Source organism: Talpa occidentalis, unplaced genomic scaffold, assembly GCF_014898055.3.
Source record: "Talpa occidentalis isolate TD23 unplaced genomic scaffold, MPIMG_talOcc4v2.1 talOcc4.4, whole genome shotgun sequence".
In the NCBI taxonomy this organism is placed as follows: Eukaryota; Metazoa; Chordata; class Mammalia; order Eulipotyphla; family Talpidae; genus Talpa; species Talpa occidentalis.
The window spans coordinates 84120629-84192717 of NW_023604295.1; the positions used below are offsets into that span (position 1 = coordinate 84120629).

The 72089-nt window shown below is 35.8% G+C and overlaps 1 long non-coding RNA gene across 2 annotated transcripts; it reads left to right on the forward strand.

Moving 5' to 3' along the window:
• The first annotated feature begins 7580 nt into the window (after positions 1–7580).
• On the forward strand, positions 7581–37810 carry LOC129146684 (uncharacterized). 2 transcript variants are annotated; one of them, XR_008553712.1, is made up of 4 exons: positions 7581–7631; positions 8408–8605; positions 22341–22401; positions 37482–37810. It is a non-coding gene; the product is annotated as an uncharacterized LOC129146684 (long non-coding RNA). The 2 variants fall into 2 exon arrangements; XR_008553713.1 differs by lacking the exon at positions 7581–7631 and adding an exon at positions 7735–7769.
• Positions 37811–72089: the final 34279 nt, after the last annotated feature.

The following is a 72089-nucleotide window of genomic DNA, read 5'->3' on the forward strand; positions in this document are numbered from 1 at the left end:
AATATTTCAAAAGAAGAAATAACACTCATTAACATATACTCACCAAACGAAAGAGCACCAAAATATATCAGACAACTGTTGTCATCTCTGAAAACAGACATCAGAGAAAACACATACGTAGTGGGAGACTTCAACACACCACTATCAACAATGGATAGATCAACAAGACAAAAAATAAGTAAAGAAACTAAAGCTCTAAATAAGGACCTAGAGCATTTGGGCTTAACAGACATCTATAGAACACTAAACCCCAAAAAAACGGAGTACACATTTTTCTCAAGCGCACACGGATCATTCTCCAGGATCGATCACATACTGGGGCACAAGGCAAACATCAACAGATACACCAAGATTGAAATCATACCAACCATCTTTTCTGACCACGAAGGCATCAAACTAGAAATAAATCATAAAAAGAAGGCAAGGAACTATCCTACCTCATGGAGATTAAAAGCCACACTACTGGAAGACCACTGGACTAATGAGGAGATCAAAGAAGAAATTAAAAAATTCTTTGAATTGAATGACAAGGAGGACACCAATATCCTAAATGTATGGATGCAGCAAAAGCAGTAATAAGAGGAAAATATATAGCAATAGAAGCTCACATCAAAAAACAAGAAAGAACTCAAAGAAACAACCTAATCTCGAAGCTCAAAGATCTAGAAAAAGAACAACAAAAAAAACCCCAAATCCAGTAGAAGAAAAGAAATAATAAAAACCAAAGCAGAAATAAATGAAATTGAAACTAAAAAAACAATCCAAAAGATCAATGAAACCAAGAGCTGGTTCTTTGAAAAAATATATAAAATAGACAAACCCTAGCCAGGCTCACAAAGGAAAAAAGGGAGAAAGCACAAATACACAGGATCATAAATGAAAGAGGAGAAATCACAACGGACACAGCAGAAATCAAAAGAATAATCAGTAACTACTATGAACAGTTATATGGAAACAAGTTCAACAATCTAGAGGAGATGGACAAATTCCTACAACTCTACAATCACCCAAAGCTAGATAAAGAAGAAATAGAACACCTAAACAGACCAATTACAAGCAGCGAAATTGAAATGGTAATTAAAAACCTCCCCAAAAACAAAAGCCCAGGACCTGATGGATTCAAATGAATTCTACCAACATTCAGAGATGAATTATTGCCTATCCTTCACAAACTCTTCCAAAAAATTGAGAAGGAAGGGACAATACCAAACACGTTCTATGAAGCCAATATTACACTAATACCAAAACCGAATAAGGACAACACAAAAAAGAAACTATAGGCCAATCTCCCTAATGAACACTGATGCAAAAATCCTCAATAAAATTTTAGCTATCAGAATCCAACAATGTATCCATAAGATAATTCACCACGACCAAGTTGGATTCATTCCAGGGGCACAAGGATGGTTTAACATCTGAAAATCAATCAATGTTATCCAACACGTCAACAAAAAGAAATATAAAAACCATATGATAATATCAATAGATGCTGAGAAAGCTTTCGACAAAGTGCAACACCCATTCATGATAAAAGCCCTTGAAATTCTTGGGATACAAGGAACATACTTCAACATCATAAAGGCCATCTATGAGAAGCCAACAGCCAGTATAATTCTCAATGGTGAAAAGCTGAAAGCAATTCATTAAGATCTGGAACAAGACAAGGATGTCCACTTTCACCACTGCTTTTCAATATAATACTGGAAGTCCTAGCCAGAGCAATAAGACAAGAGAAAGACATCCAAGGAATCCAAATAGGAAAAGAAGAAGTCAAACTATCACTATTTGCAGATGATATGATAATATACATAGAGAACCCCAAAATCGCCACAGAAAAACTAATTCAACTCATCAGTCAGTTCAGTAAAGTGGCAGGATACAAAATCAACACGCAAAAGTCAGTAGCCTTCCTATACACAAACAATAAATCTGAAGAAGAAGAAATCAAAAAAACCACCCCTTTTATTATCGAAACAAAAAAAATCAAATATTTGGGAATAAATCTAACAAAAGAGGTAAAGGACCTATACAAAGAAAACCATAAAACACTGTTAAAAGAAATAGAAGAAGACACAAAGAAATGGAAAGACATCCCCTGCTCATGGATTGGAAGAATAAACATTATTAAAATGGCCATCCTACCAAAAGCAATATACAGATTCAATGCTATTCCAATCAAAATCTCAATGGCATTCTTCAAAGAAATAGAACAATTATTGATGAAATTCATATGGAATCACCAAAACCCCGAATAGCCAAAGCTCTACTGAAAAAAAAAGAAGGAAATGGAGGCATCAAACTCCCAGACTTCAAACTATACTACAAAGCCATAATCATCAAAAATACATGGTATTGGAACAAGAACAGACATACAGACCAATGGAATTGAATAGAAAATCCAGAAATAAATCCACAGATTTATGGTCAACTAATCTTTGACAAAGGAGCAAAGACTATGCATTGGAGCAAAGAAAGTTTGTTCAATAAATGGTGCTGGGAAAACTGGGTCGCTACATGCAAAAGAATGAAGCTTGACCACTACCTCACACCATACACAAAAATCAACTCAAAATGGATTAAAGAACTAGACATAAGACCTGAAACCATAAAATACATAGAAGGAAATATAGGTGAAACACTACGGATTTGCACATCAAAGACATCTTTACAGACACATCACCCAAAGCAGTGATAGTGAAGGCAAAGATAAACAGCTGGGACTACATCAAATTAAAGAGCTTCTGCACAGCAAAAGAGACAATAACAAAAACAAAGAGAAACCCCACCAACTGGGAGAACATTTTTGCATACAACACTAATGATAAAGGACTGATCACAAAAATCTGCAAAGAGCTGATGAGACTCAGCAACAACAAAGAAAATAATCCAGTCAAAAAATGGGCAGAAGAGCTAAAAAGAAACTTCTCTGAAGAGGAAATGCAAATGGCCAACAGACATATGAAAAAATGTTCAACATCACTTGCAATCAGGGAAATGCAAATCAAAACTACCATGAGATACCATCTCACACCAGTGAGAATGGCACATATTAAAAAAACTAGCAACAACAAATGTTGGCGAGGATGTGGAGAAAAAGGAACTCTCCTGCACTGTTGGTGGGAGTGCAAACTGGTCCAACCACTGTGGAGAGCTGTGTGGAGATTTCTGGACCTACTAAACATAGAGCTTCCATATGATCCAGCAATTCCACTCCTAGGTATTTACCCAAAGGACACAGAAACATCAATTCAAAGAGCACCTGCACCCCTATGTTTATAGCAGCACTGTTTACAATAGCTAAGCTTTGGAAACAACCCAAATGCCCAAAAGTAGATGACTGGATCAAGAAGATGTGGTACATATATACCATGGAATATTACTCAGCATTCAAAAAAGATAAACACATGCAATTTGCAGCAACATGGATGGCGCTGGAAGGGATCATGCTAAGCGAAATAAGCCAAAAAGAAAAGAAAAATACCGGATGGTCTCACTCATAGCAGGAATCTAGAAAACTTAAATAAGGGACCAGGAAAATGAATATAAGAAAGTGAAAATCAAAATCAACAAAAACTATGAACCAGAGACACTTTTTGAGGGGAGGGGGCGGGAGGGGAAGGATTGGGGTCAGAATGGGGCGTTTGCAATTGTATGGGGGAATATAAAAATAAAATTTAAGATTAAAAAAAAAAAAAACTTATGGGACACAGCAAAAGCAGTACTAGGAGGGAAATATACAGCAGTATAGTCTCACACCAAGAAATAAGAAATAACTCTGGTAAATAAAATTATCTCTCAACTTGAGTAATTAGAGAAATTAGAAACACAAATCCAAAAGTCATTAAACACACACACACCCACCCACCCATATATACATCCATATATCTATATATCCATATATATATATATACATACATATGGATTTTAGAAATTGAAAAGAGAGTCTAAAAGAACAATAAAACAAAAATCTGGATCTTTGAAAAAATAAAAAAAAACCTATCAAGATTTCCAAGAATATAAGGATGAAATCTCAAATATATAAAATCAAAAATAAAAAAGAAATCAATGGATGTTGCAGAAATTCAGTGGATAATTAGAGACTACTATGAAGAGCTATAGGCTAACAAATTCAAAAACCTGGCACGGATAGACAATTTTTAGAATTATACAATATCTGAGACTCAATAGGGAAGAAATAGAAATCCTGAACAAAGAAATTACAAGCAAAAAACTTGAAAGTATATCCAAACTCTCCCAAAAAACAAGAGTCCAGGACAACACAGTTCACAAGTGAATTCCACCACAATTTCAATAATGAATGAATGACTACCTTTTAAAATCTTCCAAAATATTTATGAAGAAGAAAACATTTCCAAATACATTTTGAGGTCAAAATCACTATAATACCAAAACTAAAGACATCATAAAAATGATAATCACACAGCAATCTCCATAATGAACATAGAACAAAAACCTGAATAAAATTCTAGCAAATACAACAATCCATTAAATGTATCATACATCATGATCTGCTGCAGGGGGCCTTGCTGCCCCAGCCAGGTAAGAGGCTGGCAAGCAGCTAAGAAAAGGGCTCACAACATAGGGCCAAAGCTCAAAGAGCCTCATACCGGGGGGCTGAAGATATAGGGTCTCACATCTTGGGGCCGAAGACTTTTAAAGAGCCGCACACCGTGGACCTGAAGATTCCTTGTGCCTCACAAGGGGCTGAAGATTAATCTATAAACTATAAGCATCCCTTTGTTTTTAGTTCTTGGTCATAAAAAAAGAAAAACCTCTCAAAAAATATATTGGGCAATAAAGTATATGTATTAGAATATTATAAGCACATGGCATGGATAAATACCTGCTTAAAAATTAAACACTGTAATTTGGCCTGCCTGACAATGGGAAAGGGTTTGTTATACATGAATATGCCTGACAAGCAATCCAGGACAATGATTATAGTAAGTCCTTCTTTTGCTTTTTTAGAAGTTTCTTAGGAAAGTTTTTAAATGAAGTTAACTGTGTTAAGAAGTTTCTAGGTAGAAAAAGTTCTGATAGCCATCATAATTAAAATAACCTGTACGGAAACAAAGTCAGGCACAGAGACAGATGGCATAGAATTGAGAACCAAGGAATAAACCTACATACTTGAAAGAAAATATAGAGGACCCTCTATGGGTCATTACCACAAAGGTGTATTTGGGAATACAAACCCAACAGCAAAGGAAACAAGACCAAAAATAAATAATGAGCCCATATCAAACTTCAAAGCTCTGGAACCTCAAAAGAAAGCATCAAAAAAAAAAAATCAAAAATACAACATACAGAATGTGAAAATTTATTTGCATACCATCTATCTGACAAAGAGTTAATCTCCAAAATTTACAAAGCACTCACACAATCCAACAAGAAAGAAATAAATGACTCATTTTTAAAATGTGCAAAAGAGGGCCTACCTGGTGGCACAAAGGGTTAGGCACCACATTATGAAGCAATCCACAGTCTCTGCAGCAAGTGTTCAATCCCCAGCTGGCCAGGGAACAACCCACATGGCGCAGTAGACCTCTCCTGACACCCTCTGCTCCCCTCAGCAGTATCCTTTGGTCAATCTGTCTGTTCTGCTCCCCACTCTCTCTCTGGTGAATCCTCTCACCCCCCGCATCTCTGGCCTGTACCCCAGCTCTCGTATGCATAAATAAATAAATCTTTAAAAAATATGCAAAGGACTTCAATAGGCACTGATCTTCAGCAAAGAGATTTACGTGGACTATAAACACATGAAATAATGTTCAACATCACTTATTATAAGAGCAGTACAAATGAAACCCCACAGAGGCAAGGTTGTGGTGAACAAGGAACTCTCATCTACTATTGATGGAATGAAATTTGTTAAATCCCTTATAGAAAATTGTATGGAAAGATCTCAGGAAAATAAAAATGGAAATTCAGATTTGACCGAATAATACTTCCATTAGGTATTTGTCCAAATAAATCTGATATGAAAAGTTCTGTCTAAACTTATGTACATAGTAGTACTCATTACAATTGTCATAACGTTGAACCACCCCAAGTGGCCAGTAACAAAATGAATGGATAGAGATAGTGTACCATATACTTAATGGGATCACACACAACTGTGAAGAAAGGTGAACTGGTGGCATTTGGGGAAAACATGGAAGAATCTTGAAGTGATTATGCTCAGTGAAATCAGTCAAAAAGTGAAAGATTTTGGATGGTCTAACTCATCTTTGGAATATAAATATGCAACAATTACACACAAACAATAAAGAAAAAAATAGCAAAAAAAAAAAAGATAATCATTATCAGAGGGAATGGGAAGTGGGACAGATGCAGGTATGGGCAAGGATGGCTTGGTGAAGGGAATTAAAAAGCGGCAAAAAAATATTTATCTAAACATATCCTGGGTACTTGTTTGGTTTCTTACCATCTAGAAGAACCCAAAAGAATTTAGGGTGTTTTCCTGTGTGCCTCAGGATGTACAGAAAAAGCAACACACAAGATATACTGGAAAAGACATTGGAGAAAGAACTATGAGAGGTGGAGGTGGCTCTTTGACACCCCTAGGAGGAAGAGAAAGGATACCACCAGAGGAAGATCCCCATTGCCTCCAAAGGGAAAAGTGCAGAAAGGCAGGAGAGGAGAAGAAATATTCCTTCAGAGGAAAGTTCCCCCTACCAACACCCCTCTAAAAAAGCAAAACATGTTCTCAGAATTTTTTTTTTTTTTTAAATAAAGTGAGGGAATTGTAAGGGCAGGACTGGACATAGTGCAGGTTTTCTAGGATCCAGCAGACCGGGTAAAGTTGGAGTCAGAGTCCTCAGTGGTTTTGCAGGTTTTTATTGGGACTACCAGGTACACGGCAGGCAGGAGTACTGGGGGGCTAAGGGGCTGGGAGGCTGGCAGGCCTCCCAGCCCCCAGCAGGTCTTCACTCTATGGGCCCTCCGGCCTTCTATCGGCTTCTGCTTCTCTTGCATCTCTCTCGGCTTCTGCTTTGGCTTCTCTTTTGGCTTCTGCTGGAGTCTCTGTGACGCGACCCTTAAAAAAGCACAGTCTTAGCCCAGGTGAACCCTATCTACATCTGCCCACACCCTATTCCAGGTGTCTGCCATCAGGCATACATTCAGGACTGCAAGGATCCATCATCTATCCTGTTGGCAGGAGGGCAGAAAAGCCTGACATTTTTCCTTGCCCTACAGAATACAGTCTCATTTATTTTCATTATACAGGCTGATTTTTTAAAATGTATTTATTTATGCACACAAGAACTGGGGTACAGGCCAGATGTATTTATGCATACAAGAACTGGGGTATACTCTGTCTCACCAGAGACAGAGTGGGGAACAGAACAGGCAGACTGACTGAAATACACTGCTGAGGGGGGCAGCAGGTGAGAAAGGAGAGGTCTGCTATGCCATGTGGGTCAGCTCCCTGGCTGGCTGGGGATTGAATTTGTGATGCATTGGCTTTGTATGCATTGGCTTTGTATGCATTGGCTTTTATTGTGATGCAGACAGCTTTATAGGTTGCATCATAACCCCTTGTGCCACCAGGGAGACCCAGGCCAATATATTTTCATCAACTTATTTCAAAGATTTGAAAGTGAAGGGTAAATAAGTTTGGCCCAACATTATAAGACTGTAGTGCTGGAAGGGATAGAGCAGGATCTATATGATTGGAGCAGATGGTAAAAGAGGAGTCCTGGAGTCCTCTGTGGCTTTTTCAGGCTTTTATTGGGATTTACCAGGTACAAGGCAAGCAGTGGTGACGGGGTGGCTGGAAAGCTGGTTGGCCTCCCAGGCCCTAGCAAGTCTTCTCTCTTTCTGGGCTCTCCAGAGTTCTCTTCCAGTTCTCTTCGCTTATTCTCCTTCTAGTCTCTTCCTATAAGCCAGTCTCAGCACAGGTGTACCAACCCATGCAGGCCCACACCTACTCCAGGTGTCCGCCATCAGGCATGCATTTAATCTAATGGAGGGAGGGCGGAAAATCCTGTAATCATTTGCCTTACCCTACAAACCCATGAGAGAATGATAATTACTTAATTGGGGGTTTTAATTAATTTTTAAGTATAATTTATCATTAATTTTGAAATTTCCTTAATTTATTACATTTTGTACTATTAAAATCAGAGAAGACAGTGACATTGTATGACACAACTTGTAATAGCTTACAATTTGTGATGATTTATAATATGTCCAAAAATTCACATTCTCCCTTTCAAAATATGAACACTCTTTTTAATGTATGTTAGATTTAGTGGCTGGTACTAATGAATAAAGTGTGGAAGAAGTGAAGCTATGTGACTTTTAAGTTTACCTCATAACATGTATAGCTTCAATGTATTGCTTCAATTTGTTCATTGATGGATGGCTGCTATGTCATAAGGATACTCAATTTATGGAAAGACCCATTTTTTAAAGAAATGATGACTCCCACCTGCCTACAACCATCACCAGTTTGTCTACTGTACTGATGAACTAGCTTCATAGAAAATCTTCTGGTCTCACACAGTCAAGCTTTCAGATGATTCTACTTTGCAATCTCATTTGAGCCAGAATGAGATTTGAAGCCAGAACTATTTAGGTAAGGTCTCTTCAGTTCCCAGTCCCCTGGAAATAGTTGAGATAGTACAGTTATACTCATGTTTAGTCAGTGACATGTGGTGACTATTTAAAAATTGGGGAAAAATACAATCCTTCACCTGCAGCATTTGCTGATTTCTATGGTATAAATTTTCTCATCATGACTGATCTTAAAGCTATGCACCAGTAAGACGTTACTGAACACAAGCTTTGAAAGATGTGCACAAGAGTAATCATATAGCATTGCTACCACACAGACCCGATAGTTATATATGGTCTTGAGAACAGAAAATAGTAAAAATTACCTAAAAATAAAAAGCCTTATTAAATGTTTTTTTAATAATGGTTAACAGGGATTCTTTGAAATCCTTGAAAATTTAGAAATATTTATCTCAAAATAGCCTCTTTAATATTATCCTATTTTCTGAGATTAGGTAGTTGCAGATTACATTTCTTGAGCTAATTGTCACATTCTACAGTTTGTGATGTATAATCCAATAAATACATTATTACTATGGTATACATGGGCACCAGTATTTTTGATGAGCTAATTCATATTGTAGTTTACAATTAATATTAAATATGTTACTGAAGCACTTAAGTTTGGATTTATTAAATAATATTTAGAATACATATTTGATTTTGAATATAAACTCCATAATGGCAGGAACAGGGCACTGAACAGGTTTTCTGATCCAGCAGATCCGGTAAAGGAGTCAGAGTCCTCAGTGGCTTTTGCAGGTCTTTTATTTAGATTTACCAGGCATATGACAGACAGGGGTGCTGGGGTCAGGGAGGCTGGCAGTCCTCCCAGGCCCCAGCAAATCCTCACTCTGTCTGGGTTCTCTGGTGTTCTCTCTGCTTCTCTTCTTCTCTCAGCTTCCATTCGTTCTTGGCTTCTGCTGGTGTCCCCGTGATGCCACCCTTATAAACTCAGTCTCTCAGCCCAGGTGTATCCACTTCAGGTGCCCGCCATCAGGCATGCATTCAGGAGCACAGGGTTCCCTCATCTATCCTAATGGCAGGAGGGCAGAAAAGCCTGATACTTTTACCTTACCCTACAAACTCGATGAATACATTTTTAGAAATCATTAACATAATTTTTTTTTTATGTTTTCATTTATTTTTTTATTGAGGTAACATTGGTTCACAACTGTAGGGTCAGGACTGGACACAGAGCAGGTTTTCTGATCCCATGCAGACCGGGTAAAGGAGGTGTCAGAGTCCTCAGTGGTTTTTGCAGGCTTTTATTGGGATTTACCTGGTACACAGCAGGCAGGGGTGCTGGGAGGGCCGGGAGGCTGGCAGGCCTCCCAGCCCCCAGCAAGTCTTCACTCTATGTGGGCTCTCCGGCCTTCTCTGCTTCTCTCCCAGCTTCTGTTCATTCTCGGCTTCTTGGCTTCTGCTGGTGTCCCTGTGACGTCAATCTTAAAAGCCCAGTCTTAGCCCAGGTGAATCCCATCTACCTATGCCCACACCCTATTCCAGGTGCCCACCATCAGGCATGCATTCAGGACCGCAAGGATCCATCATCTGTCCTGATGGCGGGAGGGCAAAAAAGCCTGACATTTTCTTCACCCTACAACAACATGGTATAATTTAAGGGAATAGGTTCACATATCCTTAGACGTATCTCACCACCAAAGCATCCATAACCTTTACCATAAAACAATGCCTTCCTTTGTCATTTTGCTCCTATACCAAACCTCTATGTTAATTCCATCTTTAGTTAATTTGCTTATCTTGTGAGAAAATACGTGTAGTTCTATGTTTATGTCTGTGGCTGCCCAGTTTTCCCACCACAATTTGTTGGACAGAAATTCAGTTCTAGGTTTTATACTTTTGACTTGTTAGTCAAAGCAACAAACTCCGTAGTTTGTTTCTAGGCTCTCAATTTTATTCAATTTGCCTATATTCCAATGCCATACTGTTTTGATTACTTTGGTCTTATAGTATAGTTTGAAGTCTGGGAATATAATGCTTCCATTTTTATCTCTTTTGTCAAGTTTGGGTTTGGTCGGCCTCCCTGGTTGTTCATGTGTTTAAGTCTCAGCACTATCAAGCTATTGGCAGCCACTGCAGCATGAGTTTGATCCCCAGCCAGAGAGCTAACACATGGAGTAGCAGACCTCTCCTGTAACACCTGCTGCTTCCCTCAGCTATGTATTTCAGTAGATCTGCCTATTGTGCCTCCCACTCTGTCTCTGGTGAATCCTCTCACCCCACACACCGTTGGGCTACACCCCAGTTCTTGCATGCATAAATAAGTAAAAATAAATCTTTATATTTAAAAAAAAATTGAATTTGGCTATTTCTGATCTTTTTGCAGTTCCTTATAAATTTCAGTGGTTTGCTCTATTTTGAACAATTCAATTGATGCTTTGATATGCATTTCATTGAATCTAGATACAATCTACATTGTATCTTTATTTGACTTAGATGAACAATCTAACAATGTTCAATTCTCTAATCTGTGATCATAAAATATTTTTCCATTTCCTTGACACTTCTATTTCTTTGGGAAATGTCTTATAGGGTTTTTTTTTTTAATTGGCATTTTGCTTAATTTGAAAGGTTTATTCCAAGGTATTTAATAATTTTGATGTTATTTTATCATTTTGTTGACTTTTTCTATTCTAGCTTATTTGCATATAAAATAAAACATACTTTTGTACACTGATTTTGTATTCTGCCAATCTACAGTACTGATTTATTGCTTTTTTCATTGGTGTCTTTAAGAGTTTCTATATATCTTACAATATTTGCAAATAGTGATAGCTTACTTTTCGGGTTTGATTACTTTTAAATATATTTCTTTCCTAATTGTCCTAGCTAGTGAGTGATATAGTATATTGAACAATAATGGAGAGAGTGGAAATCCTTATTCACCTGATCTTAGAGGGAAATTTTCACACTCACACCATAGAGTATGATGCTAGCAGTTAATTTGGCATATACTGCCTTTATTTTATTTTTTAAAAAGATTTATTTATTTGTTTATACAAGAACCAGGGTACAGGCCATATTCACGGGAAGGTGAGAGGATTCACCAGAGACAGAGCAGGGAACAGAACAGGCAGACTGACTGAGATACACTGCTGAGGGGAGCAAAGGGCTAGGCAGGAGAAGTCTGCCTTGCCATGTGGGACCCTCACCTGCTGGCAGGGATCAAACCAGCACTGCAGAGGCTGCCGACAGCTTCACAGCAAGGCATTCAACTGCCTGCGCCACCAGGGGAGGCCCTACTGCCTTTATTATGTTGAGATACATTCCTTATATCCTCATTTTACTAAAAGATTTTTATAATAACTTTATGCTAAATCTTACAAAATATCTTTTCTACATCTGTTCATATAATCATATATTTGTCTTTCCTTTTTTTTAATATGATGAGTTACCTTGATTTGCATGTGTAGAATCATACTTGGAGCACTGAAATTACTGTCACTTGGTCATAATGTATAATAATTTTAATGTATTGCTTAATTTGGCTTGTAGCCATTTTGTTGAGATTATTTACATTCATTTTCATCAGATATCAATCTGCAGTTTTCTTTCTCTTTGTGTGTGCATGTGTGTGTCTGTGCTTGTGTGTGTGCATGTAATGTTCTTGTTGTCTTTGGTATCATAGTAATATTGACCTCATAAAATATGTTTGGGAGCATTCCTATTTCGTTTATTTTCAGGCATGATATAAATATAGGATATTGTGGACAAGGGTCAGAAAGTAAGCCATCATTTACAGATTCAGTACCCGAGAAATAATTTTTTAAGTAATCTATAATGAGTGCATCACAGTACTGTCACCAACCAGGGGGAGGAAATAGAGAGCGCACTTCTTAAAAACACTTGCCATTTTCTTTGCTTTGATTTATTTCAGAGACAACTAAACCATCTCAAACTGCCTTTCAGAACTATTTTTTTAATCAAAAATATTGGCCACTTTCTTCTTCATATCCCACCAATGCCACTTACATACCTATTATCCTTCTCTATCCCCTCCCTTCTTAACATCAGAAATCTAACTTCATGTATTAGACTTTGCTAGTTTTAAAAAAGTATTTTGTTTTTATCAAATCATTTGCTATATAAAAAACAATACTTGTCCTTGTCATTCTGACTCACTTTATTAAACACATTATCCTCAAAATCCTTTCATTTCACCATAAATGGTAAAATTTTCTCTTCCCTGTTGATGAATAGTGTTACATTGTGTGGTTGTACCATATTTTCTTGATCAAATTCTATTATCAGTGGACACTTGGATTGTTTCCATGTCATAGCTATGTGTAACCAACATTGTAACAAACATTGTAAAGTGCCTACATTTTTTAATTTGTTTTTTATATCCTTCAGACAGATGGAAAAATTTGGTTCATGTAGTATTTCCATTTTTCAGGTTTTTTTAACTATAAATCCTGATCACTTTTAAAAAATGACTACACTAGTTTATATTCCCACCTACAATGAATCAGGATTCCTCTTTCTCTGCATCCTATACAAAATTTGTTGGGAGTCTTTTTAAAATGTGACTTTCTCATTGCTGTTAGTTGATATCTTGTGGTTTTTCTCTTTGTCCTTATTAAAATAATGATAAACATGTACCTATATATCCTTTGGGGAGCTGCCTATTTATACCTGCTTCCTATTTACCAGTTGGGTTGGTTAATATTTGTTTGTTAAATTGAATAATTTATTTGTATATCTTGGATATTACCCCTCCCCCCCTTTACTGTGTTGGTTACTTAATTTTTAGTCATTACAATGAATAATTTATTGGTTTATTTTGAATATTATCCCCCTTATTGTCTGTGTTGATGTAAATATTTTCTTCCATGCAGTGGGATGTGCTTTTAACATATATTTTCTTTTAGAGCTTTAAAACATTATAATTTGAGGTGGCACTAATTGTCTATTTTGCTATTATTTTCCTAGCTATAGGGGTCAACACTACAATAATGTTTTCATTACTGATGTCATGAGACTTATTTCCAATGTTTTCTTCTATATATTTCATTGTTATGGGCCTATATATTGAGTCATTAATCTATTTAAATTTTATTTTGTGCATGGAATTGCAGGCCAAAGCAACTCAATTATTTCACATGTGGCTGTTCAGTTTTCCCAAAACCATTTGGGAATCATGGCTCTATTATCATCAGTTAAATATTAAATACACAGGTATTTATATCAGAACTCTTGATTTTTTTGCATTGATCCACTTGTCTATTTTTATACAACAAAATGTCTTAATTACTATTATATTATTAAGTCAAGTAACAGGTAGCATGATGTATCCATAATTTTCTTTTTTGGGGGGTAAGGATTACTTTAACTATTTCAGCCTTTTATGATTTAACATAAATATTCATATTTTAGTTCTATGTCATTAAATAACAACTTCAGTAATTAAGTGGCAATTGCTTTAAATCTGTCAATACACAAGAGGAGATACTTTTCCTTTTCTTTGTCATTGTCTATTTATTTTAATAAAGTCTGATAATTTTCTCTGTGTAAATTTTTTAACTACCTTGCTTGGCTAACTCATAGTTAATTATTTTTTTTAACTGGTGTGATTTTAAAGGGTCACTTTCTTATTTTCTTCCTGTCCTAGCTCATTGTCTGTGTATATGAGAGTGACAGATATTTCTCTAATGATTTTATACCCATCCACCTTGCTAAATTATTTCATTGTTTTGATTTCATTTGTGAGGGTTAATGAGGGTTCTTTAAATATATTATCATGTCATTTGTAAATAATGATAGTTTTACTTATTTTCTAGTTTGTATTATTTTTATATCTTTCTGTTTTCTATTTTTTCTAGTTAGTAATTATACCATTTTGAATAGTAGTGGTGAGAGTGTGCATCCTTGTTTTTTTACCAGATCTTATTAGACATATTTCTGTTTTTCACCACTAAGAATGATGTTAGCTCTTCAGTTGTTGTATATGGCTTTTATTTTTTTGTGTTAAGATATATTTTATTTAACTCAATTCTTTGAACATTTTCGTCATGAATGAATGTTGAATCTTATCAAATGTTTCCTCAACATCTTTCTTTTTGATTAATGAATAACATTGATTGATTTTTGGATATTGAACCACCCTTGTGCCCCTGGTGTGAATTCCATTTGGCCATGTGCATGATCCTTTCATTGCATTGTTGTATTCAGTTTGCTATGATTTTGACAATTTTTGCATCTGTATTAATTAGGGAAATTGTGCAGCCATTTTTGTGTATATATTGTTTTTACTTTATTTTGATATTAGAGTAATAATGGTCATCTAAAATGTGATTGGAGGAGAGAGAGATCAACATGGAGCGGGGAAACGCTGCAAGTAAGTCCTCCCATAAATGAAAAGTTAATAGGGAGGAAAAGCGTCAGGTCCCTGTGAGAACTGGGACACAGAAGATAAATGGGTGACTCTGGCAAACTGCCCAAAGAAGAAAGTTGCCATAGAAGAGGACTGGAAGGGAGGAAAGTTCAGAATCCGGCTACCAACCCCCACCCAACAAAGTCGGCACTTTCTGACCAATAGAATGTAGGAAAACAAACAAAAACAACCAACAAGAATAAACTACACATCAAGCAGGACTGTGAGTGGAAAGGAACTATTTCAGGCACCGCACCTTGTGAACTGGAACTGTGGAGAACCGGGCTGGAATCTCTGTGGAGATGAGAGAACAGATCCAGACACCATTAGAGGAAGATAAGGATTCCATGTATACCTACAAATAGCCCAAGGCTAGCCTGTAACCTTGTGTGGAAAAGCAGCTCACTCAAAAAGCATAAACGGACTGTGGATCTTGGCTGCCAAGGTCCCCTCACCTGAGACCTAGGCTTGTGGGGGCGGCATTCATTGAGGTGAATGTCCCTCACTGTGTAATCAGAAACCAGGAGCCTGGACATGGGAGCAGGGTGCAAAAGGCGCCATTTCTGTGGACACTGAACTGGGCTACAGCCAGTGTCCTGGATCTGAGGGCTTCGGAACTGAGACCCGGGGCACGAAATTCAGGGCACGGGATCCCCATGATGGTGGGGCACAGGACAGACAAAGCACTCCCACCCCATTGAGGCTGTCCACGCCACTCCCACTCTGTTCCCCTGGACCCACTGGAGGGGATGGGCAGTTCTGGAAGGACACTAGATAAGCTCTCTGGTGCCACCTAGTGACCAGGGAAAAAAATCAACATCCTGATAGTTGGAAACCAGGGATCCACAAAACACCCTCAGGCTCTGAGAGAGGGTGGGCCACACAACGGGGGTAAAGAGGGAAATAAGGTGTGGAGCAAGACCCCATCCTGGAACTGAGAGCCAGGTGCAGGATACAGGGCATGGGACTTGCCATAGCAGCAGACACTGCACAGGGTGACAGCCAGCATTTTGGATTTGATAGCCCTAGAACTGAGACCAAGAGTGCAGAAGTCAGAGTATGGGATCCATACAGCTGCGGGCACAGCATCGGGTAAACACAGAGCAGACACAGCACCCAGCTCCCCTGCCCTGTTCCTCAGAGAATCACAGAAAAAAGTACAGGTCAGCAAGTACAGATCTCTGGCGCCACCTCATGATCAGAACAAAATCACCAACTAGCTGATTCCCTCTTGGAACTGAGTAAATACAGAGAGAGGGAACTATAAAGGACAGTGCTCAGCAACACAGCTTCAACACCCTGGTGGAGTTTTGTACTACCAGTGCTGGTCTCAGTCTGGTAAACAGTTTCTGGCACTCCTAAAGGAGCAATCCAAAGAGATGCCTGCCAACACCAGTGGCACAACATCCAAACACGTAGAACTAATTAGAAAGCAAACAACAGGGAGAAGAACAAATATAAATAACCAAACAAACTCGCAGGAGGACACACCACAAAAGGAAATACAGTCACCAGAGCTCAACTTTGATGTGGAAGAACTTCTCGGCCTATCAGATAGAGAATTAATGATCATCATGATTAAGAAAGCAGAAAGAGGGCCTCCCTGGTGGCGCAGTGGTTGAGCGCTGGGTTGTGAAGCTGCCTGCAGCCTCTGCAGTGCCTGTTCGATCCCTGGCTGTTCCCCGGCCACTGGAGGAGGGTCCCACATGGCGTGCAGACCTCTCCTGCCGCCTGCCGCTCCCCTCAGCAGTGTACTTCAGTCCTTCTGCCTGCTCTGCTCCCCGCTCTGGCTCTGGTGAATTCTCTCACCCTCCTGCGCTTCTGACTATACCCAGTGCTTGTATAAATAAATAAATAAATCTTAAAAAAAAAAGAAAGAAAGAAAGCAGAAAGAAAATGAAAAGAAAAAAAAAATGATTTCAAGCAAATAATCACTGAACTGAAGAATGAAATTGAGACCTTAAGAAAGGAAAGAAAAGAAATGCAGGAGATAAAAAGATTACCAGAAGAGATAAAGAACTCTGGCAAAAGCAATGAAAACAGAATCAATGAAATGGAAGAACGGATCAGTACTGTTGAAGATACAGAAATAAAAAGAGCCAAAAAAGAAAAAGAGAGAGAAGTGCAAATGAAGCAGTGTAAGGATATTCTTAGACAATTATCAGACTCCATGAAGAGAGGTAATGTAAGAGTTATAGGCAATCCAGAAGGTGAGGAGAGAGACAAAGGAACTGAGAAATTATTCAAGGAGATAATTGAAGAAAACTTCCCAAGCATGAAAAAGGAGATGAATATAGACCTACAAGAAGCGAGGAGATCTCTCAATTACCATAATGAAAAGAAAACTACAGCAAGACACCTAATAGTAAAGCTTGCAAGAGTCCAAGACAAGGAAAAAATAATGAAACTGGCAAGGGGGGAAGAAACAGATAACGTATAATGGAGAACCAATCAGGATAACTTCAGACTTCTCTGAAGAAAAATTATGGGCAGGAAGAGAATGGAGTAACATATTCAACAAACTTCAAGACAGCAAATGCCAACCAAGAATACTTTACCCTGAAAAGCTCTCCTTCCTCTACAAAGAAAAACATGGGCCTTCTCAGACAAACAGAAACTCCAGAAATTCATTACAACTAAACCCCCACTCCAAAAAATTCTACAGGGAGTTCTAAAACAAAAATCAATAGAGGAATGAACAAGAAGAACAGAATAAAGCAAGGAATAGAATCACAAAAAAAGAAAACAAACAAAATGGCAAATGCAGATGCCAACATATCAATATTAACTCTAAATGTAAATGGATTAAACTCAGCAATAAAAAGACACAGAGTAGCAGGCTGGATTAAAAAACAAAATCTAACCTTCTGCTGTCTCCAGGAAACACATTTAACCACAAAAGATAAGCATAGATTGAAAGTAAAAGGTTGGAAAACAATCCTACAAGCCAATGGACCAAAAAAGAAGACAGGAACAGCCATACTTATATCAGATGAAATAGACTTCAAATTAAAAAAGGTAAAAAGAGACATAGACGGACATTACATTATGATCAAGGGGACAATACATTAGGAAGATATAGCACTCATCCACATATACTCGCCAAATGAAGGGGCACCAAAATATATTAGACAATTATTATCAGCTCTGAAAGCAGACATTAAAGAAAATACATGTATAGTGGAAGACTTCAACACCCCACTCTCACCAATGGAGAGATCTAGGAGACAGAAAATAAGCAAAGACACTAGAGCCCTAAATAAAGAAATAGAACTCATGGACTTAACAGACATCTATAGGACACTGAACACAAAAAAATCCGAGCATACATTTTTCTCAAGTGCTCATGGATCATTCTCCAGAATCGATCACATATTGGGCCACAAGACAAACATCAACAGATACATCAAGATCAAAATCATTCCAACTATCTTCTCTGATCATAAAGGCATCAAGCTAGAAATAAATCATGAAAAGAAAACAAGGAACCCTCCCACTTCATCCACATTACTGGAAGAACACTGGACTAATGAGGGGATCAAAGAAGAAATTAAAAAAATACTTCGAGTTGAATGACAAGGAAAGGACATCACTTTCCAGAATGTATGGGATGCAACAAAAGCAGTAATAAGAGGAAAATATATAGCAATACAGGCTCACATCAACAAACAAGAAAGAACTCAAAGAAACAACCTAATCTCTCATGTCAAAGAGCTAGAAAAAGAACAACAAAAGAAACCTAAAGCCAGTAGAAGAAAGCAAATAATAAAAATCAAAGCAAAATAAATGAATTGGAAATTAAAAAAAAATCCAAAAGATCAATGAAAATAAAAATTGGTTCTTTGAAAAAATAAACAAAATAGACAAACCTCTAGCAAGGCTCACAAAGAAAAAAACGGGAGAAAACACATATAAATAGGATTACAAATGAAAGAGGAGAAATCACAACAGACTCAGTAGAAATCAAATAATCAGAGATTATTATGAATGCTTATGCCAATAAATTCAACAACCTAGAAGAGATGGACAAATTCCAAGAACGATATAATCATCCAAAGCTGGACAAAGAAGAAATAGAACAACTAAACAGACCAATTACAAGCAGCAAAATTGAGGCAGTAATCAAAGCACTCCCCAAAAACAAAAGCCCAGGCCCAGACGGCTTCACAAATGAATTCTACCAAATGTTCGGCAGTGAATTAGTGCCTATCCTACACAAACTCTTTCAAAAAATTGAAAAGGAAGGAATACTACCAAATACGTTCTATGAAGCGAACATTACACTAATACCAAAACCTAACAAAGACAGCACAAAAAAAGAAAATTACAGGCCAATCTCCCTTATGAACACCAATGCAAAAATCCTCAACAAAATCCTTGCCAACAGAATCCAACAATGCATCAAAGGGATAGTGCACCACGATCAAGTGGGATTCATCCCAGGGGCACAAGCATGGTTCAACATATGAAAATCAATGTGTAATCCAGCACATCAACAAAAAGAAAAATAAAAAAAAACATATGATCATATCAATAGATGCTGAGAAATCATTCGACAAAGTCCAGCATCCATTTATGATGAAGAACCTCAAAATTCTCAGGATAGAAGGAAAATACCTTAACATGATAAAAGCCATATATGACAAACCCACTGCCAATAGTATTCTCAATGGCGAAAAGCTGAAGGCCTTTCCTTTAAGATCAGGAACAAGGCAAGGATGTCCTCTCTCACCACTGCTCTTCAATATAATACTGGTGACCCTAGTCAGGGCAATAAGACAAGAGAAAGACATACATGGAATCCAAATAGGGAAAGAAGAAGTAAAACTATCACTATTTGCAGACGATATGATAATATGCATAGAGAACCCTAAAAACTCCACAGAAAAAAATTCTCAAAATAATCAACCAGTTCAGTAAAGTATCAGCATACAAAATCAACACACAAACATCAGTAGCTTTCCCATATACAATCAATCTGAAGAAGAAATCAAGAAAACCATCCCTTTTATTATTGAAACCAAAAAAATCAAATACTTGGGAATAAACCTAACAAAAAAGGTGAAAGACCTATACAAAGAAAATTATAAAACACTGTTAAAAGAAATTGAAGAAGACACAAAGAAATGGAAAGACATCCCCTGCTAATGGATTAGAAGAATCAACATTATTAAAATGGCCATCCTCCCACAAGCAATATACAAATTCAATGCTATTCCAATAAAAATCCCAATGACTTTCTTCAAAGACATAGAACAAATACTGATGAAATTCATATAGAACCTCAAAAACCAGGAATAGCAAAAGCCCTATTGATGAAAATAAAGGAGAAAGGAGGTATCACACTTCCAAACTTCAAGCTATACTACAAAGCCATAATAATTAAAACAGTTTGGTATTAGAACAAAAACAGAGACACAGACCAATGGAACTGAATAGAGAGACCAGAAATAAAGCCGCACTTATATGAACAACTAATCTTTGACAAAGGAGCAAAGGATATGCAATGGAACACAGACAATTTGTTCAATAAATGGTGTTGGGAAAACTGGACCTCCACATGCAAAAAAAAAAAAAAATGAAACTAAACCACTACCTCTCACTGTGCACAAAAATCAACTCAAAATAGATAAAAGAACTGGACATAAGACCTGACACCATAAAATATGAAAATATAGGTAAAGAAGAAATACAGGTAATAGAAGAAAATATAGGTAAAACACTACAAGACCTACTTCTCAGAAACATCTTTAAAGACTCATCACCCAAAGCAAGGAAAAGATAAACACTTGGGGTTACATCAAACTGAAAAGCTTCTGCACAGCAAAAGAGACATTAACTAAAACAGAGAGACACCCCACTGATTGGGAAAAAAATCTTTGCACTCCATCCAACTGATAAGGGACTGCTCACAATGATATACTGTTGCGAGAGACCCGGCACAGTGAGCAAAAGGGCCTTGACCTGAGTGCCTAAGGCATGTGAAAACACATTCGTCTCACAGGAAAACCTCTGAGTGACAGGACTTGGTGTTGAGTGCCGGGAAAGTGACCTGGGTGGATTCAGGCCTCTACCTCTCCACAGTCTTAGAATAACAAAAATAATAAGCTCTAGCTAGGGGGCGATAAGGTTATGTGCGTGAGAACTAACTACCTGGTACCCTACTGTCTGAAGCAAATAGATAATAGTAAGAAAGTAGACTAATCATTCATATGTGTTTGATGTTACACCTGCTGCAATTAAAATAGTATATAATGAGCACTAAGACAATAAAGACTTACTGCATGCTGGACATGACAGTCCCCCATGTCTGATTTTCCTCACCGTCGTTTCCCAGGTCCCGGACTCACTAGAAGTCCACAATATACAAAGAACTCACATGGCTCAACAACAACAAAAAAATAAATAAACAATCAAGTCAAGAAATGGGCAGGGCCTCCCCGGTGGCGCAGCCTTTGAGTGCTGGGCTGCGAAGCTGCCCTCAGCCTCTGCAGCACCGGTTCATACCGGCCACTGGCGGTGAGGGTCCCACATGGCACGACACACCTCTCTTGTCGCGCCTGCTGCTCCCCCAGCAGTGTATTTCGTCACTCTGCCTGTTCTGTTCCGTGCTCTGTCTCTGGTGAATTCTCTCACCCTCCCACATTTCTGACTGTACCCAGTATTTGTATAAATAAATATATAAAAAATGGGCAGAAGAACTTAAAAGACATTTCTCCAAAGAGGAAATGCAAATGGTCAACAGGCATATGAAAATATGTTCAACACCCCTTATCATCAGGGAAATGCAAATCAAAACCATGCTGAGATACCACCTTACACCAGTAACAATGACACATTTCAAAAAAACAAGCAACAACAAATGTTGGCAAAGATGTGGTGAAAAAGGAACTCTCCTACATTGCTGATGGGAATGCAAACTGGTCCAACCACTGTGGAAAACTGTCTGGAGTTTCCTCAGTCTTCTAAAAATGGAGCTACCATACAATCAGGCAATTCTACTCCTAGGAATCTACCCAAAGGACACAAAAACAGTGATTCAAAATAGCAACTGTACACCTATGTTTATTGCAGCAAAATAGATGACTGGATCAAGAAGATGTGGTATATATACATAATGGAATATTATTCAGCAATCAAAAAAGAAACATTGATAAGTGTATCTTTCTGGTGATTTATTTTTCCCTTAATCATACAATTTCCCTCCCTCTCTCTCAGTCCCTTTTTAACTGGAAATCTATTTTGTCTTTTATAAGAATGACTGATCCTGATTTATTTATTTATTTATTTTTGTCCTATTTACTTGTGGAATTGTTTTCAAGTCATTTACTTTGAGCCTATGTTTATGTTTTGGGTTTAGGTGTGTCTCCTGAAGACAGCAGAAGGTTGGATTCTATTTCCTGATCTGCATCTTTTAATTGGTGAGTTCAGACTATTTACATTTAGGGTTTTTATTGACATATGAAAAGTCTTTTGTTGCCATTTTGTCCTTAATTTTTGTGGTACAATCTATGTCCTTAATCAGTTATTTGTTATTTGTGTATGTTTCCTCTTTACTTTACACATAAGAGTTCCTTTCAGGGCCTCCCCGGTGGCGCAGCGGTTGAGCGCTGGGTTGCGAAGCTGCCCGCGGCCTCTGCGGTGCCGGTTCGATCCCCAGCTGCTCCCGGCCACCGGAGGAGGGTCCCACATGGCGCACAGACCTCTCCTGCCGCCCGCTGCTCCCCTCAGCAGTGTACTTTGGTCCTTCTGCCTGCTCTGCTCCCCGCTCTGGCTCTGGTGAATTCTCTCACCCTCCCGCGCTTCTGACTGTACCCAGTGCATGTGTAAACAGAACAAACAAATAAATAAATAAATAAATAAACAAACATGCCTCTAAAAAAAAAAAAGAGTTCCTTTCAGTATTTCTCAGAGTTATCTAGTGTTTTCAAACCCTTTCAGTTTCTCTTTGTCTGACACCCCTTTTATTTTTCCCTTATATCTGAAGGAGAGTCTTGCAGGATATAATATTCTTGGCTGGCAAATTTTATCTTTAGGTACTTGGAATGTTTTATTACATTCTCTCTTCCCCATAGTGTCTCTCCGGAAAACTCTGATTTTAGCCTGATTGTGGTACCATTATAGGTTTTCTGTTTCTTCACTCTTGCCAATTATGCTCCCCTTGTATCTATAATAAGAAAGTTCAAAATTGGTCAACATCTTAAGGGTAAGACAGTTTTGTGTTTCATACAAATATTCTTTGTGAGGTCTTTCTTCCCCTATACTCTGTTAGACACAGCAGATGTGATATGCCTTCTATAAACTTTCAACCTACCTTCCAAGTCTCCTGCACAGATATTTAATGGAAAAAAAAACAAACTGACAAAGTGTTTATTTCTCTGCAGTTTCAAAATGTTCCCATTAACTGCACCTGACAACTATTTGATATATTTTTCTGTTTGTTTCTTTGTCTCCTAAAATACATTTGCTATTTTTTTCTAAATCCGAATTTTTAGTCCATTCCAACAATGAAAATAAAAAGGAAAATAGTTTCAGCCTCACTTGAAAAAGTGATCTTCTGTCCATATTTGTTTGTCTGATTCCTCATACTATCACAACTATCTAATCCTATGAAACTATGCAATTTTTGTATTTTAGGGTTGAACCATATGCAATTCCAAATACACTTGAAGTAAAAAACAGAGTATCACAAGAGTGTTGGCCAGCTAACCTCTGACATGTTTAATGATTAAGCAGAACCTAGGTGTTCAGAAAAGTAAACATATATATTTAGTTAGTAAAGCAGCACACAAAACACTTTACCTTTTATAGCCCCCAAATGATTTTTTGATACAACCAGATAATACATTCCAATTAATTATTCTCAATCTTAGTATTACATTTTGAATATACAATGGGCCAAATAGACACAGTTGCTATCCTGATGAGTTTAAAACTTTAATTAGAAGGCACCTTTGTCCATAGATTCAAACAAATGCATAACAATAAAAAAAATTGGAAAAATTATTTTGTACTATGAAAAAAATTATAAAATGGATTAGATTTAGCTAAAGACTTTTGTAAGTAAATCCCTTTTACCTTCAAAACCAATGAATGCATTACATAAGATAAAGTTTTGATTTCATGTGCAAATAAACATGAATTAAAAATGAAAATGTATTTATGAAAATTTTAGAATAACTCATAATAAAATATCATAATAAAATATCATAAATGTCATAAATAATAAAATATCACAGATATTATATACAAACACCTTGACTGCCATTGAATCTAATTTTAAAAAGTAGAAATCAGAGTATATTATCATAGAATCTTCTTTATGCCTCACAGAAGAATATTTAGTTGATGTCAGCCATGAAAATTGAGGAAGATCTTGTATTTTGGGCATTCAGAAAATAGACAAAGATATTAAATTACTATTACTGAAACAGGAGCAGTCAGGTTGGGAGTCTGCATAGATAAGCTGCAATGACTGGAATGCCGAACCACCTAGGCTCTAGACAAGAGAGCCACCAAAAATCCCCAAAAGGCCAAAAGCCAAAACCAAGAGTTATTGCAAAAAAAAAAAAAAAAAACCTATACAATAAGGGAACTATGGGCTAGAGCCAAACAAAGGAGATTGGCCAATGGAGAACAAGTCACTGTGGGTTCTCACCTGCACACACAAATGCAAGACACCTCAGTCTCCAAGGACAACTGCCATAGGGTTTATTTTATAAACAAGGGAAACAAAGAGCTTACTGTAACCACAAGTGACTGGCTTTCTCACTTTTGATCAATCAGAAGTACATATATAAGTAAAGTACCAGTCACCTGTCAATAGCACTGAACGACACTGAACAATACTGATGGTCACTACTGGTCCCTCGGAGTCTGTGCCAGAGACACCAAGTTTTAACAGCTCTTGTGTGTTGTTGGATGACATCAACAAAAACCAACTATTTGAGACACCAGGCTGGGGCCTTTGGTGCACCTTTTGGGCAATATCAGAGACAGAACTGAAGGCCCAATCTCTGACAGAGATCTTTGGCTTCTCTTCCTCCCTCAGAGGTCAGCTGCTGGATTTTTCTTTTCTTCTTTCCAGGTCAGCTTCAGGTCTTTCTTATTTCTTCTTTCTTTGGAGGTCAGGAATGAGTCTTCTTTCTTTCTTTCAGAGATTGAAACAGGGTCAGCTTCCCCTGACCCTGGCTTATATCCTCTTTAAGGGTGTCCCACTTACAAGTCTGATTGGATCATTTTCAAATTGGAGTATTAGCACTAATCAGCTATAGCTCACACCTGATTGGTCCATTCTATGATCCAGGAAGTACACATAAAAAGGATGTTGCTGGACTCTGAGGAAACCACAGCCAGAATTGCCCATGTTAGAGCAGCAGGGCGAGAGGCCTCCACTGCTGCTGCCAGCTCTGACCACTGGGATGGCTCCTGCTACCAAGGTGGCTCAGGTCCAGTATCATTAATGGATTATGTCTGTGTAGACAATGTTTTCAGTAGTCCTGAAGAAATTAGAAAGGTAAAACAAATAATAGGTTAGGATACATAACATTAATTGATGTGAAATTTGAAGTTCTTCAAATAGATAGAAATTAAAAGGATACACTACTTGATAGTAAGACATTGAGAACGTTTAGAGTGTTTTAAAACTTGTAATATCGTACAGGAAGTATTGAAGATGGGGTTAATTAATGAATTATCACTTATTAAGATGACATCAGACATTACCATTCCCAAGTTTATTTGATTTATAGTTATTTATATTTTATTTGTTTTAATTGTATATTTATATGAATATGTTGTATCATTTATTTTGATATTCATATAAATTAATAAAATGTATACTAGTTATGAAAATTAATCACAGAAACACAGGAGAATAATTCATTTGGAAAATAGCTATAGTATCATTATGATATTGATGTAAAGAGTAAATTTTAACTTGTATAAATATAGGAAACTGCTTTTTTTGAAGATTTATATATTTATTTTAAAAGATTTTTATTTAATTATTTATACAAGAACTTGGGTACAGGCCAGATGCGCGGGAGGGTGAGAGGATTCACCAGAGACAGAGCAGGGAGCAGAACAGGCAGACCGACGAAATACACTGCTGCGGGGAGCAGCAGGCACAACAGGAGAGGTCTGCAGTGCCATGAGGGACTCTTGTGGGCCAGTCAGGATTGAACCGGCACTGCAGAGGCTACGGACAGCTTCACAGTGCGGAGCGCAACAGTCTGTGCCACCAGAGGAGGCCCTGAAGATTTGTTTATTTATGCATACAAAAACTGGGGTACAGGCCACAGGTGCAGGAATGAGAGGATTCACCAGTGACAGATTGGGGAACAGAAAAGGCAGGCTGACTGAAATACACTGCTGAGGGGAGCAATGGGTGAGATAGGAGAGGTCTGCTGCACCATGTGGGTATATATCCTGTCAAAAAATGGGCAGAAGAGCTAAAAAGAAACTTCTCTGAAGAAGAAATGCAAATGGCCAACAGGCATGTGAAAAAATGTTCAACATCACTTGTAATCCGGGAAGTGCAAATCAAAAGTACCATGAGATACCATCTTACACCAGTGAGACTGGCACATATTAAAAAAAAAAAAAAAAAAAAAACTAGCAACAACAAATGTTGGCAAGGTTGTGGAGAAAAAGGAACTCTCCTGCACTGTTGGTGGGAGTGCAAACTGGTCCAACCACTATGGAAAGCTGTGTGGAGATTCCTCAACCTACTAAAGATAGAGCTTCCACATGATCCAGCAATTCCACTCCTAGATATTTACCCAAAGGACACAGAAACATCGATTCCAAAGAGCACCTGCACCCCTATGTTTATAGCAGCACTATTTACAATAGCTAAGCTTTGGAAACAACACAAATGCCCAACAATAGATAACTGGATCAAGATGTGGTACATATACACCATGGAATATTGCTCAGCATTCAAAAAAAGATAAACACATGCAATTTGCAGCAACATGGATGGTGCTGGAAGGGATCATGCTCAGCGAAAGCCAGAAAGAAAAAGAAAAATACCGGATGGTCTCACTCATAGCAGGAATCTAGAAAACTTAAATAAGGGACCAGGAAAATGAATAACTATAAGAAAGTGAAAATCAAAATCAACAAACAACTATGAACCAGAGACACTCTATGGGTAGTGGGGGGTGGGGAGGGGAGGGACTGGGGTCAAAATAAGGGGATTGCAATTATATGGGGAATATAAAAATGAATTTTTTTAAATAAATAAATAAGTAAATCTTTAAAAAAATAATTTTTCATCCCAACTAAACTTTATTGTAATATATGCTGGTCATGTTAACAAAAATCATATTAATCATATCAAAATACACACATATATCAAGTACAGGGCATCCCTGGCAATGTGAGAGGTTAAGACACAACCTGTGAAGCTGTCCACAGCCTCTATAGCAGGAGTTCAATCCCCTGCCAGTCAGAGAGCAACCCACATGGCACAGCCACCCACTCCTGACTCGTCCACTGCTCTCCTCAGCAGTGTACTTCGGTCAATCTGCCTGTTCTGTTCCCAATTCTGTCTCTGGGGAATCCTCTCACCCCCCAACACCTCTGGCCTGTACCCCAGTTCTTGTATGCATAAATAAATAAACCTTAAAAAATATCAAGTACAATTGAAATTGGCATATTGTTTATCAATTATATCTCAAATGTTTAATATGCATTGAATTTTATTGTGACATAAAAATGTTCACTCGAACAAAGAAATTTTACTGTTTATAGAAGAAAAAGATGAACTGAATTGATAAGTAAGTTATAAAATTATGTGAGGAGAAGTAATGAGAAGACTTTTCCCAAGTTAGAACAACTAGTAGGGGACTAGAAAATGGAATTTGTAAGTATATAGACTTTGAAACTTGAAGAATTTAGTGAACCAAAATAAACATGAGGAATAGCTGAATTAAGAGGTTATGTAATTATTATGAATAAGCAAATGCTGAAATTTCATCTTTTATTTTCAAGTAATGTCTTTACTAGTTTATTGTAGCCTCTCTTGTCTGTCTTAGAATTCTTATATTTCAATGTCACCAATATTCTTCAGAAATTCATGGTTAAAAGTAAGGCCAATATACATCATTGAGACTCCTAACATGTCTAAGTAGATAAATAAATAAAGAGGTAAAATTTCCAAAGAAATTGGACATTCTAAAATATTAATTCATCTCTTTCATATGAATAAACATTGTTCTAAGAGTTACAAGAGAAAATTATGATGAAAAAGACTTGGTTACTGCTTTGAAAGTTATTTTTTATAAACAAATAAAACAAATAATAATATAAGGTATACTATGTTCAATGTGAAATTATTGTTAAGACACTCTCATTCCCAGAAGATCCCTTCTTTTAAATATGATTAATTCTTCACCACTTGGGCTATTTGAATAAATTAAACCTCTGTCCTTCAAAAGTACTAAAGTTAAATAGGAAGAAATAAACTTCCACACAGCATGCAAGATGCAGCAATCAATGTATCCTGCTAGAATTGTTTTTGGTTTCACTTTTAATAGTCAGGTTTCTACTTTTCTCATTTTCTCAAATTTAACTCTAAATTCCAGAAACTAACTACTTCTCTACTACTACTAACTACTTCTCCCCTAAAATTAGTAACCCAAGTCCTCTGGAATTTGCAATTTCCTGTTAACAATTTTCACAACCATGACAAAATTGTGATTCATAGACATGTCTAAGAGCAAATAAACATCCCTGATACAACTCCTATATAACCTGTTTCAATATCTTAAAGTATTTAGACTTAACTTTTGAATTCCGTGCTATGATTTTTGTCAAGAAACCCAATATTTCTCACTTGGACTCCTGATTGTGCCTGCTAGACTAGGCATGCTGGCAATCTCTTATTATATGATGATTTTTTTTTCTATCAGAACTTTCTATAAATTTCTGAGTCATGTCTACCCTTAGTACTGAAAAAATTACATTAGTAAATTTTTAAATAGTTTTTATTTATATATATTTTACATAATTGTTCATTTTTAAACAACGTTTGCTCCCCCACCCCAGGTGTAGTCCCCATAGAATTTCCTTAACCAATGCACCTGTGCACCTTCACCAGAGTCCCCTGTGTTCCTCCCTCCCTACCACTGACCCCTCTCCCTCCTCCTCCCCTGCAGGCTGTCTTTGGTTTATAATTGTCTGTTTGTTTTTGTTTTGTTGTGTTGTGTTTTGTATTTTTATTAACATTAAAACTGGTGTTTGAACCAAGTGAATATTTAACATTATTAACATTAATAAATTATTGACATTACAACTGATGTTTGAACCACGTGAATATTTGACTTAATTTTTAAGTTTCTGACTACATTTTAAAAGCTAACATCTATAAATTGTGCTTTATTATGGTAATTCATTAATTACTCTACAAACACTTAAACATTGTAAACAGCTATGTTGGTAGTTATGACAATTGAAAGCATTTATCTAAAGAAACTGAAACTTAAAGAAATTAAACAAAACCTGTGATCCAAGCCAGCATGTTTGAGAGATAAAGAGAAATGATTAATAATTATGTAGATGACCCTGTCAGCATATCTCAGAATCATCCTAGGCAGCAGAAATATAATTAAATTGCAAGGAACCCAGATATATTTCAGATATATAATTGAAGTACATGAAAATTCCTCATGTCACAGAATGTACAATTTTAAATGTTTCATGATATATATAGCATCATGAACCAATATTGTAATAAAAAAATAAGCATTCCCAGGCCTCCCTAGTGGCACAAGGCGTTAAGATGCAAGCTATGAAGCTATCAGCAGCCACTGTAGCAAGAGATTGATCCCGGGCCAGGGAGCTACCCACATGGTGCAGCAGACCTCTCCTGATTCGCCTGCTGCTTCCCCCAGCAGTGTATTGCAGTCAATCTCCCTGTTCTGCTCCCCACTCTGGCTCTGGTGAATACTGTCACCACCCCACACCTTTGGCCTGTACCCTTGTTCGTGTATGCATAAATAAATAAATCTTTAAAAAAATAAAACAATAAACACTTTCTGCTGTCACCAAAATGTCTACTTTCACTTTTGTTTGCTAAATTTCTAAGACAAACATTAAACCTCTAAAGATGTCAGGAGTGACGTATTTCACTTGTGTATATCTGTAATATTTTTTCGCCATCTGTAAAAGCAATAACTCTACCACTATATGCATCATTGCTAATTTGATTCTCAAATAAAAATTATTTCCTCCTTTTTTCCAGATTTATCATTGGAAATGAAAAATAAATATTTTTATAGTACCCATGATCATTATTTCAATAATCATGATGTTCATTATTACTTTTAGATATACTTAGTCTCTTCTTAATGAAATCTCAACCAGCATATATGAATAATAATAGCAAATGTATGCCATGTTTTTATGAAAGATAATTACTCTTTTGTTTATTCTAGACATAATGGTTAGTATGTAAATGTATAACATAAGAAAGCAAATAGTATGCAATTGCATAACATAATAAATCAAATTGGCAAAATCTTTATTATTCATATCTACTCAGGCATTAGAGAGTGATGAACAGGTGTGAAGTGATATCTCATTACAGCTTTGTCTTGCATTTCCCAGATGATTTTGGCTATAAGTAGCAGTTATTTTATAGAATTTCATTAAGAATTTAGATGTTTATGTCACTCTGAGACTTTATTTCAAATTCTACCAGGTTATCTTATTTTGAATAGAATTTTTTCTAATTTAATAAACTGCTATTCATACTACTATCCGTTGCCCTAAACAAAGAACAAGAAAGCATGGGTCTCATGTTTTTTATGTTTTCTTTCTCTTACACACACACACACACACAAACAGACACATGATATATATATATATGAGTGTGCATGTGTATATAATATATAATACATAATATATAATGTATAATAATATATTATATCTTGTATATATGATATAATTATATGTATGTGTATGCATATACCAGCCCCTATGGAAAGAAGTGTGGAGATTCCTCAAAAGACTAAAAATGAACAGGCAGACTGACAGAAATAAACTGACAGAAATATACTATATATATATATATATGTATATATATGCACAGATACATATACATATACATATATGTATGTGTATATATATATATATACACACACTGACAGAAATGCAGTGTGTGTATATACACTATATATGTATACACATATATAGTGTATTTCTGTATATACTGAAATATACTATATATACATACATTCATATATGTGATATGTGTATGTTTATAGTGTATTTCTGTATATACATACAGGCATGTGTATATATGCATACATATATACATATACATACGTATTTACCAGCCCCTATGGAAAGAAGTGTGGAGATTCCTCCAAAGACTAAAAATGAACAGGCAGACTGACAGAAATACACTATATATGTGTGTGTGTGTATGTGTGTATGTGTATATGTGTGTATATATATGTATGTGTGTATGCATGTATATGTATGTATATGTGTATATATGTGTACATATGTATATGTGTATATATGTACATATATATACATGGGTGCATATATATGTATGCACAGACATATATGTATTTAGTGTATGTATATGTATATACACCCATGTATTTAGATATAGTATATTCCTGTATATACATACATAAACTGTTTGTATATATACACACATATATGTATATATAGAAATACTTACATATATGTATATACAGAAATGCACTATATATACATGTACACACATTTATGTATATAGAGAAATGCACTATATATGCATATCTATAGTATATAGATATGTATATGTGTATGTACACATGTATATATAGATATGTATATAGATATGTGATATAGATATATAGTGTATTTATAATATATATATGCATTATATATCTATTATAGATATATTATATATTTATAATTTATATATATAATATAGATATACATATATACATATATAAGTATATATAATATAGATATGTATATATAGTGTATTATATAGTGTATCTGTATAATATAGATATGTATAGATAGTGTGTATATACATACATATATGTGTATACACACATACATATACACATATGTATATACCAGCCCCTTTGGAAAGAAGTGTGGAGATTCCTCAAAAGACTAAAAATGGATTTACCATGGCACTGCACTCCCACTCCTAAGTATTTATCCAAAGAGCACAAAAATACCAACTTGAAAATAAGCCTGCATTTCTATGTTTATAGCAGCATTATTTATAATAGCCAAAGTATGGAAATAATATAAATGCCCTAGAACAAATAAGTGGATCAAGAGAATGTGATACATATACACAATGGAATACTACTCAGCAATGAAAATAAATTAAACCCAGGCCATTTGCAGCAACATGGATGGAACTGGTAGGTATTATTCTGTGCTAAATGAACAAAATGGAGAAAGATAAAAACCAGTGGTTTCAATTATATGTGAAATCTAGAAAAAACAAAACTAACGATCAGAAAAACTGTAAGACTGACACTTCAAAGAAGACTGTAGTTTTGAAACACTCAGGAGGGGAGGTTTGGGGGAGGTAGAAGGGGACATAGAGAACAGAGAGGAGGAGAGTTCAGTGGAGTGTGGTGCAGGATTGAGGACTTTAGTCACTTTGTTGTTGGGAAATTTGTGGTGACCTCACCTGAGGCGAGAAATCCTATACTGTGAAAAAATAAACAAGGATGCTTGTAGGGTAAAGAAAAAAATATCAGGCTTTTCTGCTCTCCTGCCATCAGGATAGATGATGGATCCTTGCAGCCCTGAATGCATGCCTGATGGCGGGCACATGGAGTAGGGTGTGGGCATAGGTAGATGGGATTCACCTGGCTTAAGACTGGGTTTTTAAGGGCGGCATCATGGGGACGCCAGTAGAAGCCGAGAAAGAAGCTGAGAGAGAAGCAAGAGAAGCAGAAGCTGAGAGAAGGACAGAGATCCCAGAGTGAAGACCTGTTGGGGGCTGGGAGGCCTGCCAGCCTACCAGCCCCCCAGTGCCCCTGCCTGCCGTGTACCTGGTAATCCCAATAAAAACCTGCAAAACCACTGAGGACTCTGACTCCTCCTTTATCAGGTCTGCTGGATTGTAGAAAACCTGCACTGTGGCCCATCCTGCCCCTACAATGCTTAATCTTCATTTAAAGAATATTTCCTTGAATATTGTACATATGAGTACCTCTATGGTTTTTCATATATTAATTCTGAGTACCTTTGTTGAATTCTAGGTAATGTTTTCATCTCAGAGTGTTATCTGGGACAATAACATCCAGATAGTTTGCAATTGTATACAAAGCAGTTCTTTCTATCTTCTGAGAGCTTTGTTTGATGTTTAGTAATACATATGCATTTATGTCACTAATTATCATGGAAATGCAAATCAAAACTACAGTGAGGGCCTCCCTGGTGGTGCAGGCCATTGAGAGCAGAGCTGTGAAGATGTCTGCAGCCTCTGCAGTGCAGTTTTGATCCTGGTCAGCTGGGGAGATAACCCATATGGCATGGCAGACCTCTCCTGTTTTGCCCACTGCTCCCCTCAGCAGTGTATATCTGTCAGTCTGCCTGTTCTGCTCCACACTCTGTCTCTGGTGAATCCTCTCGCCCTCCTGCACATCTGGCCTATACCCTGGTTGTTGTACAGATGAATAAATAAATCTTACCCCATAAAAAAACCAAAACACACACATGAGATTCTGCCTCACACCAATGAGAATGGCCCACATTAAAAAAAACAAAAAAAACAAACAAACAAACAAACAAACAAAAACGCTGGAGAGGATCTGGAAAAAAATGAACACACTTATACTTCTGGTGGGAATGTAAACTGGTCCAGCCACTATGGAAAGCTGTATGCAGTTGCCTCAGAACACTAAAAATGAATCTAGCATATGATCCAGTGATCCCACTCCTAGGAACCTACCCAAAGAGGTCAAAAACTCTAAATCAAAAGGAAACCTACACTCTTATGTTTACTGCTGTGCTATGTACAATAGCCAAGATAGGGAAACAACCCAAATGCCCCCAAACAGAGGAATGGATCAAAAAGTTGTGGTATATCTATATAATGGAATATTATTCAGCAATAAAAAAGATAAATCTATACCATTTGTGGCAACATGGATGGAGTTAGCATAGATCATGCTAGCCAAAATGAACCCCAAAAAAGATAAATACCTTTGGTTTCCCGTATATGTGGAATATAGAGAAATGAACAATAGGTCATCAAAAAGACAAAAACTGGCAAGCTAATCATAGATCTGAGGCATATAGTCATGGATAGTCAGGAGAGGGAGGACAAAATAGGGGAGGGAAGAACACAAAGGAAATACAGTGATGTTCCCTTTTTTTAAACATTACCTATGTGTGTGTGTGTGTGTGTGTGTGTATGTACATATACATTTCTATATTTATTCATCCATCAATAGACATTTAGATTGCTTCTAATTGTGAATAATGCTGAAATGAATAAATGAATACTGGGGTGCAGAAACTTATTCAAAATTCATATATTTTAACTTAGATATACACTCAGGAAAGGGATTTGAGTCATAGCTATATGTTTTTGAGGAAACTCCATACAATTTTCCATAGCTTCAGTCAGATATCACCTCACATCTGTTAGAATTACTATTGACAAAAGTTATAATCTTTTGACAAAATAAAAAAATACTATTGACCAAAGTTATAATATTATTCACACTGTAAGTTATGGAATTATGTGCTCTAAATGCAAATGGAAATCAAAATATTCCATCTATTGTACAATAGTGAAACATAATAAAGATGTAATATAATAAATATAATAAATTATAATATTGTATAATAACAAACATGAAATATCCAGTCATAATTCAAATATATTGCACACAATACATTCTGCATTTAACTGCATATAATGTATATATTATGTATATTCATATATAATATAAATAATGTCTGTAGTAGCATGTGTACTATGCTAGATCCAAATTACATGAGTTTATAAAATACCAAGTAACAAAATTTAAAAAATATTTGTTATGAAGAGTTATTTTTTCCTTTTAATTATTTTGTGTTATTGTATGCTTCATATATATATAATATACATATATACTTTATATGGCTATGCTATGTATATATAAGGAAAATCATGTCTAAACTACCACTAAATCACAGTGTCTTCTACCACAATGGTGTATTGAATAAGTAGAGGGCTGAAAGCAGAGTAATTAATAATATCAATATCATAAGAAGTCAAATTTACAAAAAGTGAGCTCTGTAAATTCTCAGTGTTGGGCACCCTAATTTGAAAAGCCTGATATATAAGTATGATTGTCACAATTCCTTTTTTAATATTATATCATTGCCACCTAGATATCATGTAGTGTTATTCAATGACAAGGAAAAAGAGTCCTTCAGTACAAAACTAAAAATTGCCAGAATTAAATCAACAATATAATAGAAGAAATAAACATGTGCTTTTATAATGTTTTAATCAAAACATTTATGAGATGTAAACATATGTTTTTAGTATAGCAAAACAGATGTTCTTTCATGAGTTCATGAAAGTAACAACCATATAAGCCTGTGATATAATTTAGTGTATCAATAGTCCTAATATAATGTAAGATTAGGAATGATTTGAGATGGTCAAAAAAAAATTTGGGACATTCTCTCCTTCATTGTGAGGATATAATAGTGAGTCAGAGTAGAAACCTGATTTACAAACAATCTAAATTAAAAAAAAAAAAGCAAGTATGGTATTTTGAAAGAAATGTCTAAAATTAACTCACTGGTTGTGTGTTGTTTGCTGAGACACTGCTAGAAGATATTCTTTTGAAATCTCTACATGAATTTTAAGGTAGATATAAACAAGTGTAATTACTGAAAATATTGCAATTTTTAAAATGCACTGTTTATATTAATATTGATCCTAAAAGAAATTTTCTTTTCAGCGAGGATTCAAATACTATATATCTCTAGGATAAGGTATTGAAATTCACTAAAATATGAAAATTAAACTTTATTTCTCATAAAACCTGATCCTACAAAGAGATTAAATATATTTATATTAATGTGATATTGGTTTAAACATTATATGATTCAGAATTATTGGATCATGCCTCTTCAGATGTTTACTACCATATCATGCTAATAAGGTACCCATAATACTCCACTATAGTGTATATATTTATTTTGAGCACTATATCTAAACAAATATCTGAGCTTAAACAATTTTTAGCATTGTTCATGAAATGTTGTAGAAGTTGTAAATTTTAATTTAAATGCAATATTATGGCACATGCATTGTCTTGATCAAATCATATTTTGTTGAATGCAAGAGGCCATAAAATTGAATAATGAATATTTTAATTTTATTTACTAAGAGAAAACCAATGTGAGGATATATAACATCTTTATATGGATTATGAAACACATACTAAGGGGCGACTAAAGAAAATTCCATGAATTACAAATTTTGCAATTTCTGCAAGTCTCAAAAGTTGCAAGAAACTGTTTTTATCACTCCAGTGTGTTTCATTTTAATCAACTATACATTTTAAATAAAATAAATATAATTTTAAGTAAAATCATGTAATTTTATAATGTTTTAATCAAAGCATTTATTAAACTTAATTATAATAAATTGAAGCTCTATAAGAGATAATGTTTTAAATGTATTGACTAAAGTATTGTTTAAAAAATATATGATTTTTTTAAAGCAAAACCACAATATCAGTCTATGTACCAGGAATACATACAGCATGACCTCTCTGTCTTTAATTGTCATCTGCATTTCCACTCACATAATCTCTGCATGTTCATCCTCCCTAGACTTTCAGGTGCAAGCAGTTAATGAGATAAAATAGATAAATTTGGACAAATTCTTAGGAATCAAGCATCACCAGTTCTCAAGATGTATAATTAGTTTTGTAGCCCCAAACACAATGTCTAGAAAAAGAAACTTACAGGGTTCTAATTACAAATATGTCCAAAGCTTCAAACATTTTTATTACTTTCATCGTATCCAAGTCATCACCATTTCCTCCTTACACCAGTAGAGTCTATTATACACAGAAAAACTAAAGTAATCCTCACATATATAACTCATATTATTCACCACATAAGACCAACAAAACTATTCTCTATGATGTTTTGATAGAGATTTTGGTACAATGTAAGAATACTTTGAGTATCCATACTGTTCATTATACAGGGGTGGACTAGTCTACATTTCCACTACATTCCAAAAATGGTCTCATTTTTTCCACATCCTCCTAAAACATCTCATTTTGTTTTTTAGATATGGGCCATTCTCACAGATGTAAGATCACATATTATTGTTGTTTTTGATTTAATTTCCACGGCAATTAGATATGATAAAAATTATTTATCTATAGATCATCTGTATGTCTTTATGGAATTTCTATTTATATATTTAGATATTTTTTATAATGGGCTTGTTTACTACTGGTTGAGTTGGTTGAGTCTCTTTTTTTTTTTTTAGAACTTGGCTATCCTGGACAGATAACACCAACATCAAGAGAAAGAAGAGCAAGCATTAACAAATGCACTTCATCAAATTAAAAAGCTTATGCAACAAAAGAAACTACCACTAAAATGAGTTTGTACCCTACTGAACAGCAAAAGATAGCCACACATGAAATATTTAGCAAGGAGTTAATATCCATGATCTACAAAAAACACATACAGCTCAACAACAGTAACAACAAATACAAATAACCCACGAAAAATGGGCAAATGAGTTAGATACTCCAAAGAAAACATACAGATGAAAATAAACAAATAAATGAATAAAACTCATCGATACTTAAAGAATGCAAAAACACTAATCTGTTTTTTTAATATTTTATTTTATATAATTCTTACATCATTTTTCATCTTTGCACAATATATGCATTTTCATTTTGGTTATAGTCCCCATACGATTGCACCCCCCCCCTTATTTTGACTCTAGTCCTTCCTTTCCCCACTCGCCCCACCACCCCAGTTTGTCTCTGGTTTATAGTTGCTTGTTGATTTTGATTTTTACTTTATATTGATTAGTCTTTTTCCTGGTCTCTTATTTAAGTTTTCTAAATCCCTACTATGAGTGAAACCATCCAGTATTTTTCTTTTTCTTTCTGGCTTATTTCACTAAGCATGATCCCTTCTAGCTCCATCCATGTTGCTGCAAACTGCATGTGTTTATCTTTTTTTGATTGCTGAGTAATATTCCATTGTGTATATATGCCAAATCTTCGTATAGTGGTTAGTAGTCTGCATTGTAGCATGACTTTTTTTTTTGTGAAAGTGGCTGCTTTTTATTAAATAAATTTTATTTTTATATTCCCCATACAATTGCAATCCCCTTATTTTGACCCCAATCCCACCCCTCCCTGCCCCCACCCCCCCTAGAGTGTCTCTGGTTCATAGTTGTTTGTTGATTTTTATTTTTTCTTTCTTATAGTTATTCATTTTCCTGGTCCCTTTATTGAGTTTTCTAGATTCCTGCTATGAGTGAGACCATCCGGTATTTTTCTTTTACTTTCTGGCTTATTTCGCTGAGCATGATCTCTTCCAGCACCATCCATGTTGCTGCAAATTGCATGTGTTTATCTTTTTTGAATGCTGAGTAATATTCCATTGTGTATATGTACCACATCTTCGTGATCCAGTCATCTATTTTTGGGCATTTGGGTTGTTTCCAAAGCTTAGCTATTGTAAACAGTGCTGCTATAAACATAGGGGTGCAGGTGCTCTTTGGAATTGATGTTTCTGTGTCCTTGGGGTAAATACCTAGGAGTGGAATTGCTGGATCAAATGGAAGCTTTATGTTTAGTAGGTCAAGAAATCTCCACACTGCTCTCCATACTGGTTGGACAAGTTTGCACACCCACCAACAGTGCAGGAGAGTTCCTTTTTCTCCACAACCTCTCCAATATTTGTTGTTGCTAGTTTTTTTAATATGTGCCATTCTCACTGGTGTTAGATGATATGTCATGGTAGTTTTAATTTGCATTTCCCTCTTTACAAGTGATGCTGAACATTTTTTCATATGCCTGTTGGCCATTTGCATTTCCTCTTCAGAGAAGTTTCTTTTTAGCTCTTCTGCCCATTTTTTGACAGGATTAATTTCTTTGTTGTTAAGTCTCATCAGCTCTTTGCAGATTTTTCTGATCAGTCCTTTATCATTAGTGTTGTGTGCAAAAATGTTCTACCAGTTGGTGGAGTTTCTCTTAGTTTTTGTTATTGTCTCTTTTGCTGTGCAGAAGCTCTTCAATTTGATGTAGTCCCAGCTGTTGATCTTTGCCTTCGCTATCACTGCTTTGGGTGATGTGTCTATAAAGATATTTTTGATGTGCATATCATGTAGTTTTTCGCCTATATTTCCTTCTATAATTTTATGGTTTCAGGTCTTATGTCTAGTTCTTTAATCCATTTTGAGTTGATTTTTGTGGATGGTGTGAGGTGACGGTCAAGCTTCATTCTTTTGCATGTAGCAACCCAGTTTTCCCAGCACCATTTATTGAACAAACTTTCTTTGCCCCAATGCATAGTCTTTGCTCCATTGTCAAAGATTAGTTGACCATAAATCTGTGGGTTTATTTCTGGATTTTCTATTTGATTCCATTGGTCTGTGTGTCTGTTCTTGTTCCAATACCATGCAGTTTTGATGATTATGGCTTTGTAGTATAGTATGAAAACTGGGAGTGTGATGCCTGCACTCCCTTCTTTTTTTTTCAGGAGAGCTTTGGCTATTCAATTATGAATTTCATCAATAATTGTTCTATTTCTTTGAAGAATAACATTGAAATTTTTATTGGAATAGCATTGAATCTGTATTTTGCTTTTGGTAGGATGGCCATTTTAATAATATTTATTCTTCCAATCCATAAACAGGCGATGTCTTTACATTTCTTTGTGTCTTCTTCTATTTCTTTTAACAGTGTTTTATAATTTTCTTTGTATAGGTCCTTTACCTCTTTTGTTAGATTTATTCCCAAGTATTGGATTTATTTTTTGTTTCGATAATAAAAGGGATTTTTTTTTTATTTCTTCTTCTTTTTCAGATTTATTGTTTGGGTATAGGAAGGATACTGACTTTTGCATGTTGATTTTGTATCCTACCATTTCACTGAACTGATTGATGGGTTGAATTAGTTTTTCTGTGGAGTTCTTGGGGCTCTCTATGTATATAATCATATCATCTGCAAATAGTGATAGTTTGACTTCTTCTTTTCCTATTTGGATTCCTTGTATGTCTTTCTCTTGTCTTATTGCTCTGGCTAGGACTTCCAGTATTATATTGAAAAGCAGTGGTGAGAGTGGACATCCTTGTCTTGCTCAAGATCTTAATGGAAATGCTTTCAGCTTTTCATCATTGACAATGATATTGGCTGTTGGCTTGTCATAGATGGCCTTTATGATGTTGAGGTATGTTCCTTGTATCCCAAGAATTTCAAGGGCTTTTATCATGAATGCATGTTGCACTTTGTCGAATGCTTTCTCAGCATCTATTGATATTATCATATGGTTTTTATATTTCTTTTTGTTGATGTGTTGGATAACGTTGATTGATTTTCGGATGCTAAACCATCCTTGTGTCCCTGGAATGAATCCTACTTGGTCGTGGTGAATTATCTTATAGATACATTGTTGGATTCTGATAGCTAAAATTTTATTGAGGATTTTTGCATCAATAATTAATTAGGGAGATTGGCCTATAGTTTTCCTTTTTTGTGTTGTCCTTGTTCGGTTTTGGTATTAGTGTTATGTTGGCATCATAGAACCTGTTTGGTATTGTCCTTTCCTTCTCAATATTTTGGAAGAGCTTGTGAAGGATAGGCACTAATTCATCTCTGAATGTTTGGTAGAATTCATTTGTCAATCCATCAGTTCCTGAGATTTTGTTTTGGGGGAGGAGTTTGATTACCATTTCAATTTCACTGCTTGTCATTGGTCTGTTTAGATATTCTATTTCTTCTTTATCTAGCTTTGGGTGATTGTAGAGTTGTAGGAATTTGTCCATCTCCTCTAGATTGTTGATCTTGTTTCCACTGTTCATAGTAGTTACTGATTATTCTTTTGATTTCTGCTGTATCTGTTGTGATTTATCCACTTTCATTTATGATCCTGTTTATTTGTGCTTTCTCCCGTTTTTCCTTTGTGAGCCTGGCTAGGGGTTTGTCTATTTTATTTATTTTTTCAAAGAACCAGCTCTTGGTTTCATTGATCTTTTGGATTGTTTTTTTAGTTTCAATTTCATTTATTTCTGCTTTGTTTTTTATTATTTCTTTTCTTCTACTGGTTTTGGGTTTTTTTTTTTTTTGTTTTGTTTTTCTTTTTCTAGATCTTTGAGCTTCGAGATTAGGTTGTTTCTTTGAGTTCTTTCTTGTTTCTTGATGTGAGCCTCTATTGCTATATATTTTCCTCTTATTACTGCTTTTGCTGCATCCCATACATTTAGGAAATTGGTGTCCTCTTTGTCATTCAATTGAAAGAATTTTTTATTACTTCTTTTATCTCCTCATTAGTCCAGTGGTCTTTAAGTAGTGTGGTTTTCAATCTCCACGAGGTAGGAGAGTTCCTTACCTGCTTTATATGGTTTATTTCTAGTTTGATGCCTTCATGGTCAGAAAAGATGGTTGGTATGATTTCAATCTTGGTGTATCTGTTGATGTTTGTCTTGTGCCCCAGTATGTGATCGATCCTGGAGAATGATCCTTGTGCGCTTGAGAAAAATCTGTACTCTGTTTTTTTTGGGTTTAGTGTTCTATAGATGTCTGTTAAGCCCAAGCGCTCTACGTCCTTATTTAGAGCTTTAGTGTCTTTACTTATTTTTGTCTCGTTGATCTATCCATTGTCGGTAGTGGTGTGTTGAAGTCTCCCACTACGTTTGTGTTTTCTCTGATGTCTGTTTTCAGAGATGACAATAGTTGTCTGTTATATTTTGGTGCTCCTTCATTCGGTGACTCTATGTTAATGAGTGATATTTCTTCTTGAAGTATTGTCCCTTTGATCATAACGTAGTGACCATTGGGGTCTCTTTTTATCTTTTTGAGTTTGAAATCTGTTTTATCGGTTATAAATATAGCTGTTCCTGCTTTCTTTTTTGGTCCATTTGCTTGTGGGATTGTTTCCATCCTTTAACTTTGAGTCTATTTTTATCTTTTGTAGCTAAATGTGTTTCCTGGAGACAACAAAAGGTTGGGTTTTGTTTTTTAATCCAGCCTGCGACTCTGTGTCTTTTTATTGAAGAGTTTTGTCCATTTACATTTAGAGTTAATACTGATATGTTAGCATCTCTATTTGCCATTGTGTTTGTCTTTCCTTTGATTTTATTTATTTATTCTTTTAATAACTTTTATTTTTGGCCTCCTTTTGTTGTTATTCGTCCATCTCAGGTTCTGACTTTAGGACTCCTTGTAGTATTTTTTGGAGTGGGGGTTTAGTTGTAATGGAATTCCAGAGTTTGTGTTTGTCTGGGAAGGCCCTTATTCTTTCTTCATAGAGGAAGGAGAGCTTTGCGGGATAGAGAATTCTTGGTTGGCATCTGTTTTCTTGGAGTTGTTGACTATGTCCCTCCACTCTCTCCTTGCCCGTAGTGTTTCTTCGGAAAAGTCTGATGTCAGCCTAATTGGTTTTCCTTTGAATGTTATCTGTTTCTTCCCTCTTGTCAGCTTCTTTATTTTTTGTTTGTCCTGGATTCTTGGGAGCTTTCCTATTATGTGTCTTGCTGTATTTTTCCTTTTGTCCTGGAAGTTTGATGTTCTTCTTGCTTCTTGTATATCAATTTTCAGCTCCTTCTTCTTGTTTGGAAAGTTGTCTTCAATTATCTCCTTGAATATTTTTCTCTGTTCCTACATCTCTCCCCTTTCCTTCTGGGATTCCTATAAGTCTTATATTTCCTTTCCTCATGGAGTCAGATATATCCCGAAGTCTTTCTTCATTCTTTTTCCTTCGTACTTCTCTTTCCTTTTCTGTTTTGGTTCTTTTTATTTCTGTGTCTTCAAGAGTACTTATTCATTCTTCTGTTTAACCTATTCTGCTTTCAATGCTTTTCCCACAGTTCTCTAGTGCCTTCATTAATTCTTTGATCTCCTGCATTTCTTTTACTTCCCTCTTTAGGGACTCAATCATTCTTCTGATCATTGATTATTTTCCCTTATCATTTCCTTTATGACTTCTGTCAGTTTTTTAATCATGGCAATTTTAAATTCTCTTTCTGGAAGGCTCAGAAGTAGTTCCAATTTACTATCGTTGCAATCTGGGGGGTGATTTTCTTTTTGTGGTGTGCATTTTTCCCGAGGAGTTGCTAGGTTGCATGTGGTTCTTCTACCCCCTACTGTCTGTTTTCCAATTTGCCATATGCATTGGGACACTGTGTTGCTGGGACTGGCTGGCATCTTGGGTGAACTTCTCCACTCCCCTCTGGCTCCTCCGGGAGCCATCTGTTGGTTTCAAGCAGTCCTAATTGAAGAAAGGTCCTTGTTCTAAAATGCCGATGCGGGGACACACTCCCATGCGCGCCTGGTCTGCTCTGGCAGTGGGTTCACGCTCCCCCTCTGGGCAGGGACTGCAGGCCAGAAGGGGTCTGGCATGGGCGAACTTCCCAGCTCACCTCTGGCTCCTCAGGGAGCCTTCTGCTGTTTCCTGCAGTCTTTCCTGAAGAAATATCCCTGTCTAAAATGGCCACGAGGGAGCCCTGCTTGCCCAGTCAGCCCCGGAGGTGGGTTCCCGCTCCCCCTCTGGGCTCGGACTCCAGGCCAGAAGGGGCCTGGCTTGGGCGAACTCCCAGCTCACCTCTGGCTCCTGAGGGAGCCTTCTGCTGGTTTCAGGCAGTCTTTACTGAAGAAATGTCCCTGTTCTAAAATGGCGATGCGGGATGCACTCCCTGCACACCCAGTATGCCCCGGTGGTGGGTTCCCGCTCCCCCTCTGGGCTTGGACCGCAGGCCAGAAGGGGCCTGGCATGGGCGAACTTCCCAGCTCACCTCTGGCTCCTGAGGGAGCCTTCTGCTGGTTTCAGGCAGTCTTTACTGAAGAAATGTCCCTGTTCTAAAATGGCGATGTGGGACGCACTCACTGCCCGCCCAGTCTCAGGATCACTCTTCTGCACGCCTGGTCTGCCCTGGCTGTGGGTGCCTGCTCCCCCTCTGGGCTCGGATTGCTGGTCAGAAGGGGCCTGGCATGGGCGAACTTCCCAGCTCACCACTGGCTCCTCCTGGAGTCTTCTGCTGGTTTCAAGCAGTCTTTACTAAAGAAAGGCCCCTGTTCTATGGGGTGTTGGTGATTTTTTTTTTCTGATCGCTAGGTGGCACCAGAGATCTCTCCTAGTGTCCTTGGGGAGCTGTTTTTTTCACCCAGTAGGACAGGGAACAGAGTGGGAGTGGTGGGGAAAGCCTCAATGGCTTTGGCGTGCTGTGTCTGCCTTGTGTCCCACTGTCGTGGGGAACCCACGCCCCAAATTTCGTGCCCCGGGTCTCAGTTCCAAAGCCCTCAGGTCCAGGACGTGGGCTGTAGCCCAGTTCAGTGTCTGCAGAAATGGCACCTTTTGTACCCCGCTCCCGTGTCTGGGCCAAGCCTGGTTTCTGATTACTCAGTGAGGGACATTCACCTCAGTGAGGGCCCCCGCGTGTCTCCCCGCAAGCCTAGGTCGCAGGCATGGGGACCTGGGCAGCCACGATCTGCGTTTGCTTTTCAAGCATGCAGCTTTTCCACACAAGATTCCCGGCTGGCCTGGGGCTGTTTGTAGGTCTCCGGGAGTCTTTGTTTTTCTCTAATGGCACCTGGAGCAGTTCGCTCACCTCTGTGGCGAATCCTGCAGGGTTATCCAGAGATCCAGTTCACGGGGTGTGGTGGCTGAAATAGTTCCTTTCCTCTCTCAGTCCTGCTTGATGCGTAGTTTGTTCTTGTTGGTTTTTTAGTTTGTTTGTTTTTTTCCTCTTTTCTGTTGGTCAGAGAGTGCTGACTTTGTGAGTGGGGGAGGGTAGCAGGGTTCTGATCTTTCCTCCCTTCTAGTCCTCTTTTATGGCAACTTTCTTCTTCGGGTAGTTTGCTGGAGTCGTCCGTTTATCTTCCGTGTCCCAGTTCTCACTGGGACCTGCCGCTTTTCCTCCCTATTAACTTTTTTTTAATGGGAGATCTTACTCGCAGTGTTTCCTTGCCACCATGTTGATCTGCCCCTCTTTATTATTTATTTTTAATAGAGATTGCATGGTTTACAACACTACATATGACTCAGAGGCATAGGATCCTCCCACCAATCAGAGTATGTAAACGTACCGCACACAGCAAGACACCCATAATTTTGGCACATCCCACAGTTTATTATCCACACCTGCTCTCTTGACTATTCTTCATACTACAGTCCAGTTCTAGGATTGATTTTTTTTTAAGATTTATTTTATTTATGCATATAAGAGTTGGGGTATAGGCCAGAGATATGGGGGTGAGAGGATTCACCAGAGACAGAGTGGGGAGCAGAACAGGCAGGCTGACTGAAATATACTGCGAGAGGGGCATTGGGCAAGGCAGGAGAGGTCCACTGTGCCATGTGGGTTTGCTCCCTGGGGGGTTGGAACTTGTGCTTCAGTTGCTGCCAACAGCTTCAGAGTACTGGGACTTAACCCCTTGTGCCACCCTCTAGGGTTTGCTTTTGATTTGGCTTTGTCTGACCTTTTTTTGGTTTGTTTCTCCACATTCCACTTATGAGTAAAACCATTAGCTATTTTTTTTCTTTGTCTGGTTTATTTCACTTTGTATTCCCACTGCCTTCTTCATCCATTTTGTCTCAAATGGAAATAGTTCATTTTCATTTTCTTGTTAGAGCTTAATACTATACCTTTGTTTTTATATGTCTTGTAATTCCTTTATTCAGTTATGTTCCTTTAGGCATTTATATTGCGTCCACAACTTGGTTTATTTTAAAAGTGCTACAGTGAAATAAGAGTGCAATAATAGCTCTTTAAGTTAGTGTTTTTACATTCTGCAGGTAGATATCAAGGAGTGGAATAGATAGATCATATTGTCTCTCTCTCTCTCTATCTATCATTATCTACCATCTATCTAACATCCATTTACAATACCACACACTCCTATGTATATTCCAATGCCACACTCAGCAACAAAACACCAATTTCCAATATTTTGAGAAACTTCCATGTAGTCTTCCACAGTGGCTGGGCCAGTCTATATTCCACCCCCAAAGTATACTAGTGTTCCTTTTGTTTCATATCCTCTCCAATCCTTGCTGTTTCTAGTTTATTAGCATAGATTGTTCTCATAGGTGTATAATGGGTGACTTGTGGTTTTGATTTGCACTTCCCTTATGATAAGTGAGATGAACATGTTTTTCACATGCCCTTTTGGCCATCTATATGTCATCTTGCCTAGAAGTCTCTAGGCAAGATAAACATATAAAAGAATGAATATTTGTAAAGAAGAAGTAAAAGTATCACTATTTGAAAATGGCATAATATACATAAAATTTTAAGAACACTCCACTAAAAAATCTATTAGTAACAATAAAGTGTCAGGTTACAAAATAAAATTACAAAACTCAGTGGCATTCCTCTAAGTAAACAGTTAACTAGAGAGAAGGAAGTCAAGAAAACAATTCAATATACTATGGTATCAGGAAGTACTAAATGCCTAGAAATATATTTAAAAATGGGAATGAAAGTCCTATACAATGAAAATTGTAAGACGTTGTTAAAGAAACAGAAGAAGAAAAAAGACAATGGAACAATAGTCAATGCTCATTCATTAACAATATTAAAATGGCCAACTTACCCAAAACAATATATGGATTCAATGCAATTCCTATGGAATGTTCAATGACACTTTTCAGAGACATGTGGCAAATTTAAATTATATGGAACCACAAAAGCCCTCAAATAATCAAAGCAATGCAATGAAATAAAAATAATTAGAATGGATATATCACTTTCCCAGACTATACAACAAAACCATACTAATCAAAAGCATTTTATTAACATATAAATAAACACACCAAACAATGGAATAATTGGTAGTTCAGAAGTTATCCTCATTTATATGGCAGCTAACATATAACAAAATTACCAAAAATATATATTGGATATTACAAAGTCTCTTCAACAATTGGTGTTGGAAAAACTGGACAACCATGCACAAAATAATGAAACCAGACCACTGACTCATACCACAAAAAAAAAAAAAAACCCAAAATGGATTAAAGACATGGATATAAAACCAGAAAACTTATAATATATACACTAATACACAAGGTGAAATATCCACTATGTTGGCTGTATGGATGTCTTTGGTGACCCTACTTGAAAAGGATGGGAATCAGAACCAAAAATAATGGGCCACATCTAACTAAAAATCTTCTGCACACTGAAGGAAATCAATAAAATGAAAAGACATCCTAATGAGTGGGAGAAAATATTTGCAAAGCTTACATCTGATAAGGGATTAATACATAAATTATTAAAAATAACTCATAAAATTCAATGACAAAAAGAAAAAATCAATAAAAATCATGGATATTTTTAAAATGTATTTTTTTAACATTAATAATGTTATTTGATTTCGCCTGTATTTGTTTTTTTTAAATAATAAATTTTATTTTTATATTCCCCATACAATTGCAGCCCCCCCATTCTGAACCCAACCCCTCCCCTCCCGCCCCGCCCCCCTAAAAGTGTTTCTGGTTCATAGTTTTTTGTTGATTTTGATTTTCACTTTCTTATAGTTATTCATTTTCCTGGTCCCTTATTTAAGTTTTCTAGATTCCTGCTATGAGTGAGACCATCCGGTATTTTTCTTTTTCTTTTTGGCTTATTTCGCTGAGCATGATCCCTTCCAGCGCCATCCATGTTGCTGCAAATTGCATGTGTTTATCTTTTTTGAATGCTGAGTAATATTCCATGGTGTATATGTACCACATCTTCTTGATCCAGTCATCTATTTTTGGGCATTTGGGTTGTTTCCAAAGCTTAGCTATTGTAAATAGTGCTGCTATAAACATAGGGGTGCAGGTGTTCTTTGGAATTGATGTTTCTGTGTCCTTTGGGTAAATACCTAGGAGTGGAATTGCTGGATCATATGGAAGCTCTATGTTTAGTAGGTCCAGAAATCTCCACACAGCTCTCCACAGTGGTTGGACCAGTTTGCACTCCCACCAACAGTGCAGGAGAGTTCCTTTTTCTCCACACCCTCGCCAACATTTGTTGTTGCTAGTTTTTTTAATATGTGCCATTCTCACTGGTGTAAGATGGTATCTCATGGTAGTTTTGATTTGCATTTCCCTGATTACAAGTGATGTTGAACATTTTTTCATATGTCTGTTGGCCATTTGCATTTCCTCTTCAGAGAAGTTTCTTTTTAGCTCTTCTGCCCATTTTTTGACTGGATTATTTTCTTTGTTGTTGTTGAGTCTCATCAGCTCTTTGCAGATTTTTGTGATCAGTCCTTTATCATTAGTGTTGTATGCAAAAATGTTCTCCCAGTTGGTGGGGTTTCCCTTTGTTTTTGTTATTGTCTCTTTTGCTGTGCAGAAGCTCTTTAATTTGATGTAGTTCCAGCTGTTGATCTTTGCCTTCACTATCACTGCTTTGGGTGATGTGTCTATAAAGATGTCTTTGATGTGCAAATCACGTAGTGTTTCGCCTATATTTCCTTCTATATATTTTATGGTTTCAGGTCTTATGTCTAGTTCTTTAATCCATTTTGAGTTGATTTTTGTGTATGGTGTGAGGTAGCGGTCAAGCTTCATTCTTTTGCATGTAGCGACCCAGTTTTCCCAGCACCATTTATTGAACGAACTTTCTTTGCTCCAATGCATAGTCTTTGCTCCATTGTCAAAGATTAGTTGACCATAAATCTGTGGGTTTATTTCTGGATTTTCTATTTGATTCCATTGGTCTGTATGTCTGTTCTTGTTCCAATACCATGCAGTTTTGATGATTATGGCTTTGTAGTATAGTTTGAAGTCTGGGAGTGTGATAAAATGTATTTTAATACAATGAGTGTCCTTTAAAATATCGGACTTCAAGTAAATGTCACATATATGAAGGAAAATCATTTTGTACATAACTATACTTACCAGGAAACAAAATGCACATATATGTACATAAATATACATGCATATACATATAAAATATACATAAATGTATATATACAGATACATTTGTGTATGTGTGTATAAAGTTTGACATATTTATTTAATATTATTTTTCAATCTTCAAAAAATAGTTTTAAGACTAAATCTAGAGCCAGATTAAAAAGAGAATGTAAGAATGTATACACACACACACACTCAGATATGGATATACACACACAAATATACACTCTACACTGTTCTTACACACATTTCTTAATTTTTTTCATTTATTTTTAATATCCATTTAAATTAAAATTACTATGGTAAAGAGAAATAAGTAAAATAACATATTAAATATACAAAATGGAATGAAAGAAAGAATAATATTTTTAAATAAATATTATTAAGAAATGAATTATAGCTGCTTGTATAGGAATGTAATAAATGTAAATAATGCATCAAAAAGGCATCAAATAATGTTAATATAGACTTTGCATGAAATATTTTAATTTTCCTTTGTAACTCATCAAGTGGTCCTCATATTACTATTCTTATGACTAAATAAGTATCATGATTCCAAATATAGTAATTATATCATTAATATAATAATAATGATTCTTTCAATTGACTTTAAAATTTACCAAACACTTAATCATACAGTTTTAATGAAAACCATGAAATACAATTTCTGTGGCATTATTATCATAGATATTTTCTTCCACGTCATACCAGACAGTAAAATGACCTGGGAGGGATGCCTGAGGGGCAGATTTTTTATCAGTCATATTCACAATGCAGAGAGATTTCACCATATGTAAATGTTCTAATTAGAGGGAAATCTATGATCCATATGTGTATGTATGTGTGTGTGAGACAGAATGTTTGTAATTTCTCTTAGTTTTTAATTTTTTTCTCTTTTAAGAAATACAGAATTGGGCCTCCCCTGGTGGCTCAGCGGTTGAGCGCTGGGCTGCGAGGCTGCCCACAGCCTCTGCAGCAGCGGTTTTTTCCCAGCTGCCGGCGAGGGTCCTACAAAAAAAAAAAAAGAAAGAAAGAAAAAATGAAATACAGAATTATTTTTATTATTTGATAAAAAAGAAAAGTCAAAGAATATTAGGATAAATGAGAAAGTCTGTTACTAACTTGTGAAGGAAAATAGAAAAATCTATACAAAAACAACTCTGGGCCATTGGAGACCTTGATTTGCAGTCTAGGCTGCTTAAGTCAAAAAATGAACAGAAGATAAATGTGTTTACTGTTACTGTTAATTATTCTATATTTATTATTTAAGAACACTTATTAAACTTGAAAATTTAGATATAGAAAAAACCAAAGTATAATAACTATTTTGCATAAAAAATAAAGATGTGATTGTGACATAAATATTCCAAATCACAGGTTACCTAAAATAAATTATGCATTCACAGGGCAAACTTTTTCATTTTCATTGTAATATTTGCATATTGCTCAGCAACATTGTGCTATACCGGAGAAAAGTGCATTAGTCTTCTTTGACACTAAATAACAAAACTCTTGAACCATCTCTGTTTTTGTAGTTTCAAATCAGAACCTGGGAAAGTATTGCTTAAAATCTCATTTTAGCTCTTTAGATTACATGACCTTGAGGGGAAGATTTTAATAATTAAGTTTATAAGATGATATTTTTTTGGCAAACAGCTTTTTTTCAAAAAAATCCTCTGCCATTGTCTAAAGAGTTCAAGAACAGGGACCTCCCAGATGGTACAAGGGGTTAAGTCTCAGTGCTATCAAGTTATCTGCAGCCACTGCAATATGAGTTTGATTCCTAGCCAGGGAGATAACCCACATGGTGCAACAGACCTCTCCTGTATCTCCCACTGCTCCCATCAGCAGTGTATTTCAGTCAATCTGCCTGTTCTGCTACACACTCTGTCTCTGATGAATCCTCTCAGCCCCCTGCCTCTGGCCTGTACCGCAGCTCTTTTATGCATAAATAAATAAATCTTAAATTAAAAAGAGGCCTCCCTGGAGGCACAATGGGGTAAGACACAACCTATGAGGCTGTCCACAGCCACTGCAGCATGAGTTTGATCCCCCAGCCGGCCAGGGAGCTACACACATGGCACAGCAGACCTCTCCTGACTCATCCACTGCCCCCCTCAGCAGTGTATTTCAGTTGGTCTGCCTGTTCTGTTCCCCACTCTACCTCTGGTGAATCCTCTCACCCCCTGCACGTCTGGCCGGTACCCCACCTCTTGTGTGCATGAATGAATAAATCTCTAAAAAACAAAACAAAACAAAACAAAACAAAACAAAAAAAGGAGTTCAGAGACAAAGTGATCTTCTGGCATGGATTTTAATTTGCATGAGCTAAAATATTTACCAAGCCCTACCTGGACTTGGCCATGACTGAATGCTCAATTAACCAATAGCACAAACCAACTCTGGATAGATAATCCAACTTTGGATAGATAATCCAACTGCCTCATGGCAAGTTGAATTTTGTGTTTGTTGAAAAGACATTGGATAAAATTTGCCTTCTTAGTGTAATGCTTCTGCAAAAACTATTTGCTATTGAACTACAGAATACCTTATGCTCTGAACAAAAAACTCATTCTATAGCACATAAAGTATGACAATAAACACCTGAACATGAATTCTCATTCACTTGGCTTACAATGTTTTTCATCATCTTGGAGCAGCTAACTTGACAGGATGATGAAACTAATTTTTGAAGATCATGTTACACTGGAAGCTAGATGACAATACTTTGCAGGGTTGGAACAAGGTTATCTAGAAGGCTGTGCATGCTCTGAATCAGCATCGAATATGTGGTGCAAGATTCACAAGTCCAGAAAAAAAAGAATAGTAATGGTAGTGACTCCACTAACTATTATTTCTAGTGGCCAATTATCAAATCTTTTGTTCCCTGTTCCTCTGACTTTATGCACTATTGGAAAAAGTTCTTAGTCACAGAGAGACTAGTACTTCCATCAAGAAACACAACAATAATTCCATTAAACTAGACACTAAAAATATCACCCAGCCACAATAGAGTCCTTGTGCTTCTGATCAAGAGACAAAGAAAAGGGTCATCGTGCTAGCTGTGGTGACTTATCCTATATATCAAGAGAAAATCAGAATACCATTCAATAACAGAAGTAACTAAGAATATTCTAGAGACAAAAGAGATCACTTAGGTATCTCTGCTATTACTATCCTTTCTTATTAAGGCCAGTGGGGGACTAATATACTCTTAATACAGCCAAGTTTAGTAATGGCACAAAGACTTCATATTTGAAGGCTTGAGTCAACCAATATACAAATATAAATTATACAGAGTCATAATATAAAGAGTATGATCAAATGAGGTGCTTCTTAAGTGCAAAGAGATAGTTATAAATATCATCTTTGACCATACAACAAGTTATAGAAAGGAGAACTGTAATTGTCCTGATTGTTTCCTCCTAAATTTTTAATATGTTTATATGTATGTAAATGTATTAAACAAAGTGCTTTCCTCTTAATGTTATATGATATAAGCAATATTGACTCTATATCATAGTATTTAAATATTGCTAATTTTTATCATAGTACCAAATTTATAGGATCTCTACAGAAGAATTAACATCATGCAAAAACTTCATTTCATCTTTTTGGAATGTATTAGTGCATTTTTGTTAAATAGCTATGTTTACAGATTAAGAACAGTTTAAAGAGCGTACCAAGTTGACAAAGAATAAACTTCTTTTTTTCAAAGATTTATTTATTTATGCATACAAGAGCTAGGGTACAGTCCAGAGGTGTGGCGGGGGTGGTGAGAGGATTCACCAGGGACAGAGTGGGGAACAGAACAGGCAGATTGACCAAAAGTACACTGCTGAGGGGAGCAGCGGGTGAGTCAGGAGAGGTCTGCTGTGTCATGTGGGTTGCTCTCTGGAAGTCTGGGGATTGAACTCATGCTGCAGATGTTGCAGATAGCTTCATAGGTGGTGTCTTAACCCCCTGCACCACCAGAGAGGCCCGGGAATAAACTTCTGGTGATTATTTGTATGTGTCAATTTGACTGGATTACACGGTATTCAGATTAAATATTAGTCCTCAGTATGCCTGTAGAATGTCTCCAGATAAGCTAAGCATTTGGATTTATAGACTCAGTAAATAGATTGTACTCCACAACATGGATCAGTGTCATCCAAACCTCTGAGTACATAAATAGAACCAAAGGCAGAGGAATAGAGGATGTATTCTTTCCCTACCTGCTTGAAATGTCACCTTGGTCTTCTAAGGAGAAGACCTTACACTAACATTTACATCATTGGCTTCCCTGGTTCTCAGGTGTTTGGACTCAGGCTGAGTTAATACCATCAGTCTGGTATGTCTTTTAGCCTCCAATTGTTCATATGTTGACCATTACATTAACTAAAGAAGCCATAAACTAAGTTTAAAATATGTCATTGCACATGAGTGAATGACACATATAATATATAATATCATATAATATATAATAACCCATATATGTGTTATTATGTCTTATATATAATAACATTTTTATCACATTAGGCCAGTGGGGCCTTATCACATTAATAACACATATATAATGACATTTTTATCACATTACTTAATGAGGTAATATTGGTTTGCAACAATGTATATGATTCAGATATATAGGTAATTTTAGTTTTAATCACCATTCTGCTTAGCTCAGAAAATGATGACAACATCATATTAACTTCCAAGATTTTGAAGTAATTTTAATTTCTAACTATTAAATAGTTACAATAGAACACTTATAAATTAATTGACTTTAAAAAAGAATGTTGAAATAACTTTCTAAAGCAAGAGAGGTGTGCTAAGCCAAAGACAGTGAGTTCATTAAAATTGCTCTCTTAATTTGAGATAGTTTTTTTAAAAATGTTTCTACTACAGTGATTTAAATGGTCAGAAGGGATACAAGAAGGAATGTGATAGATATGGAACTGGATCTTTGGTGGGGGTTGAGTAAATTATGTACATCTATAGATATGTGAATTTATATACCTAAAATTACACAGTTATATTAAAGATTGTCAAATCAATAAATTATGATAAGAAAAAATAGCAGAAAAATATGTGGACAGTTTCAGGGGCATAAATATTTGGGGTATTTGAATACTACTTAACTCATCAGAAAATTTTAAAACTCAATTTTTTTATAATACTTTAGATATAATTTATTTTATATAATTATAGTAAGGGAAATAAGATGTTAAAATATTATTAATTGATTATTAAATATATGTTACTGTAAATAGAGAAAAATATTCAAAATTAAAAATATAGCTTGAGTAGACTTTATGTCATCCAATGAACATTTTCTTTTTTTTGAAGATTTGTTTATGTATTTATACAAGCACTGGGTACATTCAGAAACGTGGAAGGGTGAGAGAATTCACCAGAGCCAGAGCGGGGAGCAGAACAGGCAGACTAACGAAGTAGACTCCTGAGGGGAGCAGCAGGCGCTGCAAGAGAGGCCTGCACGCCATGTGGGACCCTCGCTGGCGGCCGGGGATGGAACCAGCGCTGCAGAGGCTTAGGGCAGCTTCACAGCATAGCGCTCAACCACTGTGCCACTGGGGAGGCCCTAATGAACATTTTCTTTGATGAACATCTTTGGCCAGTGATGATGTCATTGGCACCATGGGAATTGAAGATTATGTACATTGTGAAGTTATTTGACATTATAAACACATCGTGATTAATCTATAAAACTGTCACATAAAAGTAATGGATCTTTGTCAATAATATCAACCGCCTGCATCTATATATTTTTATATAGATTCCTCAGTCATATATTACTTGTAGATTTAGAAAAAAAAATCTAATACTCAAGGTTGGCTTGAAAGACACACATTTCACTTTGTGAAATGAAAATTTAACCGATTTTACTCAGTAGAACAAACAGTAATAGCTAAAGATATGATTAGAAGCAATGTTGAATAATCACCAATAAAGGTGACTAACAGTAACAATTGCTTAACTTCTAAGATATGGTACATTTACATGAGTGCAGATAATTCTTTAAATTTCTTTATTTTAATATTTTATATGATATATTTTATATGATATATTTTAAAAAGTAGATTAGGGGAAATCATTAAACTTTAGAAGTCTCCATCATTCATGTTATTCTGCAAGTTTACACATTTCCAATTTGTTAAAAAAAAAAATTATCGTAGCTATTGAAGAGAAAATAGTGGTTTTACACCAGGAGGATTAGACAATGAATGAACCAACAAGTAATTAAATAGTTGCGTTCAGCAAGCCTATACCAAAATTCTGTAAAATATGTTCAAGCAAGCAAATAAATCAAAATATCTACAGATTATGGATGAAATGTTCATATCATATAGTATTCATATTAAGGTTCTCTTATCCTTAACTCTCTTTACCTTATTAAGTATATATGTATATTTGTGATTTTTGACACTAAATATATAGATATTCATTTACCTACATTTCTAGGGAAAATAAAGTATATTTTACATAATGTAAATGTTATCACTGTATAGATAAATATTTTAAAATATTTATTGCAAAATTAATAAAGCATAAGTTAAAGCCATTCCCTATTTTATGGACTATGAATATTACTTCCTGTGTACATTACTATTATGCAGTAGACAAGTGCATCACATTGAAAAACCTGAAGCACCTTTATAGATTTTGTTTTAGCTTTATCAGCAACACGACTTTGAGATTCAATGACACTTTGGTATGTGATTGAAAAACATTCATAAGGGGCCTCCCTGATGGCCCAAGCACAGCACTGTGATGCTAAACGCAACCTCTGCAGCACTACTTTGATCCCTAGCCAGCCAGGGAGCTACCCACATGGTACAGCAGACCTCTTCTGTCTTGTCCGCTGTTGCCCTCAGCAGTGTATTTCAGTCATTCTGCCTGGTCTGTTCCTCACTCTGTCTCAGGTTAATCCTCTCACCCCCTGCATCTCCGACCTGTACCCCAGTTCTTGTATACATAAATAAATAAATATTTAAAAAAAGAAAAAATATTCATAAGTTTTAATTTTAGAGGGTTTTCCTCTTTAGGTAGTCATTTCTGTGGCCAACCATCACTATAGTTTTGATTGCCCATATATTTTTATTTCACTGCTTATTTCACTGTCTCTAAAATACAGAATAAGAATTTGTTTTAATCTCCCTCTGTTTTAAATCAAATCTCGTTAGTGCTAGGTGTATATTAAGATTGCAGAATGAGCTTAATTTGAACATTCTGACTTCATTCTGAATTAAATTGTATAATTTTGAGTAATCTTCTACAGTAAAATTTGAGATGTCAATCAAAATATTGAGGGATAAATTTGGGGATGTCTATATTTTTCTTGTAGAAGATATGTAAATTCTTCTAAAATGGGTTATACTGCCCTTTTCTTTCTATACATCTTTATCTACTGCTACATATCATTAATAATCTTGACTTTTAGCTTATTTTCCCTGGATGTGACTGAGAAGAAGGTTTATAATGATTGCAATAATTATCTCAGCCTCGTTCACAACTGCTACCTGTCACTTCAAAAATATAGTTCAAAGGCAGTAGTTTTTTTTTAATTTTTTATAATAAATTTTATTTTTATATTCCCCATACAATTGCAATCCCCTTATTTTGAGCCCAATCCCTCCCCTCCCCGCCCCCCACCACCCATAGAGTGTCTCTGGTTCATAGTTGTTTGTTGATTTTGATTTTCACTTTCTTATAGTTATTCATTTTCCTGGTCCCTTATTTAAGTTTTCTAGATTCCTGCTATGAGTGGGACCATCCGGTATTTTTCTTTTTCTTTCTGGCTTATTTCGCTGAGCATGATCCCTTCCAGCGCCATCCATGTTGCTGCAAATTGCATGTGTTTATCTTTTTTGAATGCTGAGTAATATTCCATGGTGTATATGTACCACATCTTCTTGATCCAGTCATCTATTTTTGGGCATTTGGGTTGTTTCCAAAGCTTAGCTATTGTAAATAGTGCCAAAGGCAGTAGTTTTTAAAATTGATTCAAGAATGGGGTGATGCATTCTGGAGCAGAGCCACAAAATATAGCCTATGTGTGAACAAGAATTAAGTGTTTCCTGTTGTTAATTATGATTTTAGGAGTTACACCATGGCATGGTTTAGGAAAAGCAACTGAGTGTTGTCAATGCCTATAAGCACTGCTGATATTTTCATTAACTGTTTATGTTCCCATCAACCTTGGGAAATACTTTCTCTTCCAGTTGTAACATTGAATTTTCCAGACACCATAGACTCATGGCTTTGCTTTTATTAATTCAATTTTAATTTATTTTTATTGATACTTTATTACTTCTATTCTAATAAAATTATAACTAATCTCTGAATATTAAGGCACCATTCTGTGTTCAGACTTGCCCCCCAAAATCACTGGAATTTGGAGACCATTTAGTGAAATAAATCTTTGATGGAATATGATTAATAAGTATTTTCTAAATGATACTTAATCAAAACATTAATGCCAAATTTAATTTATTTGTTCATTTAGCATAAAAAAATTTGTTGGGAAAAATGAAACTATTAGCCTTTTATACCCACAAATACTGTTTATTTCTATTAAAAATGAATCAGTTATTTAAATTTTCAAATGAATTGTCTTTATCCTGTCTTATAAAACATGCAGGAATCCAAGGAGAGGCCTCCTCAGTGGCGCAGTGGGTTTAGCACAGCACTGTGAAGCTGTCCACAGCCTCTGCAACGTGGGTTCAATTCCCAGCCTGCCAGGAAAATACCCATATGGTGCAGCAGACCTCTCTTGCCTCGTTTGCTGCTCCCCTCAGCAGTGTCTTTGGTCCATCTACCTGTTCTGCTCCATACTCTGTCTCTGGTGAATTCTCTCACCTTCCCACACCTCTGGCCTATAGCCTAGTTCTTGTATAAATAAATAAATCTTAAAAAAAAAATCCAAAGAGGAATCACAACTTAAGTTCAAATTAGAATCCTTGGCATCAACAAATTTAATACATAATTTTTAATAATAAATGTCTAAACTCATGTAGAAAATATTTATAGTTTATCATACCCTAATTTGTCCCCTTGCATAAAATTACATGAAAATTCTAATATACACATGCAATCTGTGATAGGAATCATCAAACTGTCATTTTGGTACTAATAAATTATATTACATTTCTGTTGAAATTATATAAAAAAGAAAAGGAATGCTAAAATGAAATGAAATGAAAATAAATTGGTTTACAATATATGATTATGATAATTTTGTTTTGCTTTAGGAAAAATATTTGTTATTAAGAGTAATCTTGTAGTCATACATCATTTGTTTACTGGAAGGTAATTTAAAAATAACTAAGCATACTTAATAAAAATTACTCTCTTAGCCTCAAACAGAAAGGAAAAAACTAAAATTAAAATGGTTAAGCTTTGACATATCTCTATCTTGGATAAGTAAAGGGAAAAATATATTTAAAACATCTGAAATATAGACATACAAAGTTGATTTTAAGTAAATGATAGGCATATGAAAATTGTTCATATACTCCGTATTAGTATTATAAGCATTATAAAATTTTAATAACATCTTTCCATATATTCAGTCCCTAATGTTCTGTTTTTAAGAACATGGCATAACTTGTGCTGATATTTTATTTCTCATTTAAAAAATCATTGTGATACTGTATTATCTCTCATTTTATAATTAAAAAAAGACAAAGAATGAATGTTCACTTTTTGGTCAATAAGAAAGAAAAAATATTGCTAATATAATTATTTTTATAAAAAATGTTGAATTAATACTTACTGATAAATCTCTAAAGATAATTTATGCTTAGCTATATTTTAGTGCCTAAATTGTGAACTTCTACTTTGGTTGTATTTTATTATTTTGATAGTTCCTCAAACAATTCACACCTATTTTTGGAATGATATAAATAGTTCATTTTGTTATAGGTCCCACCAATATATCTGATTCTATATACTTGTATACTCACTCCCTTATTTAAGGGTCTGTAAAACTTCTCTCTATATAGTAGTAACTTTGCATGCTTTAAAAAAAAAAGAACAGTTTCCATTTCTCTCACATATTATCGCGCTATCCCTTTATTTTTTCCTTAAAATCATATGTAAAATAATAGCCATTTGAAACAAATTCACATTTTCAGCTAAAAAGAATGTGTATCACATTTTTTTCATATCTGCATTGTTTCTATTCCTCCTTTCCTTCCTTTTTTCTACATTCCACTTTGAATAAATTATTGCAACAGTAGTTAATAATGTTTAAGAACCTAGTCCAACCACACTTATAATTTCCATTAGCACATGAAACTGTAAAAGGTCTGTAGTGTTTACAAAGTCTGAGATTATGGTGTGTATTTAATCTATTTGTACTGGTTAATTAGGAAAGAAGATAGATGGTAAGGGAGATTATAAGCAAAGTGTATAAAAACTGAATTTGCATGTATACACATACACAGTATGTGTATAGATATGTCAGATAATGGTCTTTGAGGTGCTAATGAACTTAGAAGTGTATGTTACCTACCACCTCAAGAATATCTTAATCAGCCTGTGGAACATGAAAGGAAATCATCACTTTTGTAAGTCTACACTGACCCTGTCAACACTGATGAAAACAAATACTTAAACTCAGATCAAAAATATCCTGAGCTTTTCAGACGTTTACTTTTTGGTCAATAAGTAAATGGAGAGTAGGGCCACCCTGGTGGTGCAAGGGATTAAGATGCAAACTAAGAAGTTGTCTGTAGCCTCTGCAACACAAGTTCGATCCCCCGGCCAGCCAGGGAGCTACCCACATGGCACAGCAGACCTCTCCTGATTCACCCGCTGCTCCCCTCAGCAGTGTATTTCAGTCGATTTGCCTGTTTTGTGCCCCACTCTGTCTCTGGTGAATCCTCTCATCCCCCACTCCTCTGGCCTGTACCCCAGCTCTTTGCTGAACTGAATTGATGAGTTTAATTAGTTTTTCTGTGGAGTTTTTGGGGTTCTCTATGTAGATTATCATATCATCTGCGAATAGTGATAGTTTGACTTCTTCTTTTCCTATTTGGATTCCTTGTATGTCTTTCTCTTGTCTTATTGCTCTGGCTAGGACTTCCAGTATTCTATTGAAAAGCAGTGGTGAGAGTGGACATCCTTGTCTTGTTCCAGCTCTTAATGGAAATGCTTTCAGCTTTTCACCATTGAGAATGATACTGGCTGTTGGCTTGTTGTATATGGCCTTTATGATGTTGAGGTATGTTCCTTGTATCCCAAGAATTTCAAGGGCTTTTATCATGAATGGGTGTTGCACTTTGTCAAAAGCTTTCTCAGCATCTATTGATATTATCATATGGTTTTTATATTTCTTTTGTTGATGTGTTGGATAACGTTGATTGATTTTCGGATGTTGAGTCATCCTTGTGTCCCTGGCATGAATCCTACTTGGTCGTGGTGAATTATCTTATGGATACATTGTTGGATTCTGATAGCTAAAATTTTATTGAGGACTTTTGCATCAGTATTCATTAGGGAGATTGGCCTGTAGTTTTCTTTTTTTGTGTTGTCCTTGTTTGGTTTTGATATTAGTGTAATGTTGGCTTCATAGAACGTGTTTGGTATTGTCCCTTCCTTCTCAATTTTTTGGAAGAGTTTGTGAAGGATAGGCACTAATTCGTCTCTGAATGTTTGGTAGAAGTCATAAAGGAAAACAATGATAGGGGAAAAATACTTTCACACTTTTTTGAAAGAGTTTTAGCAGGATAGGCTTTGATTTTATGATAGAACTTATGTTTGAAAACACTTAGTCGTGAGAGTTTGTTTTGAGAGAGGGTTTTATTAGTGTTTCAATTTCCTTGTTTGTAATTGGTTTGTTCAAATTTTCTATTCCATCTTTATTCAACCTTAAGTGGTTGTATGATTCTAAGAATCTGTCTATCTCATCTAGATTTTTGAATATGTTTGCATGTATGTGTTCATAGTAATTTCTGATTATCCTCTGGATTTCTGCTGTGTCTATTATAGTTTCTCCTTTTTCATTAATGATCACATTTATTTTAGTTTTTTTCCTCTTTTTGTTTGAGGCTAGCTAGAGGTTTGACTATTTTGTTCACTTTTTCAGAAAACCAAATTTTGGGTTCATTAATGTTTTGTACTGTACTATTTATTTCTAAATAATTTACTTTTCTGAGCCTCCCTGGTGGCGCAGGGGGTTATGGAGCAGCCTATGGGGCTATCCGCAGCCACTGCAGCATGAGTTTGATCCCCGGCCAGAGAGCTACCCATTTGGTGCAACAGAACTCTTCTGTCTCGCCCGTTGCTCCCCTCAGCAGTATATTTCAGTCAATCTGCCTGTTCTGCCCCACTCTGCCTCTGGTGGAATCTCTCAACCCCCACAACTCTGGCCTGTATCCCAGATTTTGTATCTATAAATAAATAAATCTTTAAAAAAATAATTTACTTCTTTAACTTTTATTATTATTATTATTATTATTATTATTATTATTATTATTTTTGTCCTAGCTTTTGGTGTGTGTGCGTTTTGTTGTTGGTGGTGGTGTTGTTCTCCCTTTTCCTCCTCTCCCTCCCCCTCCCCTTCCTTTTCCTCCTCCTTTTCAGATTTTGTCCTATTTTACCATTTGGCTCAAGGTATATTTTGATCTCTTCTTTGATCTCATTAGCAAAGTGTTTTATCAGTAACAAGTTGTTCATTCTCCATATAGTGGGGGTCTCCTTGCAATATTTTCAGAGTTGATTTGTAGTTTAAAACCTCTACTATCAGAGAAGATACTTGGTATTATTTTAGTCTTCATGTATGTGTGGATGTTTGTCTTGTTAAACAGTATGTGGTTGATACTGGAGAATGGTCTGTGTGCACTTGAGAAAAACATGTATTCAGTTTACTTTAGTGCAATGTCCTATATATCTGCTAAAGCCATGTGGTCTGGATCTTCGGTTAGGTTATTTTGTCCTGGCTTATTTTTCTATCTCATGACCTATCAATTGGTGATAGAAGGGTGTTGGAGAGAAGAAAGGTCCCCTACCACATTTGTATTTTCTCCAATGTTTGGTTTCAGAGATAATAGTAATTGTCTAATGTATTTTGATACTCCTTCATTTAGTCAGGATATATTGACTAATATACACCTTTCTGGTGTATTGTTCATCTTTATATAGTGTCCACTACTGTCTCTTGCCACTTTCTTTTTAGCTTGAAGTTTGTTTTATCTGGTATATGTATTGCAACTCCTATTTTCATTTTGGTGCTATTTGCTAATAGAATTATTTACCTTTTTACTTTCAATCTATAGCGATTTGTGGAACTCAGATGTTTTTCTTGAAGATAGTAGACGTTTGGATTCTATTTTCTAATTCAACATGTTACTCTGTGTGATATTATTGGTGAGTTTAGTCGTTACCATATAAGGTGATTATTGATACATAAAAGATTATTACTGCTATGTCATTCATCATTTTCATTTTGTGCTTCTATTCAATTCCTTGTTCAATTCTTTGTTGGTTTAGATCTAAGACTTCTTGTGATACTATTTTGAGGGAGGGTTTAGAAGTAGTCAATTTCCAGAGGTTTATTTATTTATGTATTTATTTATTTATTTATTTATTTATTTATTTATTTATTTATTTATTGTCTAAAGAATTTCCTTCTTATTTCCTCATATAGGAAGAAGAGCTTTTCAGGATATACAATTCTTGGCTATTTATTTTTTTGTTTTGTCTTGTAGATTTTTGAATATGTCACTCCATTATCTTTTTGTCTGTAGTATTTCTTCAGAGATGTCTGATGTTAGCCTAATTGGTTTTCCTTTATAGGTTATTTGTTTCATCCCCCTTGTTAGCCTCATTATTTTTTTCTTTGTCTTGGACTCTTAGAAACTTTACTACGGGCCTCCCTGGTGGCACAACTGGCTGAGATGTAACCTGTCGAGGCTATCCACAACCACTGCAGCGCAAGCTCCATCCCTGACCAGGGAGCTACCCACATAATGCAGCAAACCTCTCCTGTCTCGCCCACTCCCTGCAGCAGTTGTTTTTCAGCCAATCTACCTGTTCTGTTCCCTGCTCTGTCTCTGGTAAATCCTTTCACTTTCCACACCTCTGGCTTATACCCCAGTTCTTGTATCTACAAATAAATAAATCTCTAAAAAAAATAAACTTTACTACTATATGTTTTACTGTAGTTTTCCTTTCATTATGATAGTTTAGCATCCTTCTACCTTTCTGTATGTCTATATTCATTTACTTCTTCAAGTTTGGGAAGTTTTCTTCAATTATTTCCCTGAAAAATTTTCAACTAATTTATCCCTCTTTTCTCCTTCTGAGAGTCCTATAACACACTTTTCCTTTCCTCATGGTATCAGAAAATTCGCAGTGTCTCTCCATCCTTTTTTATATTTTTTCTTTCTTTTTTTTTTTTTGTTTGGTTCTTCTTGTATCTGTATATTTGAGAACACTGATTCATTCTTCCATGTAATATATTATATTTCCATTGTTTTTCTAGAATGTTTTACAACTTCCATTGATCATTTCACACCCTACAGTTCCTTTACTTTTTACTTTTTTATTTAATGTTTCAGTCTGCTCTTCTGTTCATTGTTTGTTTATCATAGGATTATTTTCCTTTTCTATGTCTTCTCATATATTTCTGTTTTTTTTTTTCTTTCCCTGAAGTTTTTGTTCTTGTTTCTCAAGGTCGTTGACTTTCTTGATTATGGAAATTTTTAATTCTTCATCTGACAAGTAGAGGATTCTTTTGTGTCAATGTTATTGAGTTCTGGAGATTGATTTACTCTCTATGATGTACTGATTCCCTGAGATATTGTTTAATGATTAAGGCAATTGTAGACATTTTTTTTTCCCCTCTCCTCATCGTCTGCTTTGGGTTTGCTCTGCTTTATTTGTTTATTTGTTTTGGGGTGTGTGTGTGAGTGTGTGTGTGTGTGTGTGTGTGTGTGAATCCTTCTTGCCCACCCAAATCACTTCTGGATCTCATTTGGAAGGGCTAAGTGGATGCAGACTCAATAGGTTGAGTCACTGGGTCCATGCCTTTCCCAGAGCAGTGACTCAGGGTCTGTTATATTGGGTAGGAAGACAGAAGGATCCTGAAGTTTCCTGATACAGAAGTAGGTCTTATGTGGCTGCATGCTGATGAGATGCACTTGCCAGATGGCTGAGGAATTTCAGTGAATAGCTATGCCCTTTAAGGTCATGAATCAGGCCTCTGTGTGCTCCCAGACATAACTAAATACAAAGAAAACTCTAATGTCTACACTAAAAATATAATATATATATATTATATATATATATTACACTAAAAATATAATATATATATATATATGAGAGACAGAAAATTGAATGCATTGTGATCTGAGACATACATTAAGAGAATGGTACTGAAAGGGGTCAAAACAGGGGAAGGAAGAGTGCAAGGGGCTATGGTGATGGATGGTAGATGCTGTACTGTTTGGAGAACTACACTTGAGGGGATAAATCAAATACTGTACAAAAATGAACAACAATGTACAGAAATAAATAAACAAATTTAACAAAATAAAAATAAAAATAAAGCACTTGGAAAACTGGGGATAGATCAAATAAATATACAATAAAGTATCAGGTCACAAAATATACAAATATTTAATGTGTGCAAACAAGGACAAACTATATGGGAAAGAAGTCAAGAATATAATCCCACTTAAAATTACATCAAAATTAATGAAATAATAATAAATAAATTAACAAAGAGTATAAAAGACCTATGCAGTAACTACTATAGCTACTGTAATACTACTATAACTACTGTAAAACTACTACTACTACTACTGTAATACTATAACACTATTTCTTTGTTGAAAGAAATAATGAAGTCACAAGGTATGGGGAGTTATTTTCTGCTCATGAGTTGGAAGAATTAACATTGTCAAAATGACCATGATGAAATGCACTTAATCCAAATATAATTTCAGTGTAAATTAAATCACAGGATACCTAAGATCTGACATAATTAGTTTTTATTCCCAGTATTGGTATGTGTCATATAGCTTGAAGATAATGTAAAATAAATATAATATTTTGATCTCTATCATCTCTTCTTAACATGTTCTTATCATTTCAAAGTTGACAATGAACTTGATCATAGACTGTGACTATTTTTAGAACTTATTTATAAGACAATTTCAAAGTCCTCTCAGCCAAGTTTTCAAATAGACATACTATATCTCACCTCTGAGCTTTCATAAAATTTAGGTGACCCTTAATATTTATGTAAATTTTTCCTAATGCTGGACACTAAGTATTTATGTAAGGATTTGTTCCCCACCACACCTTTAACTACTCTGTTAATGCTCACTTTACCTTGTACATAAAATGTGGATAATGTAGTTAGTGAAAATAATACATTAATATAATATTTATTAATAAAGTAAACTTGAAATTGAACCATAAATGACCCCAAACTTGCTCTCTCAACCCATTCCAGTTTCATTTTTGATTATGTATTTTTGTGGTTCCAAGGATACTCAAGTGGAGTGGGAATTAAAAAAATGCAGACTTTCATTTGTGTTCATATTCCACCATTAACAAATGATACACAGCATGAGTTCTTTGTAGCTCTTTGAATTTGGAAACATAAGATCGTACAAAAAAAAATTGTTACTGCCAACATAATAAACTGTTAATGTTTTATAAGCAAGATGATAAAGTTGATCAGCAGACAGGATTAAATACATCTGTATGGCACCCTGCAGGTAGAAGGAAAAGTCCTGAGATGGTTGCTATTGCAATAAATTATACCTGCCCATCCTGTTCACTATTATTGGAGTTCACTAGGCACTATTTCTAGAAAGGCATATATGCTATTCTTCTTCATATTACATACTGGAACACATAAGCAGTATATCCCATTCTGTTAAATAATGCATGAAAAATTATTGCTGTAGAATATGCTGTATCATTTGACTTAAATCAAATTCATGAAACTTGCCAAACTTGCTAATTAGTTTGGGAAATATGAGCAAAAAAATCTCATTTTTTTTATTCTGGAGAGGTCAACTTAGTCAAGCTTGAGATAGCTCTCAAACTTTTTCTTAACTATTAGCATAATTGCATGCATCCTTCAAGCTTCAAGGAGTGCTTCACTACACTGTAATTTTAACTGAGTCTCACTTAAAAAATAATTTCTCAGAAAAAAATCCTACAGGAGCAAAAACGTTATGTGCCATACTGAGGCTTATGGACATTGAAAATGTCAGTTACATAATAATAAATTGCTCCATTCCTATAAAATGAATCCTCAGAGGAAGCAATGAGAGATTAATGGTTAGAAATAAGAGGTCATACATAGTTAACCTCTATTATCACTAACAATTCACATGCCATATTAGTATTGAGAATAATTAGATTATTTTAACAAGTTACATGGGTAATAGATAAGACAATAACATCACTAACATAAATAGAAATTGAACAATTTAACACATATTTTCTTTTATACATTAATGCTGCTGTTTTAGATATTTATCTAAGACTAAATTGTGGTTTTAAAAAGCAAAATAATACTTCCTTACAGATAGCATATTTACATAATTTCAATGGTATCTGCTACTTTTCTAGGAAAACCATTCCTTGAATTTTATTACTTTTTTCAAAAATTAGTCATATAGAAAAGATGAGGTGCAAAACTGATTTGTCATTTACGGTTGGTGATCTTAGACTGTGTGTTTTCATATCATTTTCCTCAGATGAGGATAGCTAAAATTTCAATGTAGAATATTTTTTCTAAAATCATTTCAGAATGGAACTAGTTGAAAAAATGATATTCATTTTAAGTAGTCACCTAAGTAAGTATGCTAATATGGAAAATCATATTTGACATATAATTGAAATTAGTATAAAATATCTTCATGCATTTGAGCATAGTAAGCAATATCTCTGTCAAATTAATACATAATCAAGTATAAAATATAAAGAGAAAATGTGAACATGGTCAACTAGATCAACTTTAAAAGAATTCTAAAGTTTTCACAATGAAAAATATTCGTAATATTTGAGAAGCAGGAAAGAAATGGGAAATTGAAATTCATGTATAAAAATGGGTAAATGTATCAAACACTGTGCTAGCAGTTTTAGATATTATCTCATTAAAACCTCATGAAAATGCTTCTAAATGCATATAAACTCTACCATTTCACTCATGGGAAACTGAGAATTGGACAGCTATAAACCATTTTTAGAATTGCTCAGAACAGTATAAGACAAGAAAGTGTTTTGCTTATTCATGGGAACAGACTGATATACAGAGTAACTTAAGGAAGAGTCCCTTTTCAGCTTCTCTTGTACCTTTTTCTATTTCAATGAAAAACTCCCCTCTGAAAAGGAAATTTGAATAAACTAGTCCTTTAGTAGTGAAATTCATGTAATGTATAAGCAGGCTGAAGCTATGATGTGTGCCTGAAGTTTATATGTCATAACATTACTTCAATTAAAAGAAGTAAAATAAGAAGAAAGGAAAACATTAGTAAAGAGAAACAGACATTGATGATTCAGAAAGTAAAGAGATAATATAGATTATTTATGTAAATCAACAGACATAGCTACAGTCATGATTCATTCCAAAATACATACTGACCCAATGTTCTCATCTAAGTTCCTATGTAGTCAATATCTTATCTTGTCTAAGTTCCTATGTAGTCAATAATATGAGTATACAATATATATTATTATATTATATATACACATGAATATTGTATGCATGTATATTATAATGTTGTGTGTATATTATAATATATGTATAATATAATACATATAATATTATGTTATACATATTATATACTATTATACATACATTATTATAATATATGCATATCCTATATATAGGGTGTGTCATATATTATATAATAATATATAATATATAGCATATACATGTTTGTGTTATGTATGGCGGGTGGAGACAAAGCAATGGCTAATCTTTTTTTCTTTAGATTTATCTTTGTTTATGGTTGCATGAACTAGGGTGTATGCCAAAGGTGCAGAAGATGAGAGGATTTACCAGAAACAGAGTAGGGAGCAGAACAGGAAGTTGTAATGAAATACACTGCTGAGGGAACAGCAGGCGAGACAGGAGAGGTCTGCTTCTCCATGTGGGTTAGCTCCCTGGCCAGGAATCAAACTCATGCCTCAGAGGCTGGCTATAGCTTGATAAAGCTGAGAACTTAAACCTTGCACCACCAGGGAGACCCTGAAATGGCTAATCTTTATTGGAAAGAAGAGATTTTACAGTATTTTTTTTTAAAGATTTATTTATTTATTTATACAAGCACTGGGTTCAGTCAGAAGCGCGGGAGGGCGAGAGAATTCACCAGAGCCAGAGCGGGGAGCAGAGCAGGCAGAAGGACCGAAGTACACTGCTGAGGGGAGCAGCGGGCTGCAGGAGAGGTCTGCGCAACATGCGAGACCCTCCTCCGGTGGCCAGGGAGCAGCAGGGGATCGAAGCAGCGCTGCAGAGGCCGCGGGCAGCTTCGCAACCCAGCCTTCAACCGCTGCACTACCGGGGAGGCCCTACAGCATTTTTTAAATGTTTTTCTTTTTTTAATTTAATATATTTTATTATATATAATTCTTACATAATTTTTCATTTTTGCACAATGTATGCATTTTCATTTTGGTTATATTCCCCATAAAATTCCTCCCTGTATTTTGACCCTAATCCCTCCTCCCCACTCCCATCACCCCCATAGTGTGTCTCTGGTTTATAGTTGCTTGATGATTTTGATTTTTTCTTTATTATAATTAGTCTATTTCATGGTCCCTTATTTAGGTTTTAGAAATTCCTGTTATGAAAGTGAGACCATCTGGTATTTTTTCTTTTTCTTTCTGGCTTATTTTGCTGAGCATGATCCATTCCAGCTCCATCCATGCTGCTGCAAATTACATGAGTTTACCTTTTTTTTGATTGTTGAGTAATATTCCATTGTGTTTCTATATATCACATCTTCTTGATCCAGTCATCTATTTTTGGGCATTTGGGCTGTTTCCATAGCTTAGCTATTGTAAATAGTGCTTCTATAAACATAGGGGTGCAGGTGCCCTTTGAAATTAATCTTTCTGTGTCCTGTGGGTAAATACCTAGGAGTGGAATAGCTGGATCATTTGGAAGCTCTATCTTTAGTAGTTTGAGGACTCTCCATAAAGCTTTCTACAGTGGCTGGACCAGTTTGCACTCCTACCAGCAATGCAGGATAGTTCATTTTTTCCACATCGTTGCCAACATTTGTTGTTGCTAGTTTTTTTTTATAATAAATTTTATTTTTATATTCCCCATACAATTGCAACCCCCTTATTTTGACCCCAATACCTCCGCTCCCAGCCCCCAACTCCCATAGAATGTCTCTGGTTCATAGTTGTTTGTTGATTTTGATTTTCACTTTCTTATAGTTATCCATTTTCCTGGACCCTTATTTAAGTTTTCTAGATTCTGGCTATGAGTGAGACCATCCGGTATTTTTCTTTTACTTTCTGGCTTATTTCGCTGAGCATGATCCTTTCCAGCGCCATCCATGTTGCTGCAAATTGCATGTGTTCATCTTTTTTGAATGCTGAGTAATATTCCATGGTGTATATGTACCACATCTTCTTGATCCAGTCATCTATATTTTGGGCATTTGTGTTGTTTCCAAAGCTTAGCTATTGTAAATAGTGCTGCTATAAACATAGGGGTGCAGGTGCTCTTTGGAATTGATGTTTCTATGTCCTTTGGGTAAATACCTAGGAGTGGAATTGCTGGATCATATGGAAGCTCTATGTTTAGTAGGTCCAGAAATCTCCACACAGCTCTCCACAGTGGTTGGACCAGTTTGCACTCCCACCAACAGTGCAGAAGAGTTCCTTTTTCTCCACATCCTCGGCAACATTTGTTGTTGCTAGTTTTTTTAATATGTGCCATTCCCACAGGTGTTACATGGTATCTCGTATTAGTTTTGATTTGCGCATATGCCTGTTGGCCATTTGCATTTCCTCTTCAAAGAAGTTTCTTTTTAGTTCTTCTGCCCATATTTTGACAGGATTATTTTCTTTGTTGTTGAGTCTCATCAGCTCTTTGCAGTTTTTTTTTTTTTTTTACAGAGGCATGTTTTATTTATTTATTTATTTGTTTGTTTGTTTGTTTTGTTTATACATGCACTGGGTATAGTCAGAAGTGCGGGGGTGGGTAAGAGAATTCACCAGAGCCAGAACGGGGAGCACAGCAGGCACAAGGACAGAAGTACCTGCTGAGGGGAACAGCGGGCAGCAGGAGAGGTCTGTGCACCATGTGGGACCCACCTCCTGTGGCCGGGGAGCAGCTGGGGATCGAACCGGCGCCACAGAGGCCGCAGGCAGCTTCACAGCCCAGCGTTCAACCGCTGCGCCATCGGGGAGGCCCTCTTTGCAAATTTTTGTGATCACTCCTTTATCATTAGTATTGTGTGAAAAGATGTTCTTCCAGTCGGTGGGGTTTCTCTTTGTTTTTGTTATTGTCTCTTTTGCTGTGCAGAAGCTCTTTCATTTGATGTAGTCCCAGCTGTTTATCTTTGCCTTCACTATCACTGCTTTGGGTGATGTGTCTGTGAAGATGTCTTTGATGTGCATATCACATGGTGTTTCACCTATATTTCCTTCTATGTATTTTATGGTTTCAGGTCTTATGTCTAGTCCTTTAATCCATTTGAGTTGGTTTTTGTGTATGGTGTGAGGTAGTGGTCAAGATTCATTCTTTTGCATGTAGCGACCCAGTTTTCCCAGCACCATTTATTGAACAAACTTTCTTTGCTCCAATGCATAGTCTTTGCTCCTTTGACAAAGATTAGTTGACCATAAATCTGTGGGTTTATTTATGGATTTTCTATTCGATTCCATTGGTCTGTGTGTCTGTTCTTGTTCCAATACCATGCAGTTTTGATGATTATGGCTTTGTAGTATAGTTTGAAAACTGGGAGTGTGATGCCTCCATTCCCTTCTTTTTTTTTTCAGGAGAGCTTTGGCTATTTGGGGTTTTTGGTGATTTCATATGAATTTCATCAATAATTGTTCTATTTCTTCGAAGAATGACATTGAAATTTTTATTGGAATAGCATTGAATCTGTATATTGCTTTTGGTAGGATGGCCATTTTAATAATGTTTATTCTTCCAATCCATGAGCAGGGGATGTCTTTCCATTTCTTTGTGTCTTCTTCTATTTCTTTTAACAGTGTTTTATAGTTTTCTTTGTATAGGTCCTTTATCTCTTTTGTTAGATTTATTCCCAAGTATTTGATTTTTTTTGTTTCGATAATAAAAGAGTTTTTTTTTTTTTTTATTTCTTCTTCTTCAGATTTATTGTTTGGGTACAGGAAGGCTACTGACTTTTGCATATTGATTTTGTATCCTGCCATTTTACTGAACTGATTGATGAGTTGAATTATTTTTTCTTTGGAGTTCTTGGGGTTCTCTATGTATATTATCATATCATCTGCAAATAGTGATGGTTTGACTTCTTCTTTTCCTATTTGGATTCCTTGTATGTCTTTCTCTTGTCTTATTGCTCTGGCTAGGACTTCCAGTATTATATTGAAAAGCAGTGGTGAGAGTGGACATCCTTGTCTTGTTCCAGATCTTAATGGAAATGCTTTCAGCTGTTCACCATTGAGAATGATACTGGCTGTTGGCTTGTCATAGATGGCCTTTATGATGTTGAGGTATGTTCCTTGTATCCCATGAATTTCAAGGGCTTTTATCATGAATGGGTGTTGCACTTTGTCAAAAGCTTTCTCAGCATCGATAGATATTATCATATGGTTTTTATATTTCTTTTTGTGGATATGTTGGATAATGTAGATTGATTTTCGGATGTTGAGTCATCCTTGTGTCCCTGGCATGAATCCTACTTGGTTGTGGTGAATTATCTTATGGTTACATTGTTGGATTCTGATAGCTAAAATTTTATTGAGGACTTTTGCATCAGTATTCATTAGGGAGATTGGCCTGTAGTTTTCCTTTTTGTGT